We start from the raw sequence: 72,089 nt of genomic DNA, 5'->3' as shown, positions 1-72,089 counted from the left end.
TTATTATTAAATAATGATTAAGATATTAATAATTTAATTAAAAACTATCTCCAAAAGGTTTCCCTCCATTAAACTAACCACTTACACTACATGTTTCATTGTTTTTCGATATGGGACATTTGGTTTGCCAAATTTTGTGACGGAAAGATCCGTCACAATTTCGTCACTAATTGATTGGTGTAGCAGAATATTCCATCACAAAATCAAACTTTTTAAATTAAAGTTTGTCTTGTTAAAAAAAATTGTGACGGAATCACAAGTCTGTTACAATTTTGTGACAGAATTGTAACAGAATCTTACTTTTGTCGTAAATTTGTGATAGAATTGTGGTTCTGTCACAAATTTGTAAGTGAATTGTGACGGATCATCATGGCCGTCACATATTCTGTTCACATTGATGAATTCTGTAATAAAATTTTCACAAATCCGTTACAAAATTGTGATAAACTTGTCCATCACAATTTTGTATTTTTCTTGTAGTGTTAAAGTGTTTGAGGACGAAATTTAAGTAGAAAACAATACTTTTTTAAACGTATGATCTTGAACTTACCATGAGATTTATTTGGCCATAAAATCATGTAATTAAGGTTAAAATAGGAAGTTTAGTTTTAAATTTATATAAAAAGATGCTATTCATTTTGAACAGACTAAAAAGAAATGTATTTCACATAAAATGGATGAGAGTTATATTTGTTTTGACAATTAACAAATGAAATGTAGTTGTGAGGTAACCGGGTGTGCTATGTGCACTACAAGAAAGTAGAGATACGACGACATTATATAAATGTCATATTAAGCTGTTTAAATGTCACAAATTCGTTTACCGACATTTAATTTACATTTGCATCAAATGTTGTAAATTTCAATGTCGGGAATTTTCCGACACTTAAGTAAATGTCGGTAAGAAATAAACGACATTTATTTTCGACATATATAAAATGTCACTTAAATTTTTCGACATTTAGATAAATGTTGGTAAGAAATAAATGACATTTATTTACGACATATATAAAATGTCACTTAAAATTTTTGACATTTAGATTAATGTTAGTAAATTTTTTACGACATTTACTTGTGACCTTTTGTAAAGTGTCACAAGAAAATTTGACATTTTGGTCAGTATCAATATAACAAATTTACTACATTTATGAAATGTCGTATCCAGATTTACGTGAATGTCAAAAAAATTAATGACATTCTTTAAAAAAATAGCAAATGTCACTTTAGAATTTCAACTTTCAATTAATATATTTCGAATTTATATTTATTTTATCTTGGCATATTTATATTCAATTTGTACATTTATAATTGTCAAGCTTTACAAACATGAAATACATGTCAAGTAAACACCCCTTTTTATACCATAACCAAAGAACAAAGTAACAATATACAAGTACTGTGAACAAATTAAATAATGTCAAATCAAATGATTTGTTCTCTCTCAAATAAAATTCAAACCTAACTAAACAATTAAAATGGTGTTTCAAGATCTGACTACATCAAAATCACTCCTAATTCGAATTCTTCTACAATAAGTTTTTCAACAAAGCTTTATGAAACCATATCTCCGCAAGTCAAGCATTTCGTTGTCAATAATTGATCTCATTCTCTTCAAACATGCTGCACAAAAAGTTTACAAATAAAAAATTATAACTATATAATATAATAAAGAAATGTATTTCGTAATCTTCTTAAACTTACCCATTTCTTTTTTCTTTGTGTCAACTCCAGTCTTCTTGATTATGTTAATCTGAGAAGAACTATTAGATTTGCACATGAGAAATATCTAGATATTATAGCATTTCATAGATATATGACACATTATGAAGTATTAACTTCTGTGAGAAACATACCACGGTGGAATTCACTAGTGTAATCGGCTGTTTGATCAAAATATTAGGGTTTTTGGGGGCACTAACAGAGGGAGAACTACAATGGTAGAAACTGATAATAGAGGGATTTTAAAGCGCAGATAAAATAAAAAAGGGAGGGGCTTTGAAGCGGGAAGTTATTTAGGACTATTTTTGAAATTTGAAAAATTTCGCCGCTTATTTGTCTATTCATAAGCGGGAAGAATGGGATGGGTGTGGCGGCTGGAAAGGCTAGGTTTTATGGGATTTTTGGTTGGGCCAATTGGCATCCTTTTCTTGTATTATATCTTTATTTGCTTTTTACGTTTTTTATTTACTTTGTATATACAAGTACTAAATAACTGTAAATAAATCTAGTAACAGTTATGGCTAAATAATTACCTACAGAAAAGACAAAAAAGTTAAATAAATACGTTACATTAAATAGAATAGAACAATTAACTATTGTCGTGAAAATAAATGATATTCTGAAATATGTTTGTCAAAAAAAATAAAATTAAAGTATATATTTAGCAACAAAGATTAAGTCTAATTTATGGATAACTATAATTACATAGCTATTTAAACTATAACTAAAATTCACATGTAATACTTTTTCAATATTGAATTATGATATTGTTAGTCTTTATGCTCCCATTTTAATTATACTAAATTCTAAATTGTTAATGTTAATTAGATTTATGATAAAAATTTAAGTTATTAAAAATGGAAATATACCAAAACATTTTTGCTTATTTAAAGTGAAGTTAAATCATAATTTTAAAATAATTAATATTCTTTAATTATTATCTGCAATTATGCTTATACTAATACTAGTTACTTTTAAAAAATTCAAATATTCAATAATATTTTTTCTTATTGGTTGAAATGTTCAGTAGTTCTGTTATTATAATTGTATAATTACTTTAACTAACTTATGCAAATAATTTTAACCACATTTTTAGTTCCAAACTCATTTATTATATATTATATAATTACTAATATTTATGCATCCAATAATTTTTCCTATAGTTAAAAATAAAGAAGGTCAAGGGGTCAAATATATCTGTGGACTATACAATTTAGAGAAAATTTATCCTTCGTCAAAAGAGTGTCTCATTTTTTCCATGTCGTAACCACAATGTCTTAATCTTGTCCTTTTGGGCTAACAACAATATCATAAGGGTAAATTTAAGCCATTTGTAAGTTCAAGGGGGCCAAATAACTCTGATCTCTACCATAGGTGTTAAAGAAGAATGAGAAGAAGCCCGAAAAGAGCAAAAACGAACATAACATTGGATACGTTAAATAGAATAAAACCATATTAGGGTTCTAATAATACGACTTTGGTATGATGTCCTTCGAATGTGGATTCATGTAGAGCATCGCGTCACCATATGAATATATAGCAAATTTGGATCATTCGCAAAGCTCAAAGGCAAATTATTTTACCTCTCTCCCAACTATAAGCAAATAATATTTGGTTGTTTTAACTAGAAGAGTTCCTACAAATTGATATAGCAATTAATTCAAGTTTAGTTTGGATAAATCAAGTAATGTATGTTGAAAAATTAATTAAAAATCATAATTAAATTAGGATTAAAGAAAAAAAGATTTGACGTGTTTAATTAAGTACACTGGTGTATTCTGGCATGTATTTATCCTCTTTGAAATGTTATTCATAGTTAGTTACTTCTTAATTACCTTTAGTTGGATTTAAATAAATTATTTAGGGTGCGGGGTTTAAATTAATTTGTTTTTGAACTTTTTGAATAATCCGAATTGGTCCTTGAATGTTATGCATGATCAAAATTTTCCATTTATATATGTTGTTGTAGTTAGCCCATAAGGGCAACAACGAGGGTAAAAACGAGACACTTTTTAAACAGAAGGTAAATTTACTTAAAATCATATAGTTCAGTGATAAATTTGGATATAAGAGTGATGAATAGTTTTAAAAAAAATTAGATTTTCAATACTAGATGTAATATCGGTAATTAGTGGCTAATAAAATGACATTTTAAAAAATTGTCATAATATATTCGACGTTTTGTATCAAATGTTATGGTTTTGATGACATTTTCGCTAAGTGTCATTAAAAAATGTCATAATATATTCGACATTTGTATCAAATGTCATTATTTTAACGACATTTATGCTAAATGTCGTTAAAAACAATGACATTTTACAACAAATGTCGTTATTTTAGTAACATTTTGCACCTAATGTCATTGTTTTACGACATTTTGCACAAAATGTCGTTCTTTTTATGACATTTGACATCAAATGTCATTGTTTTTACGACATTTGTTCATAAATGTCATGAAATTGTTTATTTTCCGACATTTATTTCAAATGTCACTAAATAAATGTCGTCGTATCCCTACTTTCTTGTAGTGGTGTTTCATTACCCTGGGAATTTTGGTAGTTTTTTATTGGCTTTGTGATATCCAGAAGAATTCTAGTTCTAATCAAACATGGACTGATGATTTTGTTTCCATCATGAGGAAGAATTTGATTTCTACTAGAATTAATATTGGAAAAATGGTCAGTTCGCTTTTAGTAATATGGAGTCGGTAGGTTCTCATTATTGAAAAAGACCTTTCGTGATTTATTTCCTTGTTGGCTTTGCACTAAAAATACTACTAATGTGACCTAACACAGATACAAGTCATTTTCATTGAGACAGGCTATACATTTCCATTGATTTTAATCTGACAGAAATATGTGAGAAGTCATTGTTGAGTGTTTCTGAGAGTAACGTGCAAACGAACCATTGTTCCTTGCTAAAGTTGTTAAGTTGTTCAAGTTTAGTTTAGTTCCATTATTTTCGGAATTGATTAGTTGTAACCTTATTCTGCTTGTTCTGGAAGCACTTTTTAAGGAATCTTTTTGAAAAATAATTGGCTTCAAGCTAGAGTTAAATTGCAGGGGTTCGCAATAGTTGAGTAGTTGTTGAGGTGAGACGATTAATCTCTTACGATTACTGAATTGCAATTTAAATTTGGCTTGTTTTGTGTTAGTGGAGTTTAGTCGGGTGGTTTTCCATGTAAAAGCTTGTGTGCGCTGTACTTTATACCGCATTGTTTTACTCATAGCGACTAGTTAGAAACGTATAAAGAACCAAATTTATCAGCTACTCTATGTAAGTATAGACAAACTTTAAGAACTCCTGAAAATGGAAACTACCAATTCACCCCCTCTTATGTCTTATAGGTGCATAAAACACCAGATAAAATATCATTGCACATGAAATTCTCATGTCAAAGGTGGTTATATTAGTATGTTGCCTTTAGATTGGACCCAAGGAATATAGAGTATGTTGCACCGTAGTAGTCTTTATCGTACTAGCTATACAAATGTACAAAATGTCGATGCACATGGTGTAATCTTTATACAAAACATTGTTCTAAGAGTACTCTTTTGGTCTTATCAATGGTCATTTTGAAGCATGGGGTCATGGCTCCGTTTTGCTATTTGTTTCTATGCATGAACTTGTTATCATGTACTTCCTCTGTCCCAAAAAGAATGTCTTAGTTTGACTTGACACAAAATTTAAGAAATAAAGGAAGACTTTTGAAATGTGTCGTCCAAAACAAGTCTTAGATATTTGTGTGGCTGTAAATCATCTCATAGAGTTAAATTGTTTCTAAATATAAAAATGTGCCACTCTTTTTGGGACAAACTAATAAGGAAAGTAAGATAATCTTTTTGGGAGGAGGGAGTAGATAATCTTTTTGGGAGGAGGGAGTACTTTTTATTGTAAAAAAAAATGTGAGATCATCTGAACTGATAAAGATTTGAATATAATCTAAAACATGGAATAATAGTAGTACTCCTTAAGGTTTTTTAACTTATATACACTGACAATATGTATAAGTAAAATTCTTTTACGTTACTAATTTCATTTATCACGGTTCATGGGCAATTACGACGTAGTTACTTTTTACATAACCTAAGTATTATATTCTATTAATACAGTCTCATGTATATAAGTTAAAGTCCAATAATTAAAAAGTTCAAAGTTTGTACAATATAATGTCAAAATGGTCTTAAAATGTACAAGGAGCCATCAACATGAGACTTGCCTATGGATTCTTTAGACATTCGTAGTGTGGGTGTTCAACAGCAAAATCCAGTTTTAACTTTTAAATAGTACTTATCCTAAATTAGCAAAATTTCAAGCAATTAGTTAAATTCCAACTACTTAGGTGAGGTGAGGGGACCAAGACATAGTTGTTTTGTTGATGTTGCGAATGTCTGGGTTAGTCGCTGTTCACACAGACACACAATGTTGCTCTTCACGTTTCTAAAACGGCATATGGTTTGTCCAAAGTGCAAGATTCATCGCATTGATATGAATAATTCTTTAACTTCCGTATGAACAAAAAAGAGTTGTGCTGAAGAATACTACCTCATATATTCTGATCGGACGATTTTACATGATAACAAAAGGCGGAATACATCGGTAGCTCCTTAAATTTGTCATTGAATTTCATTTAAACACTCGAACTACAGTTTGTTTCAATCGACCATCTGAATACATGATAAAGTCTTCCTATTTGACACTTATGGCTCAAATTTTAGATTTTTATTTTATTTTTCTTTTTGTGTGTGTGTTCTCAAGTGCACATTACGTCAATAAGTGAACCACATAATATATGTCACCTCCTTTACTTATACGCATTAGGCTCAGTAAACTGTAAAACTTCAGAGTTGTTCCAATTGAGACGGATGTGCATAATTAAAGGAGGTTGCGTATTTTACATGGTTAACGTATCTACGTAATAAACGTTTAAGAACAAACGTAGAAACTTTTCCCAAATTTGAGTCGAAAGTGTTTAATAGGAAAAATTTATCATGTGTTCAAGTGTTCAACTCGAATAGACCGTAATTCGAATGTCTGAATCAAATTAACTAGCAAGTATAAGGGGTTCTCAATGAAAATGCCTTAACAGAACTACAAAACACTTGCAAGATTCTTAGTAGGGGAGGGGACCAATGATTCATTCAATTTAGCTTGCTAAAGTCACATCAGCTTTAAGTTTAATAATTAGTACGTACCCCATAAATATCGTTACAATAATGATGAAGACAAAACTTTCAGCTCCTCAAGCCTCATGTTATTCCAAAAGCCTTGTTAAGTACGAGTCCAGCAATGAAAACGAAACTGAATTCATTACACTTCATGTGACTAGAAGTTAGAACGATATATGTTTGATGTTTCTAGTAAATGTAATGTTAATATCGTATGGTCATCCACTTTTTGTAATGGGAAGGCTTAATACATAGGAGTAATTTGCTTTCCCTTTGACACATCTTACTTCACGGGAAAAACCTTACACACCAAGCTTTTCTTCAATGATGTCTAATAAATTCACACCACTTTGATGCTTGATTACTTTTTCCAAACAAGTATATGTCATGCACCAATAAGGTAATTACACGTGTCATTAGTTTTGTTAGCGGAAATGTAAAAGAAAGAACACAAGATTTAACGTGGTTCGGATCAAAATGATCCTACATCCACCAGAGAACAGTTGTCTTTATATTATTAACAAAGGAAGGGGAGATTTCTCAATTACACCTAAGCTTGTCAAGTGGGCCGGGCCGGCCCGAACCCGGCTTGGTAAACCCAGCCCGGCCCGGCCTAGACCCACAAAGAGGTGTAAGGGGCTGGGCTAGGCCGAACAACGAGGACAGCCCCCTAGCTCGGCCCACCAGTAGCTCGGGTGATGGCCCATAGGGGTACCAGCCCGGCCCACCCCACTTCAAATTAAAAAAAAAAAAAAGATAAGTACTACATTTATTACTAATAATAAATATTTTAAAAACATTGTATCCCAATGAATTAGGAGTCTCTTTTTACGGAGCACTTTAGTTTTCTTTAAAATTGTATTTTAAAGCTAGACAATCTTGTTTTCTCAACAAATATGCCTTTGATACATTTTCAGTATATAGTATATATTAGATTATGGTAGTTTTATATAAAAGTAAAATTCCATTAGCATGTCATAAATACTGTGGATACGTAGATTATATCAAATATAATACTCCTTCTGTTTCAATTTACGTGAACCTATTTCTTTATTAGTCTGTGCTAAAAAGAATGACCCCTTTCTATATTTGGAAACAATTTACCTTTATGAAATGATTTATAGCCACACAAAATATATGTGACTCATTTAACACAAGTTTGAAAGTCTTCTCTTCTTTCTTAAACTTCGTGTCCAGTCAAATAGACATATCAACATCTACATAAATAATTTAAAATAAAACTTAAATTGATAACATTGCAAATTCAAAACATACAAACTTGAACGGCGAAATATTGCAAATCAAAAGTTCAAAACATACAAATTAAACGGCTAACACTGATGGACAAATTTAAAGAAGAGATGAACGTCAAAGTTCAATTTCGTGCCTTTTCACAAGTGCCTACCCGGCGCTCCGGACTTGTAGAGATATATTTCACTACAATGTTGACCTTTAACATGTTCCTCATTTACTCGCTAAAAATGCATCCACACCGCACTTGAAGTTGATCTTCAAACTTGAGGATAAGGTGGAGGTGGGGGATTATCCATGAAAGTTGACCAAAGTGTAGTTATTCATAAATTTAGGGGTTCAAATAAAATTAGCAACGACTAGTTTTTTAAATTTACAACGGCTATCTTTTTGAATTTGACAATGACTAAACTTTTTTTTAGTTTAGAAATTTTATCATTAGATGTAAATGTTAATTTTATTATTATTAGTAAATATAAATGTCTATTTTTGTATTAGAACTTTAAAAAAAAAAAGGCCCGACCCACTTACTAAAACCCGGCCCGGCCCGGTTAGCCCGAGGTGTAGCCCCTATCCGGGTAGGGGCTGGGCCGGACACCCTTTTCCCTCCCCAAGCCCGACCCCTTAACTACGGCCCAGCCCAGCCCACTTGACAGGCTTAATTACACCTAAGAGAATTGCTCTCTCAACTCTCTACTCACTACAATGTATTGTATGATATTTTAGGATGCTAAACAAAGAAGAATTGCCTCTCATTTTATAGGAAGAAAATGACTTGGGCTCCAAGTGTGCTATATGAGCTCTTCAATTCTCCTCTACATCTTAACATTTTTTGGCTCCAAGCAATGCATCCTTTGGCTGCAAGTAATTGAACATTCTTTGGCTCTAAGTAATTGAGCATCATTTGGCTCCAAGTAATAGAAAATCATCCAACACATGAGTTTTTCTATCACATAACAAAAATCAACTCTTTCAATCTCCACCTTGTTTTGCGTTCCGAGCATGCGTATGAACAACTCTAGCCAAAACTTCTAAGCTTACTGGGCAACCCTGTTGTAAGAAACAATAAGAATCAAACCATTGTTGAACATCCACCTAACAACTATTCTCTCGGAGTTGCATCAGTTGATGCGTACTTCCGCTAAGTCCTTGCAGTGTGCAAACTTAGCGAGCAGGACTATCTTGGTCAACATGTCTGTAGCATTATCGTCTGTGATAACCTTCACGACTTTGATAGTTCCCTCTTCAACAACATCTTAAATAAAATGAAATCTGACATCAATATGTTTAGTGCGCTCATGAAATCTTTGATTTTTAATCAAATGAATAGCACTCTGACTATCACATCTAAGGGTTGATTCCTGCTGAACCAAACTCAATTCCGCCACTAAACCTTTCGATTAGATAGCTTCTTTCACCGCCTCCGCTGCTGCCATGTATTCTGTGTCTATCGTAGACAAAGCGACAATCGACTGCAAAGTCGATTTCCAAGTAACGGCACTGCTAGCAAGAGTAAAGATGTATCCAGTTGTGGACCTCCTTCTGTCAAGATCCCCTGCATAGTCAGAATCCACTTAATCGAGAATTTAAATACCTCTACCACTTTTTTGAAAGGTCAGACCAACATCAAAAGCTCCCTTGAGATATCTCAATATCCACTTAACAGTTTCCCAATGCCTCTTTCCTGGGTTGGACATGTATCTGCTTACCACACTGACAGATTGAGCAATATCTGGATGTGTGCATACCATAGCATATATAATGCTACCAACTGCGCTGGCATAAGTAACCTTCGACATATGCTCCACCTCATCTTCAGACTGAGGCATTTGTAACTCTGAAAGCTTAAAATGAGGAGCTAACGGTGTACTTACAGGCTTGCACATATGCATTTTGAATCTCTCGAGAACCGTTTTAATATACCTCTTCTGAGAAAGATGTACAACACCGTCTTTTCTTGAAATCTGCATACCAAGAATATTCTTTGCAGCTCCCAAATCCTTCATGTCAAATTCCTTACTTAACAATTTCTTTAAAGCATTTATCTTTGTAATGTACATACAACAGTTGATAAATAATTGAGTTACCAGACATCTTCTTGTGATACACACAGCTATCAAATGCGGTCCTTGATAATTCATGTGTAGTCATGAATGCATCAAACCTTTTGTACCACTGTCTAGGGGATTTCTTTAAACCATACAAAGACTTCTTCAGTTGACATACATGATCTTTTTTTGCTCAGCTAGGAAACCTTTAGGCTGATCCATATAGATTGTCTCTTCTAGATCACCATGTAAGAAAGCAGTTTTGACATCAAGCTGTTGAAGCTCCAAGTCAAATTGTTCAACCAATGCTAGTAGCCCGCGAATTGAGCTATGCTTCACGACTGGAGAGAAAATCTCATTGTAGTCAATTCCCTCCTTCTGACGGAAACCCTTTGCAACCAATCCCGCCTTGAACCTAGGATCTTCCACTTCTGGAATTCCCTCTTTCTTTTTGTAGACCCATTTGCATCCAACTGTCTTCTTCCCCTTTTGTCTTATCACTAAGACCCATGTATGATTCTTGTGAAGAGTCTCCACCTCTTCAATCATGGCTAACCGCCATTGTGCAGCATCTTTGCAAGAAGTTGCTTCAACATACGAGGAGGGCTCCAGATCCTTAATCTCTTCTTCTACAGCTACGAACGTATATGCAATCAGGTTTGCTTGATCTATAAGTCGTTTCGGTCTTCGTATCTGCCTCTTCTCCCTTCCCTTCGCAATTGTGTATGGTTCATTGATAGCAAGTTCTTTAAGACCTACATCTTTTGACTCACCTTTAACCTGAGTCTCTTGATCCTTTTCCTTAGTAAGCTCCACCGGAAACTCGTTGTTCTAGTTTCCTGAAAACTCCACGGAAACTTTACGGGGATCAAGTATAGAGGATTCATCAAAGATAACATCTCTACTAGCTATAAATTTGAGAAGAGACAAACACCAAAGTTTGTACCCTTTTACTCCATCCACATACCCTACGAATATAGCCTTCTTAGCCCTTGGTTCAAGCTTTCCTTTATTAACATGATAATAAGCTGGACACCCAAATACTCATAAGTATGAATAGTTATAGGGTTCACTTGAACATACCTCATTCGGAGTCTTAAATTCAATCGCTGATGTTGGAGATCGATTGACAATGCAAGCAGCGGTGTGAACTGGTTCAGCCCAAAATACTTTGGACATTTTTGGCTCGAAAGAGCATACAACGAGCCTTTTCAAGAAGAGTTCTGTTCATCCTCTCAGCAACTCCATTCTGCTGTGGGGTATGCCTGACAGTCCGATGTCTTGAGATTCCATGAACCTTGCAGAAATCATTAAACTCTTCACTGCAAAACTCCAAGCCATTGTTCGTGCAAAGATATTTGATTTTTTTTCTCTATTTGATTCTCAACCAAAATCTTCCACTCTTTAAATGCTTAAAAAGCATCACTTTTTTCCTTCAAAAAATGCACCCAAACGTTTCGTGAGAAATTATCAATAAAAGTGAGAAGATACCTCATTCCGCCCTTCGATGGAAGTTTAGAGAGACCCTATAAATCTAAATGGATGTAGTCTAGCACCCCTCCCGTCTTGTGCTTGCCAATGCTGAAGCTGACCTTCTTCTGCTTCCCTAGAACGCAGTGCTCACAAAATTCAAGTGTGCTGATCTTCTCACCTTTCAAAAGGTTACGGTTGCTTAATATCTTCAGTCCACGTGCGCTCATATGACCCAATCTCATGTGCCTTAATCTTGCCTTGTCATCATTAGATAACTGCACTGTAGATGCATTTGCAGAGCCAACAATGGTGCTTCCTGCCAATGTGTAAAGGCCATCCTCCAGCTTGCCTTTCAGCATGACTAAAGAACCTTTAGTCACCTTCATAGCTCCTCCTTCACTCATGTACTTGTAGCCTTGTTCATCCAGAGTACCTAGGGAGATCAAATTCTTTTTCAGATCCGGAACATGACGGACTTGTGTAATAGTCCTCACGGTTCCATCATGGCAGCGAACGCGAACTGAGCCAATGCCAACTATTTCACAAGTTGCATTATTGCCCATTACTACGGTTCCTCCACTTTTCTCATACCTGCTAAACCAGTCTCTTCAAAAAATGATATTCAGAGTACAAGCAAAGTCTAACACCCATTTGTTTCCATAACTTCCATTATTGCTTGATGTTGTAGGTACATAATCATTATCAGAATCATGTACCTATTCAACTGTGGATGCACTCGCCTTTTCCTTGGACTTTGACATTGGGCAATCTCGTTCAAAGTGCCCCTTCTTGCCGCAGCCCCAACAATCTGCATTTTTCTTGTTCACACGAGACTTTGATCTATGCTTTGATTTGCTCTTTCCCTGTTGGCTAGTCCGACCTCCCACAAAGAGCCCACTTGCCTGATCATCTCTGTCTCCTTCAAAATGCCTTCTCACATCACTAGAGTTAAGTGTTTGCCGCACTTGCTCAAGGTTGATAGGCTCTTTGCTATACATCATTAAATTCTTGATACCACGATATCCTGAAGTCAATGAAAATAGCAAAGCACATGCAAGCGTCTCCTCGTCCTTTTTAATTCCTGTAATATATAAGCCTATGACTAGTTTATTGAACGCGTCTAAATGATCTTGTAACGAAGTATTTGACCCCATCTTAAATGTGTGAAGATGTCGTTGTAACAACATCCTTGCTGTCACCGATCGGTAAAGCCCTTGTAACTTGTCCCATAACTGTTTGGTCGTCTCTTCGGTACTTGTACTCACTTCACAAAGTACGTTAGGTGCAAGGGACAGTTGGATTACACTCAATGCATTCCCTTCAATCTTCTCCTTGTCGGAAGCCGATGTACCATCGGGAAACTTTCCGTCAATAGCATGGATTGAACCTTCCCTCTGCAGTAACACCATCATCTGGATCTTCCAGATATTGAAGTTGTTGCGCCCACAAAATCTATCGATTTCAAACTTCATGGAACTCATCTTTGTTGTTCTTCCTCCTAGGATCTTTAAAGATTCCTAATGCTCTGATCCTAATTGTTAGCGGAAACGTAAAAGAAAGAACATAAGATTTAACGTGGTTCGGATCAAAATAATCCTACGTCCATCAAAGAACAGTTGTCTTTATATTATTAACAAAGGAAGGGGAGATTTCTCAATTACACCTAAGAAAATTGCTCTCTCAACTCTCTACTCACTACAATGTATTGTTTGATATTTTGGGATGCTAAACAAAGAAGAATTGCCTCTCATTTTATAGGCATAAAATGACTTGAGCTCCAAGTGTGCTACAGGAGCTCTTCAATTCTCCTCCACATCTTAGCATTCTTTGGTTCCAAGCAATGCATCCTTTGGCTCCAAGTAATAGAAAATCATCCAACACATGAGTTTTTCTATCACATAACAAAAACCAACTCTTTCAAGTTTTTTTATTTTAAAAAATAAAACACTTACATTTACAATTGTAGACCCATCTTATTCGGCTTCTCCATCACTATGGCTGCCACAACCCTACTCTTATTACGGGGGTAAACTTTTGTTCACTGAGGTTTGCCGCAATCCGGTATTTAAGCCCGACAATAACTTAGTTTTTCCAACACTTCAGAATAATTTTAGAGTCTTTCGGAATTGGTTAATTTATGCAGTGAAGTGAGTAAAGAAAAATAACATTGGGCACAATATACAGGAAATCACTTTCCCAAATTTATTACTCAAACACTAAGAATACTTACGAGCCTACACTAAGACAAATACAAAGATCAACCTAGATCAATGCCTACAAGTTTTTCCTACCAAAGGAATATATACTTCTGGCAAACTATAAAGGTTGGTAGCACTTATAAATCGGGCAACCATGCCCTATTACACACGTCAAGTCTTTGTTAACCCTATCCAAATTAAGTTGACATTCTCCAATTGTTAGGACATTTAAATTAATTCAAACACCTAGCCAAATAAACAGCCATGATTTTATAGGACTAAGGTGTAACCACCCAACTTCAATACCATATGCTCGGCATGCTTTGACAACCGCCCATTATGCACATGTGCGTACCTAAGGCCTATTTGGAGCCAAGATTTTCCAACAAGTCCCAATTCTGCAATATTGCTGTCATGCCCCAAGCACACGCTCATGCTACATAGCTTACGCACATGCCAAGTCGCATGCCTGTAACACATGACTTTAATTTGCCAATTTTGTCTTGCCTATGGCATTATCGTGTCACAGCTTGCCTTGGCATCAAGTCACTATATCTTGATGCCCTTTTACATGCTAAATCACTTGCCCATATGCCAGGTAGTCTTGCCACACAAGTTAACTTTTCTCATCTCATTGGCACCAAGTGCCATGTCTTGGCGTCTGCTCTTGTCAAGTTGTTTTTCACGCCCATGTCATATTTCCTTGCCTCCCTCAAGTCATTCTTGACACTCACTTTGACATGTCCGTATTGTGCCTAGATGTCATCATGCACGTCCAAGCCAAGACAATACCAAGTTGCTTATGACAACACCTGCACTATCATAATGCGACACATGTTGCTTTCTGAACCCATAACGGCCTATATGACAAGGAGCAACATGCCAACACCCTTGCCTCGACCATGACTTCCAAAGTGAATTGTCTAAGGGACAAACCATCCCTAATAGTTGAATTCGTTATCCCCTCTGAAACTATATCTGCATAACTCAACACCATAAAAGTTACATACTCGTGCAGTCAGTTGTCCTTTTTGCTGCTACTCTTGATCCTTTTCCCTGGCAAGCAGTGGCGGAGCCACATAGAGCCGAGGGGGCCGAACCCCCTCGGTGGAAAAAAATACTGTTTTTACAAGGTTAAAATTATTTTTTATGTATATATAGTAGATGTTAAACCCCCTTAGGCTTCTTCGTATGTTTACTTTTTATATTTTGAACCCCCTCGACGGAAATCCTGACTCCGCCACTGCTGGCAAGTAGTGCATTGATTAACTGTGCCCGCGCAAATAGTAGGACCGCGCAAATAAAACATTCTTTGGGTTTCTCTTTCCAAATGTAGGACCGTACAAATAAAACATTAATTGAGTTTGCTACTCTGCTCCGTGTTCTTTGAAGTTTCAGTTTCATGCTTTCCCTTCTCATTTGCCTCAACATCATTGTCCTTTTCAAATTTCTTCCATTAATTTGTCGTGTCCTTTTTTCATCATTAGACTTAGAAATAGAGGAGCTTCCTGAGTCTTCACCCAAATTCATTCATTGTCGCCACAACAATAGGAAGTCTTTGACCATTCTTCTTCGCAACTCTAATTATGCCCAAGGTTGTAGCCTATTCCAAAAGTTGTGTAATTTGTCCTCCTTCTACATGTTACTAATTTTCAACATAAAAGAACTAAATTCTTTGACATAGCACAGATCTTGCTTGCCTCAATCTTTTCATCAAGTCCCTACTAATCCAAGAGAATTACTACGCAGTAATTGATCCTTAAATTCCTTCTTAATTAACCCGCTCTCATGACTCGATATTGAGTCTGCCGGCATTTTTTATATTAGTCATGGGTGCGCACCACCAGAGTTTTACTTCACCTGATATGTACATGCTGGTCATTGTGACATTTTCCTCATCTCAACATGAACAACCGGAAAATACTGCTCCATATCCCACAAGTTCTCAATTTCTTTGTCACTATTATCATCACTAGACCTGCATGGGCATTTTCTCCAAAGCGGACAATATCACATCATGTTAAGAGTATCTTTGGGCCGTTTTAGCCCAATAACTGGTATCAGAGCCAATGGTTTGGCGGGACGAGTATGAAGATGGCCGAGTGTGGCGTGGGGCCCGGCTTAGTGTCTTTGCCCGTCTATGGGCCGGTTTACAACCTTTACCCGTAGCTTTGAAAACGCATACACAGCCTTTGGGATTCGGTGACCATAAATACTCTGACGATGTGGGTGGCACACAGACATGTTGAATCTCTGACCCGTGGTATGATAATGAGCCATGTGGAACTTAGTTCAAAGGGGAGATTGTTGGGTGTGCGAACAAAGTACCACATTGGTAGCTGAAAAGAAAAAGGAGCTACTTATAAGGAGTTGAATGCTCTTAATGATGTGAGGCCTTTTGGGGAAAACCGTCCGGGCTTGACCCAAAGCGGACAATATCACATCATGTTAAGAGTATCTTTGGGCCATTTTAGCCCAACATAGCCCTCCGTAGAACAACGACTTTCATAGTCAAGTCCTCATTTTTCGTTCATAGTTTTGTCATCTACTCCCCAGTAACTGCCTTCTATTCTTCAGAATTTGCCTCAAGATGGACAATTCTAGCAAGTAATGAAATATTATCACTTGTTTCAGGGGCCTGCCGGATAAGTGACTTCAACCGAGCCATTGGTTCACATAACTTGGCACTACCGCCAGCCATCACATTCAACTGCAGTCACAATCTTGCTCTTATACCAATACTCACATGGGTAAACTTTCGTTAACTAGGTCTGTCACTGTGCAATAATTAAGTCTGATATTTTACTCAGCACTCCCAACACTTAGAATAATTTTATGGTTCCTTGAACTTAGTTTATTATTTGGGAGCGAATTTAATAAAGATAAATAACACAAGACACAATATCAATAAATTCCTTTTCCAACTTTGTATTACTCAAACACTAAGAATACACACGAGCCTACACTTAGGCAAATGAAAAGATCACGTTAGATCAATGCCTATATGTTTTCTGTCACACCCCAACCTTGGGGGTGTGGCAGGCACCCGGCACCCGAAGGCCCGAGCGAATCAATTGTGATATCTGAAATCTATAATATAAACATTTTTTGCACGGATTGCCCTTCTTTTGGGGTGGTCTTTAAATTTTGCCCCTCATATTTGTGGTCTTTAAATTTTGCCCTTCGCTTGGATACCTGAGGTTCTAGGTTCGAACCCCCGCTCAGGCATAAAATAAAAAAAATAATTTCACAAGGCAGGGCTGGGGGGAGTGTATGCCGGATCCGGCAAAAAGTCCTTAAGGAAAAACTAAAGTTATGCCGGAGGGGGCATAACTTTTCCTCAAGGCATAGTTTAGTTATGCCTTATGGGGCAAAACTTTTCCTTAAGGAACTATGTCTTATGGGCAAACTTTTAATTAAGGCATAACCAAAAGTATGCCCCATAAGGCAGAATCTTTTCTTAAGGTATAGACTTTGCCTTATAAGGCAAACTTTTAGTTATGCCTTAAGGAAACATTCCGCCTTATGTGGCATACTATAAAAGTTTGCCCATTAAAAGTATGCCCCCACCGGCATAAACTTGTGAAGGAATTACCAAAGTTATGCCGGACCCGGCATACTTATGCCAAGTCTACCCATAAGGCATAAGTATGCCGGGTCCGGCATAAGTTTGGTAATTCCTTAACAAGTTTATGCCGGTGGGGACATACTTTTATCGGGCAAACTTTTATGCCGGACCCGATGGGAGCATAGCGAAATTTAAACTCTGTCTTGCGATTTTTTAAAAAACTTTTGACTGTGTGGGGGTTTGAACCTGAAACCCATGGGGTTTAGCCGAAGGGCAAAATTTAAAGATTTCAAATATGAGGGGCAAAATTCAAAGACCACCCCAAAAGAAGGGCAATTCTGCGAATTGCCCTAATATAAATCATAAGCTGACAAGGCCCAATAACATATATATGCATAACTGAGGCCGACAAGGCCAACAAAACACATCAACACTGACGGATAGTCTGTAAGCCTCTAAGAGTACTAAAATGCAACAACTGGTCGGGACAGGGCCCCGCCGTACCCAACACCATCTAAATATATGTATATAAATGCATGCATCCTATTTGATGACTCTGACCAGCAACTCCGGAAAATGGAGTGCGAACATCCCTGCTGAACTCTGGTACCCTAATGAGAAAGGTACATCAATCCGTCTACCTGTACCTGTGGGCATGATCACAACGCACAAAAGGCATCGGTACGAAATATGTACTGAATATGCAGGGCGGTAAGTGTAAGCATAAGAAATATAAATAATAAAAGGGGAGATATAGAGGCTACCTAAACTCTGAAACAAGTCGTTGAGGGCAATCATAACCACAACGTGAATATAACTGTATGCTCGTAAAAATCATTCCTCACGGTGGAGGCTTATAACATATCATATTATATAATATTATATATCCCTCTGTGGGGTGAGCTCATCATCATATCATCACCTCTGTCCAACTGATCAGTGGCAATGCATAGCTACGTGCCTACCCGCCGTCTACGATACGACTCGGTAAAGAAAGAAACATGTCTAGGTGCACATATAAGTGCAATGCAAGACTGACCGCTATGTTCTTTATCTTTCAAATTATGAAGCAACAAGTGCAGGGGACATGAAAGCTACGTATTATGAGTTTCATATGAAGCAAATGTTATGTTTAGGCTAGCATGAACCATGATCGATATGAACATTGACGGAAGAATGAACAAAGGAGTTCTAGTTCTCTTTGGCAACAAACAAGGAAAATGAGAATATGAAATTCTTCTTCGATGTAAGTTATTCACGAGGAAAGGGCAGTTCTAACCATCTGTAGCAATTTGAGGTGAAACAATTCAATAAACGGTTACCCGAATTCTAGTCATGCCGAAAAGCATAGAAAAAGCCCTACATACCTCGTCGATTGGAGTTATACACTTTTTCGGAAGTCTCTAACACTTTACAACTGACTTCCTACAAGATACGAACAATTCAATATCAACTTTGAGCATATAGCCAATAAAAATCTTCATTTAGGCATTTTATCGAGCAATTCGTAGGCACGAGTTTGTAAGCTTTTTGGTAGTGTAGCTTCTTGTAAAACACTACCAAAAACCTACTTTTCTATTTATCCTTACGGACATGACTCAATCCATACCATCATAACTCTAAACAATACAATAAACCCAACACAAATAACTCAACAAGTTAGCCATGTCCATGGAAGCTTCACGTTTTAACCATAACTTATTCATATGGGATTCTCCCTCCATTTTATTAGGTTTAAACACTTATAAAGCTTAAGAAGAGGAGAAAGGGATAAAAACATACCTCAAACTATGCAAATCACTCCAAACTATAAATTGCTTCTTGATGAAGTTTTCTTCCGAAGATCGAGTTAGCGAGAATTTACCGATTCGAAGATCACTATCTTGTTCCTTGTGTTAGAATTGTATAATTTTCCCTTTTATTATACTGTGTTTGATGGGGAAGTGTTTAAGGATTAATCCTAGGGTTTTGGAGGTCTTATGAAGAGGGAAAATAAGATACAAGTCGTGGAAGGGGTGAATATATATGCAAAGCCAACTTCGAACACCGACTATGTTCGCTGTTCCCGCGGCAGTTTGCACCCTTGGACGGAAATACGAATATCTCTCTACTCTAATGTCATATCGACGAACGGTAAAATGTGATGGAAACTAGACTCATAGACCTTCAATTTGTGGGTGTATCACCCCCATAACTCCAAGTAGATTGAGAGAAAAGCTCTGCGACATCTGACCCATGTTTCAGTGAAATTTACAAACTTAACTTGCGACGCCCTTTGTCGACTTTTGTATTACAACTCGTTTGACTTCCAAACTTAATAAGATACCATTATACGATTCAAATACTTCATATCATTACTTTCTTAGCATGTGAAGCACTCCTAATCTCACCCAAAAGTACAAGTTATCATATTCCCAACTTGCCGACTTTTGACGAAACTCATCCTTCTTTGATTCATTCACCCTCCAAACCTTCCGCCACTTACTTGTTACACCCCGCACTTTCAGAGCATGAGCATGACATGTACATCACCGTAGTAATGAAGTATCGGAGATGTCCCATGATGTTTTGGAAGGTACAAGCCATGGAAAGTATGTAACAATGAAGTAAAAGGACGAATTACGATCTCGTAAGCCGTAATCGGGAAAGACTATTTTGAAACACAAGAACCTGGCCATTTTCATGTATAATAAATGATAATTATCATGTATGGAGAGTTTCGGAAGGTTTCGAGGTCAAGCAAATTGAAGAAAATAAGTTTGACGAAAATTGAGAAATGTTGGGCAGATTTTTAGTCAACTTTGGAGGGGTATATATCTGTGTATATTTGGAGTTTTAAGGTGTTTCAAAATCCTAAAATGAAGTTCGGCGAGTCTAGTTTCTAATGCAACAAACCGATCGGAGTAGAGAATTATAGACGTTACAAACTGAGTTGTCGACGCAGAAACAGGTCTGCTACAGTACTGTAGCTACAGTGACGCCGCCTCAGCCCTTATAAAAAGGGGAAAACCCCCATTTTCATCATCCAAAAATGTCCAAAATGTTCCAGAATTTTCAGCACACAAAAGGGTCTCTTACATCACATAAAATTGAAGATTTTGAGCAAAAATTCAAGCTACAAGATACCAATCGAAGTCCGGGCAACGCGTAGTCACGATTATAATTTCGTTTGGTGTTGGAGTTGGCTTGGGAACAAGTAAATGTTGAAGATTTTGCTACCTTCATAAAAATAAGGTATGAATTGTTGAATCTCTTTCTCTATCAATATCAATTAAGGAATAATTTCAAGAATAGAGGTTATGGTGTGTTGTGTTGATGTTGTTGATTGATGGATTGAGGGTTGAAGAGAAATTTGGATGAAAATACATATATTTATCTTGTAGGATGTTGAGGATGTTGTTATTGATGTTGTTAGTATTAATTTCGGCTTCTTTACGGAAATAAAGTATTCAAATTATTGTATCACAAGTTGGTTAGTTGAGAAATTTAGAAGACATCGTGTGGGATGTTTTAGGAAGTATATTGGTATGGATAATGATTTTGATGATGTTGGTATTGTTGTTGTTGATTGGTTGTTGATATAATGATTTCGAGCTAGGCATATAAACAGGGGAGGTGTTGCCCGAATTTCGACAGAATCTAAAAAGATTTTAATTAAAGTCTTGAGACAAGTGCCTGATGACGAGCCTAACAATATTATGAATGGTTCTATATGTAGATTACGAGGCTACGAATGGTCTTAAGTGAATTGCGAGACAGGAAGTAAATTGGAAGTCGAGAAATTATCTTCCAGGTATGTTCAGGCTAGTTCCCTTCTTTCTAAAGGCATGATCCTTTCGTTATAAATCCTTGTATCGTACTCATAATATCATTGGTTCTGCAAATGCTAGAAGTCCATGAATTTCGTGATCCTTATATAATCTTATTGTGCTTCTAAAGGCATGATTCCGATACTATGGCTTCATAAAGGTTTCCATATCTTCCTCGTTTTCAAAAGTTAAATGTTTACGACTCCAAGGCATAATTCCTTTCCTAATAATTCATAGTTGTTTTCCCAAGATGCCGTATTTTCCAAATCAGAGATTTATGACTCTGTGAGCTCTTATGATAACAGCGATGAGCATGTTTTTATGATGATAATGATGATGTCAAAATGAGGATATTTTCTATGATGATGATGATTTTATGGCTAAAAGTCTCAAGTTATGAGATCAATGTTTTTATGAGATGATTTTATTCATAGAGATTTCCATGTACATGAGCTTTACATTATTATGATGACTATGATGAGAACGATTTTATGTTCAAAGGTTCCAAGTTTATGATTTCAATGACGATATGAGAATATTGAGCTATCTTTTGACGTTTCTTAATTTTATTCATTGTTGTTGGTCTCACCTTATAATAATTGTTCCTTCAAGGTGAGACAAAGCGGCGATGATTATTACATAATATAATCGGAGGTTACCGACCTTACGTCACTCCGATGTACTCATAGCTTTTATTTGGCTCTCATGCATGCTTTATATATATATATATATGTATGTATTTTCTCACACCGCGCCGCGCTATAGTCGGTCGGGCAGGCACGTAGATGTGCACACCACTGCAGTGGGCATGTTATGATATTGCCCCGGACGCGGGCTAATGATGATAACACCGAGCCTTGATGGCCGAGCATGATAATATATATGACACCGCGCCTTAATGGCTGGGCATGTTACTATGTATATGTATAAAAATGTTTTTTTAAAGGCTAAGCATGCATGACATCCGCCTTACGAGACATTCAGATGTACAGGTTATCTCTCTTATTCCTTGTTACTTTTCATATCTATGTTATGTTGCTACTCATGCCTTACATACTCAGTACATTATTCGTACTGACGCCCCTTCTTGTGGGCACTGCGTTTCATGCCACGCAGGTGTATACAGATGAGTAGAGGATATTGCTAGAAGATGTTCCAGCTAGATTGGCGAGCTCCATTTCTTTCCGGAGTGTTGCCGAGTATCTATGTTACGGTATATTGATTTATGTTAGAGACTTTGCAGACAGAGTCATGTATACAGTATGTCAGTCTTGTAAGCGGCTATTTAAGCCGATGTATCATTATGCATTACTTTACAGATTCATATGATTACAAATTTTATTTGATTCGAGAAAGATGAAAAGAATGTTTTCGAAAAGCTTCCATTGTGCATTTCATTTCATGACTTAAGAGTCCTGTGAGATTTATAAGTATAACGAGAAGTAGCGGGTTCGTTCGACTCTAAGTAAGGATCGGGTGCCCATCATGCCCTACCAGGATTGGGGTGTGACATTACTAATCTTATTTTTAGACTCTTATAACCATTTATATTAATAAGCTCAATCTCTTTTAACCTCAAGATAATTGTTTTTGAACTTGCATCGACTAACTCATGATGTAACTTTAACTTGTGAAAATCCGGGGTGTAACATTTTCCCTACTAAAGGAAAACTTCTTATTGGCTTTAAGGGTTGCTGGAACTTATTAAATATATAGCCATACCTATTACACACGTCAACTTTGTTAACCCTATCCTGATTCAGTTGCTATCCCCTAATTGATAGAACATTTAAATTAATTCAAAATAACTTAGCCAAATAAGCAGCCACGTTTGGATTGGATAAGGAGTAGTCGTTCATGTTACACCCCGTACTTTTTTACGTTAAGTTTCTTCGTGAGTTGGTTGTTATAGATTTCGAAAACGGAATTATCTTCTAGGTTTTATAAGATTAGATGTGTTCATCTTGAATATACAGTCTGTATTCCTCTGGCCAGAGAGGGCAAATTTTGTTGAATATATACGGTCCATAAATACGGGTCGTATATATAAATCAATTCTTTTATGATTTTGTTGATTTTTTTGCGCGGATTGCCCTTCGTTTGGGGTGGTCTTTAAATTTTGCCCCTCAAATTTGTGGTCTTTAAATTTTGCCCTTCATATTTGTGGTCTTTAAATTTTGCCCTTTGCTTGGAAAGATGGGCGAATACATGAAGTTCTGGGTTCGAACCCCCGCTCAGGCATAAAATAAAAAAATAATTTCGCAAGGCAGGACTGGGGGAATGTATGCCGAATCCAGCAGACAATCTTTAAGAAAAAGTTAAAGTTATGCCGGATCCGGCATAACTAAAAGTCTACCCCTCAAGGCAAAGTCTGCCGGAGAGGGCATACAAAATTTAAACTTTGCCTTATAAGGCAAACTTTTAGTTATGCCTTAAGGAAAACTTATGCCTTATGGGCATACTTTTAGTTATGTTTTATGGGCACACTTTTAGTTAAGGCATTACTAAAGGTTTACCTTGAAAAGTTAAAAAAAAATACATATATATGCTTCAAGGCAAAGTTTGTCCATAAGGCATAAGTATGCCCCCATCGGCATAAGTTTGGTAATTCCTTAACAAGTTTATGCCGATGGAGGCATACTTTTAATGGGCAAACTTTTATGCCGGATCCGGCATAAACTTGTGAAGGAATTATCAAAGTTATGCCGGAACCGGCATACTTATGCAAAGTCTGCCCATAAGGCATAAGTATGCCGGGTCCGGCATAACTTTGCTAATTCCTTCACAAGTGTATGCCGATGGGGGCATAGCGAAATTTAAACTCTGCCTTGCGAATTTTTTTTAAAATTTTGACTGTGTGGGGGTTCGAACCTGAAACCCATGGGATTTAGCGAAGGGCAAAATTTAAAGATTTCAAATATGAGAGGCAAAATTTAAAGACCACCCCAAAAGAAGGGCAATTCTGCGAATTGCCCGATTTTGTTTGGAATAAAAGTGTTTTATCAATCTTAAAATACGTTTAGGATAAAATTACAGTGCTTAGTTGAAGCCTTTTGGCCGAGGAATAAACGTTTAAGCCAAAATTAATTCAACTCGTATGGCCAAAGAAGTCGTGGATTTTTGTCTTTTTGTTTTATCTTCTTCTTTTAACTTTTGGGATTGAAATGATGTTTTGTATTATTACGGTGGAGTAGATGGCGGTTAAGGTAGTTTTGGTGATGGTTACGAAGGAAATTGTGAAAAGGAGGGGACGTGAGTTTTTTTGTGGCGGTGGTTAGCTATGTATATCCCCATATATATTTGTATATATTTGTGTAAATTCATGTACATATGTATGTGAATATAATATAATATAATATACAATGATAAACATGTATCGCACAAATGTCCAGCTCGATGTCATTTCTAAAATTTTAACTTCAAACCATTTTAAATCTCTTCAATCTTCCTCAAATTTTATATATAACATCGTCAAGATATTCTGAATGAATTCCAATCATATCACTCAAAAAATAGCTACTGACCATTTCAACACTGCTCAACTTGATCCAAGCAATTTAAAGCAAACGTTGTCCTAACTCTTTTGATGATTAAACCTGCTGTACCTTACCCATATTTATACCATTCATTTGACAATCCTAGCTCCATCATTTGTTACTAAAAAAAAGTATAATTCAAATGCACTTGTTTGATGTCTTGCCTCATATCTTTCTTACCTCACGAGCATTGCCCTTCATTGCATCTTGTAGTTGAAACATCTTTATTGTGAAACCCACTTCGTCTAGACAGGAACCCAAGAAGCTAAGAATTCACCTGTATACCATTAAGTGTGATAAATTCTTTCAAAAGAAAGTGAGGAAAAGAAGGGGGAGGGGGGGTGAACACTCGTTGTTCCTCCAAAGTTCCGAATATACAGAGTAGATATCAACAATATACATTATTAAGTCCAAGTCACTAAATTAAATTTTATGATATAAAAGTTACTCAACTTTAATTATATATCAAAAAATCACTAAACTATTATCTGTATCTAAACTGTGATTCAACTTTGTTTGAGTATCATAGCAATAAATTTCATTTATTTCTATGATACTTAGGCAAAATTGATTGATTTTTAATTACAAAAAATAGTTTAGTACTTTCTTGACACTTAAGTTGAATGACTTTTTCATTATAACAAATAGTTTAGTGATTTTGGTACAAAAAAGTGAAAGTTGAGTAACCATTTCCAAAATTAACCCTTTGGTTCAACTGTTATCTGAAAATTTATAACATACTTTTTTCAGTTAATTTGTCGTTTGTAGTCAAAACTAGATTTTTTTAGAAAATATCAAGACAGTTTCTGACTTTCCGTTCGGCTTCGGTTCAGCTTGTTTTAACTTGCAACAATTTCGTTCTAGAAAAATACGAAAATTACAATGATACTGGAATATCTCATCAGTTATACAGGATAACAACAAACTTTGGGTGTGTTCGGTATGAAGGAAAATCTTTTCTCTGGAAAATGTATTTTTTAAAAATAAGTGAATTTCTTACTAATTTAAATTAGGCTTTTACATTAATAAGTATCATTTCATGCAATTGGATGAATATGACTTATCAAAACTAAATTCTGAAATTGTAATAGAATAGTACAGAATTTAATATAATAAAATAGAAGCAACTACAAAGGGATGGGCAGAATGTAATTCAATAAAACATCTACCTTAATATGTTGAGAAAAATGCAGCTAACAATACAATGATACAAGGTCCATAAACTAAATCCTGCCGGCTTTCAATATAATGGCAAGTAGAGACCCACAGAAGGCAATAAAAGTTCCAAAAGCAAATAAGTAAGATGCCTAAAGGCCTATGTAAACACAAGAAATAGTATAGTAGAATTCTAAAAACTCAGGCAATCAGAATAATCCTGCCGGACAAATAGCTCATTACAATTACTCTTTTTTCTTATCTTTTAATGGCCCTATGGGAATTTTACTCAAAACCTTGGCATCAAAGACTGCGTATTGTTTCTTGATCTCCTGCGTTGCTTTCTCAGCTAATGGATCCACTTTATCTTCATACTTCTCGTAAAGAACAGGAACTGTATGGAGGAGAACAAATGCTGTTTGCATTGAAAGGAAGATATAATCAGTATTAGTTTAGAACAGATAGCACGTACAAAAGGGCTAATGATCGTCTAGAAAATTTGCACTTACATATGTAGAACAGTGTCAGAAAGTTGCAGCAACTGCCAACAACTGCTAGGACCCATAAACCAGCAACGATCTGATAAAGTGAGTAATTTATGTAAACAAAGATGATTCAACGAATTAACAGAAATAGAACACCATAGTGTCATTACTCAAATCACATTTCACAAGCTCTATAGCACCTATTTTAAAAACTAAAAATGCTTAGTGATTCCAAGGACCTATAATAATCGGAAAAGGACAAACATCAGTAAATAGGATAGTTCGACCAACTTAACTAGGCATAGGTAATCCAAAATGTAAAAGAACAAAGATTTAGCATTCGCGGAAAAATAAGCTACTCCCTCCGTCCCAATTTATGTGGCACCGACTAGGCACAAAATTTAAAACAGAAAGGAAGACTTTTGGAATTTGTGGTCTAAACACTTTAGACATTTGTGTGGCTATAAATAATTTCATTAAGGGTGAAAGGGGAACTTAAAGTTAAGTTGTTTCTAATTATAGAAAAAATGACAGTCTTTTTGGGACAGAGTAAAAATGAAAGTGTGTCACATAAATTGAGACGGAGGGAGTAATAAGCATCCAATTTGAGTTTCTGTACTGTAATTGTTTTCATTAGCTAAAAGAAGAAAGCCTACTCTGTAGTCTCTACTGAGCCAGCATGAGTCAAAGAAGTGAGGAGTTTAAGTACACACATGACGTGAAATCTAATGAGGATGAACAAGACAATCACTACCCTTTACATTTTCAGCAAGGCTAATGGCAAAGGAGGAACAAACAAGTCTCAAGGAAAACTTCATACAGGGAAAGTACAATAACTAAGCAACTTACAGCAAGGAACTTCTTCAGATCTCTCCCAGATGCAATTTCTCGCAACACGCTAAAAGTGCGGTTAATTTCAATACTCAGAGCAGAAGCGATCTCAAGGATCGGCTCCTCTGGAATGTGAACTTCTGGGATATGTGGACGTTTCCTGTCAAACAACGGCAAGAAAATGTTTTCAACAACTGGTTAAGAAAATTGAAGCGTTAATTAATGCAAAAATTTAGAAGCTCACTTGTTAATAAAGGTTGTTGCATTAGACCACAAGAATAAGATAGCAAGGGTGAAGATCAAAAGGTGACAGACTAGACCAAGCAGGTAGTACTCGAGCAATTCAAAAAGAACCCAAATTGCAGTTGCTCCACCAAGTACACTAGCAGATATCTTCTTGTTTCTCCACAAGAATACATCGGCAGCTGCATAAAACCAGACATAATCAAACTGACATTTCTCTTCTCAAACATCTAACTCATAGCAAACCTTCATCTAACCTAGATTACTAGTTAGATGCCTCACTTAGCTCTAAGGGATCGTTTGGTTGCTGGTTAGGAAGTGAACTATTCATGTATTAAAACCAATAGTATGTTTGGTAGCATTTCAGTTGTTATGTATGAAATTCAACACACCAAGTATGTATAGTGTTTGGTTACCAGTTTACAATCATGAATAACTAAAACGTGTATAAGTTATAAGTCAATTTATGTATTGTTTTATGCAGGCTAAAAAATGAAATTACTAATACATGAATTAGTATGTATCACTAAACTCTGCATAACTCTAACCAGCAATCAAACGACCCCTAATAACCCCATAAAGCAACCAAACATCAGCTTGCAACAGCATAAAGCCCATTACTTATCACTTCACCCTTACTAGTAGATGCAAGAAAATCCAAAATTAGTCTCATTCGAGCCCTAAACCACTTGAAAAGCACCTGTGATGACAGTATGAAGAACAAAATACAATCATGATATATGTAAATATAACTAAAAGCATATATATTTGATCTCAACATTTCTTAAGATATTTTTTTGTAACTCACAAGTGACTGTTTTCAGCTTCGAAACACAATAGATAATAGCCCCGTCCCTCTACCTTCTCAACTTACATATCATTCTCCACTTAAATACTAGACTTGATTTACATCTGCATTGGGGTTTGACTTTTTTTTTTCTTGTTTCCTTTCCAGGTTTCAGCCGTCCAAAGTGTACAACAACAACAACAACAAACTTAGTATAATCCCACAAGTGGGGTCTGGGGAGGGTAAGATGTACGCAGACCATACATCTGCCTTTATGGGATAGAGAGGTTCTTTCCGATAGACCCTTCGCTCAAAAGAAATGTAATCGATGCAGAAACGTAGGAAAGAAAAAAGAGACAGCAAAATGAACAAAATAAATGCAGTAACATATATCAATACCCATTAGCAAAAAAGAAACTATGCGACCACCCCAAATCATATGATAACGACTCTATTACCTACTAACTATCTACCCTAATCCCCGACCTCCACACCCTCCTATCCAAGGTCATGTCCTCAGTCAATTGGAGATCTATCATGTCCTGTCTAATCACCTCCCCTCAATTCCTCTTCGGCCTACATCTACCTCTCCTAACTCCTGCTATAGCCAACCTCTCACACCTCCTCACTGGTGCATCCTCACACGTCCTCTTCACATGTCCGAACCATCTCAAGGGAGAAAAGCCTCATCTTGTCCGCCACAGAGGCAACCCCCACTTTATCCCATATAAATTATTTATACATGCTGAAATTGTTAGCATGAATATAAAGCTTGAACCAAAATTATTAGATTCTCTCGAATATGTAACTATAACTTCAATCAAAACCCTAAACCCCTCAACAAGCAATCACTTAACCAAAAGTTTCAATTATTGAACTACTCCATCTATTTTAATTTGTTTGTCTTACTTTCTTTTTTAATACGTTTTAAAAAGAATTTCTCTCTACTTTTTTCATTCCACATAGTATGTTTAAGAACTCAATATTAAAGGGCATTTTGTACATTATACATATCTTTAATTTAATAACAAACTCCGCGTCAAGTCAAAACCAGACAAGCAAATTGAAAATAACAAACTAAGAGTAGAAAACAGTACGTTTGCCTCCACCAAAAACATGGTGAACCGGCTTTTCTCTTCCGAAAAGCCGCCAAATCTTCGCCTTAGGAAGCGGCGCAGCCGCCAGCTTCGTCTCGGAATCCGAATCGGAATCTGAACGGTCAAAGTGAATCTTGTCGGCTATTTTGTCCATTAAAGATTCTTCTTTGTGCTCTGAATGCTCAGCTTGCTCTGCCATTTTTCACTATGGAGCCCCTATTCGATTAGTGAACTCAAAGGGAAAGAGTGAAGACTAAAAGTCTAAAAGTAAGGGGATTTTGTTTTTTTTTTTAGTTTATATATAATATATATCGGGACATGACATCCGAGCCGCTAGGTGCGGGTTTATCCCGAGCCTGGTTTAAGTTCCACTTGTGAGTCGAGATGTTTATCGGTCGGTTCGGTTCGATTCGATTTTGTGAATTACCGGTTTGGTTTATCGGTTTTCGATTTTTAAATATACCAAACCAATAAGATATTCCTTATCGATTTTCGGTTTATCAGTTTTTGATCCTTAACGATTCGATTTTCAGTTTTTTTTGCTTTCTCTTTTTTTCAGATGTTCATATATAAAAAAATCTTCATGCATAAATTCTACACAAATTACAAGACAAAAACTATAAAAATCATTGTAGCAATCTTTCAAAAACAAAACAAGGCCAACCCCATTTGTTCATTTGAGAAGTGAGGGAGAAGCAGCGACAGAGAGACATCGCAAGCCCTATTTTCCTATGAGAATTGAGACTTTAATTTGAGAGAATAAGCGTGTCTGCGGTAAGCCCTAGTTTTGTATGAGAATTGAGACTTTGAGATAATAAGTGTGGCTTCAGTAAGTAATTTAGAAATAGATTTATATGTAAAAATTAAATTTTAAAACCACTAATATACAGTTAGAGATAAAAAAGTAATTTAATATAAGTTTATTGGGTTATCGGTTTAACTATTAGCTAAATCCTTAAAATCGGAAACAGAACTGATAACCCAATAAAAAGTTTTACAAATCCGTTTACAAACCGTTAACCCAATAACCCGATATCGACAAACCAATAGCTTTTTTATTAGTTCGATTTATCAGTTAAACCGGTTTTTGCATACCCCTACTTGTGAGGTAAGCCTTACACTTTCTTTTTAATCAATTTTTTTTTTTTAAATAGAGTATACCAATAACAACATACCCAGTGTCTCACATGCTGGTTCTAGAGAAGGCAGTGCGTACGCAGATCTTACATCTACTTTGGGAGGTAGAGAGACTGCTTTCAATAGACCCTCAGCTCAATGATAAAACAAATCAAAACAATAAGGCAAAGAAATAAAAGAAGTAATGAAGTCACGGCAAAATACTAAAGATAGCATAACAAAGTATTCTTAGAAAGAACGTAACTATAAGAAAATTATATTATAATCGAAGTACCAGGAACAACATATCAATTTTAAAAAAAAATAATAATAATTTAATTTAATTTTCTTATTCATCTTTAATGAGATGATTGATAACCACATAAATATTTATGATTTATTTTTTACCACGAGTCTTAAGAATCTTTCTTTTATTATTAAATTTCAAGCTCAGTCAAATATTATCATAAAAATTGTGGGAAAGGGCCTAAAATGCCCTTGGACAATTAGCTTTGATACACAAATGCCCTCCATCCACCTTTCCTCTCCCAAATACCCTGGCGTTAACCTATTAGGTCTACTTTGCCCTTATATTTTTATCGGCCCCCTTTAAACATATAATTAAAAAATTCATTTATTAAGTGGCACGTTTTTATTGGTTAGTTTTATAATTAACCTAAACTAATTACATCCCAACCCATACCCGGATCCACCTAACCCGCCCCGACCTAAATGCCCAATCTATGGAGAAAAACCCAACATAGCCGCCTTGATTAAAAAATCCAACTTTGAGGTTAATTTAATTATCTTGCCAACATCAGCTCTTCTTCTTTCTCTTCTTCATTTTGGGAGCTTCGAAATCGGAAAGTCGAACTTAGAATTTTTGGGTTGTTTGAGTTTGAATATGATCCTAGGTTTTTTATTAAGCTTATTGTGTTGAAATTTTGTTGAATACTGAAAAAAAAATTGTTTAAACTCATGAAACCTCCATTATAACATTCATTTATGAAAACTGACCTCAATTTGAAAATTTAATTTCAAGATTTGTTGGCGCTTTGAACTTGGTATGTTGGAATTTGGTTCTAGCTCAAGCGTGATTAAGTATATTTGAAAAAAAAAAAAAAAAAACCCCCATTGAAGAAGTGAACTAAATCCACCATTGAAGGAGCTTTTCGAAGCTTGCTTTATAAATTTTTAAATCTGTAAATTTGGGTGTTAAAACCAATTAGGTGATACTATATTTAAAATTAGTAGCATGAATAACCATCGAATTAGGATTTAGAACCTGAAGAAAGAAGCAGAAAACTCCATGGAAGTCATTAATGAAGCTTGAAGCTTCAAGTCACAAGAAGACATAATGTTATTTTGAAAGAAGAGAGATTGAATCTTTTGACATGGTGGTGGTAGAGATTTTTTCACACGGGCTAGGTCAAAATATGTGTCATGGGTGAATTTTTTGTTTTTGTTTTTTAAATTTAGGAAGGGTTTAAATTTGGGCCAATGGCCACGTAATAAATAAATATTTAATTATTTTATTTTAATGGGACCATTCAAAATAAGGGCAAAGTAGACCTAATAGATTAGCGTCGGGAATATTTGGGAGGGGAAAGATGAATTGAGGGCATCTTTTTACAAAGTCAGATAGTTAAGGGGGATTTTATGACCTTTTCCGTAAAAACTGGGACGGAAGGAGTATCTTTTTCTGGAAGACAAATTTACTTTTTGTGTTGCTTGAGTAGATTTAAATTTTGAAAATATTTACCACCGGGAAGGGAAGTATTAAGGATGTATGAGATTTTTTTTCTTCCTTAAATATAAATTTAAGTTCTAGACTTAAAAGTAGTGGTGGGCATGGTACGGTATTTGAAACTTCGGTACGGTAATTTTAGTTTTTGATTTCTAAAATTACTTTATCATTACCATACCAAATTAATACAGTATGGTTCGGTATTTCAAAGTTCGGTTTCGGTATTTTACGGTACGTAAATAGGTACCATAGTTTGTCCGACTTTGACTTACATATACTCATATCGCAGAGAATTATGACTTTCGCTACTTAAGAAACGTCTCAATTGTTATGTACTAAACACCTTAGACATATAAAACTATTCAAAAGAAAGTACAAGCAATCCCCTTCGTAAATCAATTACACAAAAAAGACATTTAAATCAAGATATAATAGTCAAAGTTCCAACATTTAAACAACGGAAAAGGCTCAAATATGCCATCGAACTATTAGAAATGGCTCATTTATGCCACTCGTTGAAAGTTTGGCTCAAATATGCCACTGCCGTTACCTTTTTGGCTCATCCATGCCATTATTCACTAACGGTGGTTTTAAAATACCAGATATGCCACGTGGCAAAAATTTATTGGTCCACGTCACTTAAATGAAAACCAGCCAAAATAAATCCTAATTAAACCAACGGAAAAGGCTCAAATATGCCATCGAACTATCAGAAATGGCTCATTTATACCACTCGTTGAAAGTTTGGCTCAAATATGCCACTGCCGTTACCTTTTTGAGTTGTTGGATTTATGAGTCGCTGGATTTAAATAGTTGCTGGTTATTGTGGTTTGCTGGTAATAGTTGTTTGGTTGACAGAAGAAAAAAGCTGGACAAATTCCAAAGAAGGGGAAGGGCAAGGAAAAAACTGGCCAGACCTCAAGAAGCAACTGTTATGAACTTGAATTTGGTACACAACAATCTCAACAATCAGGCTTCGAAATTCAAATTGGTACTAAACTATCAATAGCATATGGACCTGATATTGGCGATGACGAAGACCCGACATTGAGGCCAAAAGTCATATCGGAAGCTGATACATTGCTGGCCATGAGGAAGACAAGAATGAGGCCACCAACTGGTGGTAAAAGGATTCAATTCACTGGAGATCCAAGCGGAGTGTCAAAAAGGTAACGGCAGTGGCATATTTGAGCCAAACTTTCAACGAGTGGCATAAATGAGCCATTTCTGATAGTTCGATGGCATATTTGAGCCTTTTCCGTTGGTTTAATTAGGATTTATTTTGGCTGGTTTTCATTTAAGTGACGTGGACCAATAAATTTTTGCCACGTGGCATATCTGGTATTTTAAAATCACCGTTAGTGAATAATGGCATGGATGAGCCAAAAAGGTAACGGCAGTGGCATATTTGAGCCAAACTTTCAACGAGTGGCATAAATGAGCCATTTCTGATAGTTCGATGGCATATTTGAGCCTTTTCCGTTTAAAAAATTAGTTTTCTAATAATACTAGTTTATATATTTGTTAGTATTATAATACTAAGATATATAAATTGTATATGTAATTATATACTTCGGTATGGTATCCGATATTTCGGTATTTTTCTTTATGAATACCGAATACCGTACCGTATACCAAACTTTTAAAAAAATCATAACAAATATCGTACCAAATACCATAATACGAAATCGCGGTATAAAAAATTTCGATATCGATATGATTATCGGTATCTACCATACCATACCACCCTACTTAAAAGTACTCATAACCCGGCAAAATCGAAGTTAAAAATTAATTTACTTCTGCATTGTAGGAGTAGATTTGAATTTTGAAAACATTCACCACAATGCAGTGAATTCATGACATTATTTTGGTGAAAATTTAAATTACCAAGTTGAGCCAAAAGTTTTTGTTTTCCATTTTGGTAATTCAGTAAGTGGGTTAGAATTTTGATCTTTGTAATTCAGTATTCAGTATTTGATTTTTGACAAACAAATAGAAATACATAATATTTTTTAATATTTTTAAGGATTTTGCTAACCTACGACATGATGTTTATAGAATAGCAATTAACCATTTTTAGTTCACTTAAATTACCTCCAGTTCGTTGATTACTCCTATTTACTAACACATTAATAAATGGGTATTTTGATCTTTTCACGGAAATATCCCTTCTCTTTGTCTCTCAATGCGCCAACTAAAATCCTCAGAACAGGTGTTGTGCAATTTGCCATGAAATAAGAGCATTGTCAAAAATAATAAAATCCAAAATACAAATACTCTACCACATATTGTCATTATTTCATATTTTAACTTCCCTTTTCCACCCTCCCCTCTTTCTCTCTTTAAAACCATGAAATCACTATTGTCGTGCTTGATGTTTCAGTCCGCATTACATTTCTCTAGATTTGGCTCTTTAGGGGTAAATAAACTGAAAACATTGCTTTTGGTTGGGCAAGTTTATTTTATTCTTTTCAGTAGAACTCACCATCTGTTTTTCGTTGGATTTTACAAATTAAGTATTCACATTTTTTCAAAAATTAACAACGAATTAAAAAAGAACACAATTATTTATTAATTACTGTTAGTGTTGGAACCTTTAACAGATTATTGTTCTCTGACCAGAGGAATAGAAGTAGCTGGGTTCAGTTTTCAAGGTTAAAGATAAAAAAGCCCCAATTGTTCAAGAAATTTAATGTGTTGATAAAAAAAAAAAACACTCCCTCCGTCCAGTATTACTTATTCACTTTCTCCTTTACACTCCAAAAATCATAAATAAAAGTGTATTTTTACTATAATATCCTTATCTCTCTAATAAATTGCACTCAAATTATTATTGGTTACTTTAAAAAACAACTAAGGTTAAGGACAAAATAAGAAAATTTTAATTAATTCTATCTTGGTTTTCTAAATGAACAAGTATTTTGGGACGAATATTTTAATCATGTGGACAACTAATATGAAACGGAGGGAGTACTTAATAAGGGTATTTTGGAGAATTAAAAAATGGGTATATTGCTATCCTACTTCCCATGTTGTAGGTTAGCAAAACCCATTTTTAAAATCTATATATTTGAAATTATATTACTTGAGAATTATGTGTATATATATAAATTATATACATTTTTTTGAGCTTGTAGAATTTTCAAATTTTATACTATTTATTTGAATTTGTAACTTTAGTAATTTAGAGGCTCAAATCGAGAAGGCCCAATCAAACCGAACAAAAATACCTGAACCAGTTAATTTAATTTATTTGTATTTTAGAAAATTGAAAGTGAAATAATGGAATAAAGCTTTAATACCCCTATATTATTGGCAGGTAGTTATTACCTTTTTAATTGATTTTACGAACAAATTCAAATGAGATCGAAAAATCGATCCGAATTTACTGATTTACCGACTTATTGAACCGAAAATTAGCTCGGTTTGGTTTGATTTGGTTTTAGATTTTGAAAAACTGATTAAAATTTGGTTTGGTTTGGTGTTACAAAAAAAAAAAAAAAAAAAAAAAAAAATCAAACAGAAACAAATCGATAAATACATACATATTTAAAATATTGTGTTGTATATATATATTGCATATTAATTTTGAAAGAAGCCCATTTTCTTGGGTGGTGTTCTTATTATGTTTCCCCCACTTTCTTAGGGGAATGAAGCTAGGAGCCTTTTTTTTTTTTTTTTTTTTTTTTTTACAAAGAGATGATGAGACAAATTAGTATAATATTTGCTTGCATTTTCGGTTATGTCTCTACTGTTGCGAAAGGAAATAAAAACAAAATGGTTTCATAAGTGTAGGAGTAGGTTTAAATATTTGATCCAATTTGGAGTTCCTAGTCCCTCAAGCCTTAGGTCATATCTAGTTCATGACTATCCAGTAATACAAGGTTAACAACAAAACCTTTGTGCGTAACTTGAAGTCTTTAAACAAAAGAAGAAGTTCTTAAAGAAAATGATAGAGAATGAATGTTTTAGCTTTGATGTGAATTGATACTGTTTTCATCATAGTAGTTGTATCTCATCTTCATTTTTTGCACTTCACTTGTATCAATTTCTTTGCATTATAAAATACTTCCTTAAAAATTGCAAAATCCGAATCAACTCGATAAAACCGACAAAATCGAAACCGATTGAATTTATACTATAATGATTTGGTTTAGTTTGAATATAAAAATAAAAAACCCCAATTTAATTGGTTTGATTTGATTTTAACCAAAAATCGAATCAAACCGGACCATGAACACCCCTACCGAACATGTTCACAAGTCGAGACCGAAATCACTATTGCTGAGCCACGTCTGGTCTGTCTTCGTATTTCAAACTTTGATTCACGCTGCTGTCCAATCCGATTTTTACCAACAGTAGCATACCTAACGGTTCTTGGTTTCTTTCTCTACAAAGCTTCAAGAGAAAGAAGTTTTCAGCAAATAAGTAGTTGAGAATGCATAACTAAAGTGAAAAGGCTGAATTCTTACAGAAATTTCTCAATTGGTAGATTCGTTTTCAAAGCTCCTTTTAGCGTCCATCTCCAGCAACCCACTCAACCTTAATTCAAAGGGAATTGATAAAGTAGTTGACTATTTTTTTATTCTGATCTTGACACTTAACTCTCAATCTGATGATTAGAATTAGAAGATTTCTACGGCACGAAGGTCCTATAAAGGTAGACCTTATGTTTCAATTCTAAAAATTATTATAGTTGAATTGCGAATTATTACTTTATCGGCACTTGAAACAATTTGTCTTTTTCGTATTATTATATAGTTCATGTCAAGATGAATGTCATCTTTCCTAATTTGAAAATAAATTTACTTTATGAATGATTTATAGCCACACAAATTTTCAAAATTTATTTTGAACCACAAGTTTCAAAAGTCTTTCCTCATTCTTAAATGTCGTGCCCAGTCAAATGAGTTCATATAAATTGAAACGGAGGGAGTATTTAGAATCAGTAATTTCTTATGAGGTACTACTTAATTGAAACAATTTTATCTTTTTCGTATTACTATATTTTTAGAATCAATAATTTCTTATGAGGTACTACTTAATTCAATCACTTGCCGTTACTTTTCAATTTGTTTTTAGATTTTTCCTGCTGAGTTACGCAAATTGATTTAATCATCTAATTTTCGGTTTTCTCATAATCTTAATTAACTACATCTGATTACATGAATAAATAATTTGAATCGCACTTAAAAGTTAGAGCATTTCTTGACTTTTTTCTTGGCTGGCTATCAATCTTCTGGCCATTAATTTTGCTCTTTTCCAGTTGATACAAGGAGCGGATTTTTATTCGATAATAGAATCAAATCAATTAATTTATTTATAAACTAAAGTGAGAATGTAGAGGTTCACATGTTTCTGTATTGTTGGATTGATTTCCAATTCTCAATTCAATATAATCAAGAAAATAATAATCACAACCCCCTGCAACCTTCAGCGTTTAAATATTCAACAGAAATTCCAATTTCAAATATAACCAAAAAAAGACAAAATAAAATAAAATAAGTAAAAATCAAGCGCCCTACAGTAGGAAAATCTTTTCACACTTCCAAAATTCCCTAATTCTACCCATTCATCTATTACTCATCATCACCGGAGACAAAGTCAGGATTTTAACTTATGTTTTTTTAATTTTAGAACGATGAAAATTTAACAAGTATATGGGGGTAATATTTAATAACTTTTTTTAAAATACACTGTTTGAGTAAAAGTTACTGAAATTTCGCCTATATTTGGACTTCTAGCTCCGCTCCTTCAGTGCCTCCTTCGACCATCGGAGTACTGTGAAAGTGGGACCACCTCCGACAACGGTGTAGATAACGGCGTCGGCAATGGAGAGTTCCGGCAGACCGGACATGAAGCATTAAGCTTCAACCACGCATCTACACACATCACATGAAAATAATGCTTACAGTCTGGTAACATCCTTAACATCTCCGAATCCTTATAATCACACAAACAAATAGAACACACCACGTCATTTCCGTTCCCGTTTCTCTTAGAGTAAACCAACTTAGGGTACGAGTTTATAACAGCTTGATCAAGTCCCACGTTGGTATTCTGGGATGAAACTTCGTCGTTGTTTTCTTCGTCCTCAGCGACGAAGATTACACGTGGGACATATATTCCAGTGCTATCGGTGTTAGGGTTTCGGGCTCGGGCTTGGGCTTGAGCTTGGGCTTGACGACGGCGGGCTGCTGCGGAACGGCAGCAGAGGTAAGAGGAAAGGAGGAAAGTGGATAGGAGAAAAAGGAAGCCGAGGGCAATCGCGATGGCGTAGCCAAGGCCGATTTTGTTGAGATTATCGATAAGGGTATTGGTGGTGGTGGTTAGTGGTGGTGGTGGTGGTGGTCGGCGGCCGTAGAGGGAGGAGGAAATGGTGGACATTGAGAAAAGACTAAGAGAAAGGTGTTAAGGTCCATTAGGTTAAGGCAAATGAAGGGAAATTGGTTTAGAGAAGGGAAGAAAAGTGGGTGAGTGGAATAGATGCTGCATTAAATAGTGTAGTTTGAATAAGGAAAAGAGTCATTTATTATGGCCAGCTTGGAAGAATAAATGATAGAGTGATGACTTTTCTCCATTTGATATTTGGACAGGACATTCCTTAAAATTTCAGCTTGGGTTTTGGTCTTTAGTTCAAAATGGTCAACTCAAAGCCAACAAAGTCCGTTCCTCTGTTTACATTTTGAGAAGGAGTTCAACTTAATTACTTGGAAGGAAAACAAAAAAAGAAAAAAAAAAATTAAGTAGGTGTTTGGACATTTATTATGGCCAGCTTGGAAGGAATAGGGGACAGTGATGACTTTGCTTCCTTATTTGATATATTTGGACAGGACATTCCTTAAATTTCAGCTTGGGTTTTGGTTTTGGTCTTAGTCTAAAATGGTCAACTCAAAGCCAAGAAAGCTGGTTCTTTCTGTTTACATTTTGAGAAATAGTTCAGTTTTTTTGGAAGGGAAAAAAAAGAGTTTTTGTAAAAGTTTAGATATGATTTGGTTGAGATTTTAGTATTTGAAAGTTTAAATTTATATTTAGACATGCAAACACACTTAAAATCTTGTGAGTGAAAATTTGAACCTTTTTTTTTGGAAAACTCATAAAATCTATTTTTCAAACTTCAAATTTCATATTTCAAATTTGAAAGTAAAATAATGAATGTCATTTTGACAAATAAACACTTATTCAAAATAATCCCAATTATTATTTCAAAGACTATAGTGTCTCATTTATTTTTTAAAAATGGTTAACGGGGGAGTTTGAAGGAGCTGGAGCTTCTGATGTGCCATTAGCCAAAAAAAATACTTAACAAATAAAGAAAGAGAGAAAGAAAGAAAGAAAGAAGCTTCTAATGTGAACATAATATACTACCCTTTTTAATTAGGCTGTTGAAGTTGTGTGACGCTTGCTTGAAAACCCTACATTTCGATGAGTGATAATTTTTTACTCCACATTTTAATTATTTTTATTTTTATAAATATAAACTCAACTAAAAGAGAACCAACCCGACCCAATTCTTAAATAGTAATATATATTGAAGTGTTACATTTTCAATGGAGTAAGAAAATCCTCTCCACTGCTTCTGTGCATTTTCAAGGTTACTTGATGTTTGGCGGAAAATGCATACATTTAGCCGTTAATTATCTCGCATTGTAGTTCTTTCGTAATCATTTAAGTAATACTTTGATTGGTCTATGCGCTTAATATTTGTGGTTTTTATGTTTAGGAGTAAATCGGAGAAGAAACGAGCTATTCAGGATCGGGGGAGCTTTGAAGCATGTGTAAAATCTCTAAGTTCAACCGCAATCAAGTTTGGTGTTTAAGGACACAAGAAGAAGTGAAGGAAAATGACCAAGCACTGGCGAAAAGGCCAGGCGGGACGCAGGCCGCATCGCGCCGGCAAAGGACGGGGAAAGCTAGCCACAAAAACGAGAAGTCTGTTAAGTTGACCAAACACGATGCGAGCTGTGCTGCGCCAAGATTTTTTTTAATTGAAGGTTTTGTTCGGAATTTTTAAGGGTAATTTGGCCTTGGCTAGTTTGTACACGGTATAAGTACATTATAAACTCGTTTTTTTTTTTAAGGGAGTTCATACTTTTGGAGTAGAAAGCAAGGGTTAGAGTCATTCTTCATAGGGTTAATCTCGTTTCTCTTTTATATCATCATTACTTATCATATTATTCTTGAATTTGTTTTGTTACGTTCCAATCATGAGTAGCTAAACCTTTTAGTTTTGGGGTTGTGGTATAATCATGAATATTGACATTTGAAGTTTATTTCTCTTTTAGTTTGAGTTATAAAATACGATTGTTTCTTTAATCTTGTATTTAATTGCTTGATCGTATGCGCAACGACTAAGTTCTATCAATTATCTAGCATTCATATTTGGGAAAGATATTGTTAGATTAGAGAAGGGTTAAAGAGGGCATGATCTAATTCCCTAAAAGTAGGACAAGGATTTGCGACTAGGATAGGAATCTACCTAGCCGTCGTGTCCAGTTTCTCACTGTAAACTTATTGCATTCATAATAGGTCAATTCCATATGAATATAGGCGGTGATCTATTTTGAATAGGCGAGTAGTAATTCGGGAGAATACTATGAGTATTAGAAATCTGGTGAATTAGCAATCGGTGATAATTCTGATTAAGGAGAAATAGTTCTAGAACTCAATAGGATTGAACCAATCGCAACCCTGGAACATTCATCTTATTGATAAACGAAATTAATATTCTTTGTTTGGTTAAAGTGTTCATTATTTGTTTTCTTTTTATTTTAATGAGTTTAGAAACACGACTTTTGGGTTTAACCCTTGTATAGATAATTAAGATTATTTAATTTAGTAAATGGTTAATCATAAGTCTCTGTGGGTTCAACACTCGATAATCTTATCACTTCATTACATGTACGATCCCGTATACTTGTATGTTCATTTGGGAGCAATAAATTTTTGGTGGCATTGCCGGGACTTAGAAATTAACTGTTTAACTAGAATAGAGTTTTTCTTGTTATCTATTCAAGTGTTTTTTTTTAAGTTTAATATTTTGTTGTTCTTCTTGACATAACATTTTGGAATAAAAATTTGTCAAATGTTGGTTATTCTTATTTTGGTGATCCTTATCTGATTTGTATAGGACCCCACCTTTGTGATGGGATATGGGTTGACCATCATAAAATTGGAGGCTTTGTTTCGAACTTCAAGATCCACAATATGCTTATGTGGATACTTAAAGAATGGAGAGCAAAGCCCAAGACAATTAGAAGCTCAAAATAAGAAAGAAGACCCATGCTTTTGGTCTTCAATTAAGAGGCCCCAAGTTAATGGGTATTTTAGTATTTTTGCTTAGATATGAACCCTAGTATAAATAAGCTATTATGTCTTTATTTTGGAAGATAGATTATGTTGGATTATGAGTGTAGATTACTCTTTTGAGAGTTGGGGATTGTCCCATACCTCCTCTTGAACCTCTCGTGAATTACTACGAGTAGGTAACTCATGTATGAATTCATATCTCTTCTCCCTTTAGATTATATTTCGTATTTGAATGTTAATCTAATTAGTTCCTAGACTCTCTTCATTATTTCTTTGGGTTAATTTATTGCATTTCAATTCTAGATTTATCCTTTCTTTCTTCTTATCCTATATTCGAGATTATTGGTTGCATTTTTATATGTCTAGGTAATTAATTACTTAGGTGTGTATTTATCCCAACAATTATCTTAATCTCTCTATCCTTTTTATTGCTCTCCATAATTGTTATCAGTGTTCATGTGGGATTGAAGAACCCATCTTCAATTTCTTTGGATTCTGGAGCCCGTTTCACATCAAATTGGTATCAGAGCAAGGCTAAAGAATTGTTCCAACAATTCTTAATCCTTGACATTGTTATTTTCTGAAAATTCAAAAAAAAAAAAAAAAAAAACTGAAAAAAAAATTCGAAAATACACAAAAAAAAGGGTTTTGTTGATTGGAAATCCGTGACTGACAAATTGAATTTGATTTGGTGCTTTGTTGTTGATAAAGCAAGAAAGGAAAGAAGAAAACCAAAAAATTCCATGACCCCCATTAATGGAGCTTGAAGAAGAAACTTGAAAAATGGTTTTGTTAAAATCCTTGATTGTTGGGAAAATTGATTATTGGGGTTTGTTGATAATGATGTTGTGGAGCTATGGTTAAAATTTCAAGTCATTTGGTAAAGATTTGATGTGGTTTTGATCAAAATCTTTGAGCAAAAAACTTGAAGAAGTTTGGAAGAAGAAGAAGACTTCAAAAATATCCATAATTTTCAGAAACAGCCAAATCAACCCTTTTCATTTAAGATATAGCGTTTTCAACTTCACTTTCTCATCTTTTCGTGTTATCTCTAGCTTTTGAGTATTAGTTCATACTTAGTGTTAAATTAGTTTTGAGTGCCTTTATTTTATTTTGTGCCACTTTATTTCATGCTTTTCTCTTTTGTTTCTGTGGTAGTTCTTTGTTTCCTAGTCCGTTAGTTTTATTTGTCCTTCTTTGTTATTACATGAATTCCACTTCGAACCAATACTTGGATACTTATATGAAAGAATTTGAGATTGATTGGTTCTTGAAGAGATTGTGGACATCCCTTGAGAGGTAAGAGGCAAAGAGTGGTGAGCTCATTTGAGAGTGGCCATAAAAGCCTTCGGCATTGAGTATAAACAAGAGTGTTGAGTGATATAAATTTTGAGTGATACACTAAGTGAGTGATTTGTGAGATTCATTTTGTTTATCTAACCCATCTTCATTATTTTTCAAGTATGTCTTTTGTAGGTACAAGGAATTAAAAGGTAGGCATGGATGGTAATGGCAATTCAAGTGGTGGTTCCATGAAAGAAAATGAAAGGTGGAGTTCATCCAATGAGTCAGCTTATATTCGATATGATTTTGATACATGGTATGAGTGGTGGTATGAATAAAATTTGATTAAAGAGAAGGAACTCCGTAAAATGAAGCTTACTTGTTTCAATGGGAATGATGGTCCGGATGTATACTTGGGTCCAAGAGCTTGAAGAGACACTTCACATCTTCAAAGTTCCTAACTTACAAAGAGTAATTTATGCCACTGACATGTTCATAAATCATGCTTATCGATGGTGGAACGAAGTGATGAGTAAAAGGTATAGAGATAACCTAGGTGCCGTCACAAAGTGGAAAGAATTTAAGAGGCTCATGGAAGAGAAATTTGCTCCTAAATATTTTCGAGAAAAATATTGTGGTGAATATGATAGAGGACCCACTCGGAGCAGAAAGGAAAAGTATGAGGGAAGTTTAAATAAATATGCAACAAGGAATAATGCCAAAAGAGAAGACTTAAGGAATAATCAAGATGTGACTCCTTTGTCATATATTCACTCGAAAGGAAGATCAAGAGATGCTTCTTATGGTGTCAACCATAGACATGAAGTTGAGAGCCTTTTTTACAAGTCAAATGAAGTCCTCATGTCTAAAGAAGAAAAGTCCTTTGCTACTTATAACAATGAGCATTTGAGTGGAGTGCAAGGTAACGTGGCTACACTTAATTATACTTCTAGTGCTAGTAGTGATAGAAGTGTGTCTTGTCATAAATCTTTGGGAGCTAGAAATTGTTTAGAGAAGGTGAATGAAAATCATGTTAGTTCTAGTAGTCCTTACTTAAAGGATCTTACTCCTACTTCTACTTGTGCAATTGTGTCATCTTTTGAGAAAAATGTTGAATTGCCTACTTGTGATAAAAATGATAATTCTTGTGTAGAAAATGTTGTGGGATGTAAAAATTGTGCCTTTGGTGAAGTTGTTGAAAGTAGTACTTCTTTAGTGACAAATGCAAATGATAAGGTTGTGCCTGGGAATGAAGATTTGCTCGTAAGGAAATCTTTATCTACTTGTTTGAATGAAGAGGAAGAAAGTACACAAAGGCATAATATTTTCTACACTAGATGCCTTGTTTTGGAAAGGATGTGCACTTTGGTAGTGAATGGTGCTAGCTGTGATAACTTGATTAGTGCTACCTTGGTGAAGGAATTAAAGTTAGACTTTTAATCATCCTAGGCCTGTAGGTTGCAATGGTTGAATGAATATGGTGAACTTAAAGTGAGTAGAATGGTGAAAATTCTTTTCATGATTGGAGACTATAAAGATGAAGTAACATGTGGTGTGGTGCAATTACATGCTTGTCATATTATTCTTGGGAGACTTTGGATGTATGATAGAGATGTTGTGCTTAGTGGGAGGAAGAATCACTACACATGGGAGATGGAAGGAAAAGTGATCAAGGTTGAACCGTTAGAGCCAAATGAAGTGTTAAAAGTGCAAGTGAATTTAAGGGCGTCCTTGAAAAATACTACAAGAAAAAGTGAGGATGAGAGAGAAGTAAGGGAGAGAAAAGTGACAACTGTAGAGCGAAAAAATGAGAGAAAAATTTGAGTGAAGAGAGTGAGTTGTCACAAGAGAAGAGAGGAGAGGTTGAAAAGAAAGTGAGAGAAAAGAAAGAGGGAAAACAAAAGATTGAGAGTGAGGATCTTCCTTATTCTAATGTTCCTAACTTTTCTACTTTCTCTAGTTATTTTGCGTCTTGTGAAGGAACTCTTGGAGTGGAGCATTTGAAGGAGCAATCAAAAGGGAAAAATTCATCTTTGGAGAATTTGGAAGAACAAGATACCTTTTCAAGAGAATCTATGGGCTGAATTGAGCAAGATCAACGTAAAGAAAATTTATTTGAAGAGTTTCAAGGTAAAATGACTAAACTTTCTACTCTAAGTACTCTGAATGACTGTGATGAAAGTTTGAGTTTAGAAGTTAGTCATAGCATTTTGAGCATAATGCTTCTTTAGCTTGTGATGATGATTCTAAAGTTTGTTGTGAGCATCTACTACTTGAATTGAGTTGTGGAGATCATGTTGATTATTCTTGTGAACTTGATAATAAGTTGTAAATTAGTGATGTTAACATTGACGAATTTGGAGAGCTATGTCTTTCTAATGTATTTAACCATAAAACTTGCATTTTTATTGAAGATCATTGTGTGAATCAACTTGATTGTGAATCTTTGACTATTAAGGATGAATTTAGTGTTGGCTCATATGATGGTCCTCCTTTATGGGATGAAGAAAGTCATGATTCATTTATAACTACTTTGACTTCATTTGATGAGATACTTGACGTTAATAGTGGTTTGAGTTTTGAATATAATATTTTGTATTATAATAACATGACTTCTTCTTCTCATGGCTTCAAAGTGTACGATAATCCTTTATGTGGAGTTGAAATTGAGGATGTTGAAGAGTGTGCTGGTGAAAAGAAAGAATTTGGAGAGATTCTTAAAGTTAATGAATACTTGTGCAAAAAGAAAGGTAAAGTGATTGATGCTACCACTAGTGTTAATTTCTTTACGTACTCAATTCCAAAATTTTAAAGAACATTCTTGATTGATTATGCTAATGCTTCTAGGAAAAGGGATAAGAATGTTTTATTTGACATTTGGAGTGAATGTTGTGAGCCCAACAATTTTAACTTCATTGATTTATTTTTTAAGATTTACAAGAAAAATGGTAACCTTGAACTTTTATTTGGGGGTATCCTATCCAATGAGGTTTTTAAGTTTCGTAAAGTCAAGAATGATTTGTATTCATGGCTTACGCTTGGACTCGATAAAGCTATAAGAGTTGATTCATTTGATCACTCATATAATGAGACACACTTTGTCTGTAATTGGATAGGTCCTAGTGGTTTTCATGTTTGTGTTGGCTCTTATGCTAATTCTTGTCCTTTGATCTATTTAATCATTGATTTATATGGCAAACTTGTCTTTATTGGATTCTTAGAGGTTTGAGTTTACCATAAATGTGTACACATGTTGATTGTGGGGTTACTTTTGAGGCTTGCTTATATCCATGGTGATCTTAAGTTAATGCATGATCTTTAGTTTATGTTTCGATGTTTAAATTCAGGGACACATTTCTTTAAAGGAGGGAATGATGGGATACGGGGTGACCATCAAAAAATTGGAGGCTTCATTCCGAACTTCAAGATCCACAAAATGCTTATGTGAATATTTAAAGAATGGAGAGCAAAGCCCAAGATAATTAGAAGCCCAAAATAAGAAAGAAGACCCATGTCTTTGGTCTTCAATTAAGAGGCCCTAAGTTAATGGGTATTTTAGTATTTTTGCTTAGATATGAAACCTAGTATAAATAAGCTCTTACGTCTTTATTTTGGAAGATAGATTACGTTGGATTATGAGTGTAGATTACTCTTTTAACAGTTGGGGATTGTCCCATACCTCCTCTTGAACCTCTCTTGAAGTATTACGAGTAGGTAATTCATGTATGAGTTCATATCTCTTCTCCCTTTAGATTATATTTCGTATTTGAATGTTAATATAATTAGTTCCTATATTCTCTTCATTATTTCTTTAGGTTAATTGATTGCATTTCAATTCTAGATTTATCCTTTCTTTCTTCTTATCCTAGATTCGAGATTATTGGTTGTATTTTTATATGTCCAGGTAATTAATTACTTAGGTGTGTATTTATCCCAACAATTAGCTTAATCTTTTTATCCTTTTTATTGCTCTCCATAATTGTTCTTGTGTTCATGTGGGGTTGAAGAACCCATTTTCAATTTCTTTGAATTCCCGAGCCCGTTTCACATCACTTTGGCAACACTGTCATAATATTTTCCGGGAATGGTTTGTGCACACCTCTCCAATCCATTAAGTGGAATATTTGTAGTATATATGGTCGTCAAGACGGTCATTGGAATGGTTGTCCTAACTCTTATTCCCCATCCCCGAGCCTCTATTATGATTTTCTTGTTGTTTGTGATGCCATCAGGAGTATTATTACTGCTGGCTAAACCATAAGGCAGCCAAAGCAACTGCTTGGAGCCCCAATTTTTTAGGGCCCCCATTTTTTCCTAAATATATTCTATGTGTGTTTGTGTGTGTGTATATAATATGTACTGTTTCGATTAAATTTTTAGAGAAATTTTTGGGAAGAAAGTAAAATAACTTTTTACCTTTTAATATGGGGACCGATGCACTAATGAGGGAATGGAATAATTTACGAAATAATTTCTAGGTTATTATAGTATTCTTCATTTTGGTGCCTCATTTATATCTTAACAACTAACATGGATCCACATTATTATTCCTATATTTACATTTTTCAATCTCCCTACCACTATTATTGTTCTCAATATTATGAAGTCTCTCAATTCTCAAATGACGACAAAACTTACTGTATTTGCTTACAAAAGATCAAGACTTGCCTTTAACAAGCAATCATTACATTGAAGCAACGCAACATTATTTCGATATCATTATATCAACTTATCAATTTTTTAAGCCATGTTTTATTATTCTAACGTTTTATTATATTTTTTATTGAAAATTTGTATTGTTGATATTCTTACTTCATGTGTATATATTTTGGTTTTAGTTATTATTATAATTTATTCAATTTAAATATGTTAACTAGAACATATGAATCCAGTTATGCCAAAAGAGAAAAAAGAGAAAATTTGAAGAACTAATTAATTTAAATTACCTATATCATCAATTGAAAAGGAATTGCCAGAACAAATCGATTATAAAATAATAATTAATGATTTCACATCTGAAAAAGCTAGAGGAGCAGCCTTTACATAAAAATATATATGAGGATCTTTTTTTAAAAAATAAAAAATAAAAATAATTAGGACATCTCTCTGAAGTTTGGCTTTAGGCCCCCAATATTGTTAAGCCGGCCCTGATCAGTATTATTATTTAACTCCAAAACTCAAAGGTGAATTCAGAATTTAAGTTGTATATGGCTTAATAAGTGCCATTCTCAACTATTTCTTTTTTCCTTTCTGATTCTTATGATTAGGGACAATGTGTTGTGATGCTCTTTATATTTAAGGATTAATGAGCTTTATAGGAGATACTTGGCTTCTGTCATTGTAACAGTTCGCATTTTCGCGGGTAGGGTTAGCGCTCGGAAAAGCTACTTTGAAATCGTTGGTGCTCTTTAGGACTTTGTTTTAAAAGAGTCGCCACCTAATTTTTAAGAAATTAGAAAAACCAGTTTTGAAGGGTTTATTCATACTCCATGAAAAAAATCTTCTTAATCCAAAGTTCTAGGTAAGGGTTCTGGTGATCCCCTAGAAAAGGTGTTAGGCACCCTAGTATTAAGGATCCGCATTATACGGTGACCTTCAAATTCCAATGTGTGAGTATTTGCATGAACTGTTTACTTAGTGTTCATTTCCAATAAAAAGCCTGTTAGGTTGCATATCATTTTTTGAAAAGAATTGAATATATTCCCTTTACATATAGGTTATTTAGGTTTGGATTTATGATACCCGAGTATAATTAGTTCCTTTTATATATTAGGATAGTAGGATTTTTATAGAAAAGGATAGAAAGTTTATTTATTTTTTTATAGTCTGGGTGAATAGGTTTTATTCATGCCTCACTCACACGTGGACCGGGTTAATCCGTTTAATACATTTCTAGAACATCCTTACCTAAACTTTTTTATAATTATGAGAGTGAAAATTGGACCGTTTTTTATTTTACAAGAAAGAGGTTCTTTATTTTTGCACGTTTTATCCTTAACAAGTGAATTGAATTTATGGTCAAATAACTTATATATATCCCTTTTAAAAATGTGCTTGCTATTTCTTTATTGAACAAAGTCTCAAATTTATTTTAAGGCAAAATTCAGCTTTGAAATCCATTTTGTTTTCTGGCCCCAAAAACGCTTTATTTCAGTTATTTAAAAACGTGGGATTTGGCCCAGAGTTTTTTAATCCATATATTTTAAAAAAATCAAGCGGGCTTTGACCAACTGAAAGTTTATTAGGTTTTAAAAAACAAAACTGCGTGGGCTCTGGCTCAAATATACCTTATTTTAGCCATTAAAACACGGGCCCTAGTCATGTTTTCTTAGCTACAGATTTATCAAAAAAAGTCAAATGGAATTCTTAGCCCAAAAATGGCTTATGTCATTTTGTTTTTCTTTCAAAAGACCAAACATAAACAGGCACTGGCCTAAAAATATTTCTATGAACATTTGATTTTCTTAAGAAAAAGTCTGTCACGACCCATTTTTACGAGGCCGTGCGAGTACCTATCATTCCCGCCGCGATAGGCGAACCCTTATCCCAACGTAACTTATTCAAGTAAAGGCGGAAGAAATACATATAGAATAAGTCTCAAAACATCCACGTAAGATAAAGTGCGGAATACTAAATACAACCCCATAGATCTGGTCTGGTCATACAAGAGCACTAACTACATACTACAAGTTTGAAAGATGATAAAGTCTCATAATGCAACTGTCTCGAAATAAGAGTAAGACAATAAGTAAAGGAGAGAACATCCGGGCAACTGCCGTCATCGTGCTCACCCTGGAATGACTCTACAGCAGCCTCGCCAGTCAGCCCCGAGGGGAAAGAGTGGAACCTGTCTAATACTCTGCATCCATAAAAGAATGCAGCAAACGTAGGTCAGTACAAAACAACAGTACTGGTAGGTATCATCGGCCGACTAAACATAGCTGATATAATTCAGACAATAAAGCAGGATAGGCAGATAAAGCAATAAGTATAAGTCACAACAGTCAGAAACAAGTATCCATCATCACCTAGATAGATCAACTAATCCCAAATATGCCAAGTCTCAATATACCCAATTCGAAACTAACATCACAAGTAACAATACCAAATCATCTCAATATAAGCCGTAAATACAATGCAATGCAATAATGTATGAATGCAATGCAACGCCATGCAAATGCTCTGTACGCATGTACTCTGGACGGAAATATCAACGTCTCGGTAGCACAACCCAAGGTGACTCGCGAAGTCTAAGTGTCACTCGTCCCAGATCTTTGCCCAACAGACAGACGAGACCAGGATCTTTGCCCATGGGGGTTCTCACCGGCACCACCCTGGGAGACCCGTGGAGTCCATGCACTCAATCAATCCACGATTCTGGGACTAACATCGGATATCGGACTCTCACATCACCTTTATTTAAAAACCGAGCCAAGCTCATCACAATGGTTCACCAAGTACCAATAGGTCTCAACAATATATTATGAAGAATGAGAATGAGTGAAATGCATATGTCAACATCAAGAATCAGGTCAATATCACAAGTACCAACATAGGTACCCCAACAATATATCAATGTCACAAGTACCAATATGGGTACACCAACAATATATCAAGGTCACAAGTACCAACATGGGTATGCCAACAATATATCAATGTCACAAGTACCAATATGGGTACGCCAACAATATATCAATGTCACAAGTACCAACATGGTATGCCAAACAATATCATCAACAACTAAACAGGTCAAACGAAAATCTATGCTTGTGTCATCGACAAACTAAAGTAACACCATATCACAATCAGGATGTAACAACAGTTCCCTATATCTATTAACAACACGTGGCATCAAGCAAACATAACAAATCAATCAAGTCACATGCAGCGGGGTGGCTAGCCCCAATCACACAACAGGGCCCAACCTAAGACAATATCCAACCCAACTTCATACCCGAAGGTTTACATGCTTTCTCCGTTAATATAATCTAAATATATGCTTCGCTATATGAAGTCTCACCAAGGGTAAGCCATAACCTACCTGGATGGCCGAACAACAAACAACAACAATCATTTTTTTGCCTTGCTCTTCCTCTGAGCCTCAGAACCAAATAAGTCTAGGCATATTTGAAATCTAGATTAGAAATCATGAAGAACAATGCTAACATTTGTATCATTCAATTAGCTCAAATCCAACCCTAGAATTTGGGGAAACGAGGCCCATAAGGTCAAAACGGGGAATTCGGGAGTAAAATATCAAATTAAGCACTAAGTGATCATAACCCAAAAACTAATAGCTAATTTAACTCATGAATTCACCTAATTTCAAATTTCAAGTAAAACCCCCAATTCTGGTATAAACCCTAACTTTTTGATTCAAGAATTCAACACTAATAACGGAAGATATATGATTAACAACCTTAGATTCATCAAAATCTAGCATAAACTCCATCAATTTCATCATTAATAAGCCTAGATGGAACATTCATTAACTCCACTTTTATCTTCCATTACTAAGGAATTACTAAGGAAAGAGAAATCTACGATGATTGGGAACAAGGAATTGGTAAAGAGATTAGCAAGACTTACCACCAAGAGTTTTCTCCAAGATTCTTCTAAAACAGCCCCCAAGAGCTCAATTTTCATAATGAGAACAAATGATAGACTAAGGGCTTATTTAATACATATTTAATGAAATAACAGGCCCGATACCGCCACGGAGGCATGGGGGCGCAACAGCGTTACCGCCCCGGCACCATCACAGGCCGATCGGATTGTCTGGGCCAAATAGACTTGGCAGCCCCAGCGGCCACTCCACCGCAACAGCGGTGCCGCTGGGACGGTACTGGTGCCGCTACAGCAGACACCAGATACCAGAACCCAAATATTTTTCGTACGTCTCAACTGAGATCCCGAACCATTCCCGAGGCCATCTGCTCATAAACCCCATACACAAACCCATATAAAAACACGCTATGAACGCACTCATGGCCTCAGAATTTCCAATGGAGGTCTCATTGACCGAGTCAACCCCCGATACCTCATTCCAACTTCCCAACTCAAGTTCCAAAATGCATCCGAGTGCATTGGGAACCGAACCAGATATACACACCAGTTCCAAACGACCATCCGGACCTCTCGATATCGACGGATTTCTGAATCAAATGTAAACAACTCGGGAAGCGTGTCAACTGTCCCCTCGAGTTGAAAGTGAGCTAACCAATGCTCGGGAAGGGTCAAAAGGGTCGAAAATGCAATAGTTTGGTCGTTACAAAGACTTAGGTGGGCTCTGGCCCAAACTATCATATCTTCTTTTGCCAACTCAAAACCAGAAAGCAAAAACATGATTCAATAGTTTGAAAAACAGGTTTTTCGTCTAATTTATTCACCCTCTTAATTTTGAACAATATGATATAATATCTTGTCTTTCCAAAAACCTCTTTAGTTTGTTATTTATTAGGACAAACGCAGTTGCTTTCCTTTTAAATTTTCAAAATCAGTATGAGTTTTTTTTCCAGATTTTTTCAAAAGAATTTTTAAAGAGCTAGAGTCAATCTAAACGGCATATGCACCGTTTTTCCTAAGATGCCTAATTCGCAACATAAATAATTCCAATAATGTTTGTGAGTTTTTTTACAAATATGGATACAATACAAGAAATACTTTAAGCAAATAAAGAAGGAATAAATATAATAAGGAATGTAAACTGGGGTGTACCAAACCCCAACCATTTTCACCCATGGTTGAGCCTTCGTGACATTTTTACCCATGATTGGGCCTTCAATATATTAGCTTCCCTTTCTTCTCTTTTAGACTCAATGAACTTGAAAGAATTTTCCTATTGGGCTTTTAACCCAATAGGGTGGCTGGACCTTGGCCCAAGTGGCCATGCAGTAGAGAGGGGAAAGAAACAAAGACCCCAGTTAGTTTATATTTTTACTGTTGTTATCATCCATATAACTATACACACATACATACATAGTGTCCTATTCCTTTACAATTCCTATTCTATACGCAAGTATACACAAGTACAAGCAATATCTCCTATTTATTCACAAGCGCACATAATGTGCATATGTATCTCCATGTCTTCAAACTCAAACCCTAAACTTAGGTGGTGGGAAGGCCAAGTCATCATCCCCTTATTCCTGATGCCGCACAAGTTCCAAGAGGTTTCATGAACCTACGGCGTGACTAGTCACCAGGGAAAGGTCCAAACTAAGCCCCCCCTCCCACCTAAACTGCCTTTGTCAACCAACAATAACCATGGAAGACACAGATCCACATACATACAACCATGGCTTGGAATAAATAGGATGGGTCCAATATACATAGTTATAGAGCAATTATAAGTCAATAAGAACAGATGACAATAAGAAGAGAATAGATGGATAGACTCAGCAGACAGATTACACTTATGAACCAAGACCAAGGCACCAAGTATGATTTAAACATGGAAAAAAAAGTAATCTGCATGGGTGTAATGTGGCCAAGACTGAACTAAACCAAGTAATCACAACACAAACAATCATATAGGAGTAGCACAGTTCTTAGCAGTATTGAATCAAGTAGACGTGGCAAAGGGTAAAGGCCCATGAACATAGGGTAAACCAGCTTCAAGACATGGTACAACACAACAGAGAAGGGCAACAGATTTGGCCTTCGCAGAGTACAGGTAGAATGTTTGGACAAAATCTTCAAATGAGCCTAGATGTCCCATACACAGCCCAAGTAAAGGTTCTTGACATTCTTTAGGAATCATATTTTAAAGTCTAGGTAATTCTAACAGAGAATACAGGAAATAAACAGAAGAAACCAAACTGTAATTCTAGCAGACATGATATGGACAAATCCAAATAGGTGAAATTAGAGTTCTTTTTGTTGAAACAACCATCTATTAGTGTAGCACACAAAGGAAGCATACTTGATCTCCTTATTTATTATTTATGATACCAACAGGAATAAGAAACATAAATAGGTCCAACTGGGCAAAGGGAGTGCCATAAGAACCATGACTTTATTAACCATAACAAACACAAGTGTGGTGCTGTATTAATCTTAGCAGAATCCAGTTAGAGATTAAGACACAAGCAAAAATAGAACCCATTCCAGGATCAATTGTAGGAAAAATGCCAAAAGACTTTCAAGTCCTAATGGTCCTATGTAGAATATAAAACCTTAGGCACAACAACTACAATAGAATAGAAGGGCCAAAAGTCCCAGGGATGCACAGAAGATTCAACATTTAAAGTTCAGAGTTTGAAATCTTTTTAGACCTTTTCTCCTGATCCTATTCTATTGTAGAAAGAACTAAGTTGATTTTAAAAGAGGATGCACATAATTTAGACATATTCTTAAACAGTGACCTACTCCTAGTTTTCATTTCTTCAAACTGGACAAGTAAATCATATCCTTAGCTGGTCTTTAATACTGCACAAAAGGGAAAACACATCTATCCAACATGACCAAGTTCAGTTTTATCTTATTCTTAGACTTTAGACTAATAAACTCAAAAAAAAAAAAAACATATCTCAAAGTGTGAAACATGATATATTATCCAAAGTATCACAAAGAAGGGGTCAAATATACCCCTAAGACTGTATTGCCACCTTAAATGGATGCAAACCATGATTTCCTTACTTTTAAGGTCTTACTATGACTTAGGAAAAAGAAGAAAACAGACCATCTTTCAAACACAAATTGGAATCAAATCAATGCATACAGAATTTCCATAAAGATCTTAATCATGAACCCAGCCTAACCAAATATTAAAGAGTTTGTTACACCTTATTATATCATCCACATAAAACTTTTCTTGCCTTATTTTCAAAACAAACACTATTCCTTTTAGAAAGCCTTTTCCTCTTTCCAGTTTTTAGCAAAGACTGCAATCTTTCAGATCACCACACATTATCTAGCCTAATCAACCCACCTCCTTTAAGACATATTAGAGCAGACCAATATGATTCATTTAGGTCCAAAGTCAAACATCAAGGCTAGGTTTATTAATCTAAGTGAACAATTAATAATGCACAAGAAATTCATTTTTTAGGATCCATTTAACTCAGCAAAATGGCAAGGAAAACACCAAGTGTGCAAAGGTAGCAGGTTACACCCCATAGACTTATGAAGAATTCCATGACAAACTCTTATTTTGGGAAGAAAGATACTATGGGTCAAGTGATACTTGACCCTTTCTCAATCTTCTCCTAAGATGTCTTTAAAAGACTTTCCCATTAGTCAAGTGGTTCCAACCCATACATCCATACCTATGGTCCTCTTCTGTTACTCTTGAGCATGTCCCAAAAGAAGACTGGACAATTCATGTCATACCCCATTTTAACCGGGATTAAAGTTAGAAGTATGACATATTGGAGATTCCTGTTTTTGTTTGTTTTAAGTTAAGGAGTCGCCACCTAATTATTTACGGTGAATTAGGACACCTAAGGTTTATTAAAGTTATGTTTTAAAGTTAACTTTGTTTAAGGTCTGCGAAACTTAAGATTTTAGGTAAGGGTTCAATTAGTCTAAAGGGAAGGTATTAGGCACCCTTTAAGACCCATTAACAATGGTTAACCGACCGGACTTATAATTAATTAGGCTAAGTGTAAATGTAATGTTTAAATGTTTAAGAAAATACCTTATAAGTATTCCTAAAGTTATTTAAAGTAAAACTTATAGAAAATAATAGTTACATAAAGAGTTTAGTTTAAAAATAGACATGTAATGTTTATATTTGGAGGAAATGACTAAAATTCGAAAGAGTTATTTAATAAAAGTTTTAAAGGTTGTTCTAGACAGATATGTAGTTCTAAGCGTTGGAAGGAAACTAAAGTGGAAGAGTCATTCGTTGAGTTAGTTTGCCCTTTTATTCCCTAGAGTAAGCTAAAGTTAGTATAAGATTTGTGATGTTTTAAATTTCTAAAATGGTAAGCATGAATTATTATTCCCTTAGCCAAAAGATATAATCATGCTATTTTGAAAAATCAATTAAATAAATGTTATAGGTACTATAAATAGTTTTAAAAAATAGAAGTGAATATAATTTGTGGAATTAACTACCCCTAACTAAACTAAAACCCTTAATGTTACTAAAATTATCTAAATTAACAAACAAAATATTAGTCATACAACATACATCAAATGCGCACAAAAATAAAATAGAGTAGATGTAATGTAAATGGGTTTGCCCCACTTGGATTGCAGTGATCTGTTTGCAACTGGTTTCAGCCCAATAATAGTGTTGCTGCTGTTGTCACGCCTGTGGGCTTCGGCCCAGATTTTTATTCCCTGTTTGGCTGCGGAGGGTGACTCGAGAGGAGTTATGTTGGGCTTTTGGCCCAACGTCAAAATGCGGGGAAGATGACGAGTTGCTTGGACTCGTATACGAGATATCATGCGTAAAGAAAAGAAAAAGGATTAGGAAATGAGCAGTGAATAATATTAAACATACTAAAGATGATGAATTAAAAAAAAAACAATTTCACAGATTGTATATTCTGTGTATATTTCAAATATACCTCACGTATACACAATTCGTCCACCACACACTTACTACGTATAAACAAAGCAACAACCAAACATAACTGCATCAGAGTATACCTGGCATTCCTGAAAGGTATACACTGATACGCGACTCCTATATACACTTGGTATATACTAAGGCTCATATACTATGTATACTTCGAGGTATATCATACTACAAGCAGAAAATCGGAGAGGGAATATGCAAAGACGAAACAACATGAGCATTCTAGAGCATAGTATGAGATAGACAGCAGGCATAAAATTGATTAAGGAAACAGGTCTCTTGGAAGTTACCCTTTATATGTTAACTGGGCATACTCACATACAGAGTTAATTTGCAGATAAAAGGAAATGGGAAAGGGATATACATGTGCACAAAAGAACAAATAAATAGAGAAAACGGAAAAGCATTTTGGAACACATGGTACAGGGCAAAAATAGAAATTCGAGACTCCATAAAATACATACTAAGTGTGGCAATCAATTAACAACCTAATGATTTAAATTAAAACACGGACTGCTCACAGTCAATATGTTAGTAATTCCCAAACAAATTCTTAAACAACAAAGCTGAATCTGTGTATAGATATCTCTTGTATATTAGGACTTAGAAATGAGCCAGTAGGCATTCGTGAATTAGAAAATAATCACCCGAAAATATAAGACAACTAGGACTAAAGCATTACTTCATTTTATGGAACAAAGCAGCAGTTAATTCCTCCAAAATGGATATCAAAGTGCAACAGCAATGCATATCAAATTTGCTCAAAATGTAGCCATAGCTTGGCCAAAATGCAGTAGTGGTTTCAGCCTAATAAGCTTTAATCAAAGTTTGCAGTGATTAGCAGTCTCAATGTCCAGGGTTGGGACATTAATTATATCATTTGTCTGTCTCAGAAATACAACAGAAACATAACAACAGGAATGTGCATCTCCGGTTGTCTTCGGGGACTTGACAATAAGTCCTGCAAAGTTCAGAGTAAAATGGTTAAAGCTGGTAAAGTATATGATAAAATAATTGGTAAAGTATGGAGCAAAGCAGTAGAATGGCCGTTTGGCTTATGATGTTGATGGCATCGTGACAGGCTGAATTAATGACGCGGGATCCTGATTTAATTCGCCTTCAACTTCATCAACCTACAAAAGCAGGTATATAAAGTCATAAAGTTATTGTGATAAAATAAAAATGAAATTACAGATAAAGTTGAAAGTAAAGCCGTTTGGCTTTTAAGGCGAGGCCATAATGAGTCAAATGATGCTTTTGGCCCTGATTGATAGACTTGACTGTCGATCTTGCGGTCCTTTAATTCCTGCACTCAAAGAAAAATTCTTAGTTTGGGAGGGGGAAGTTGATTCGTGTTGACTCGAATCTTGACGTTGTTGGCGCTCCATTTGCCTTGTTTGTTTGGATCTTGTGATCTCCGTACAAATCTCGGTAGATGACCAGTAGTGAAAATGATTGAAAGAAAATATTTCATTTGAAAGGTAGGTATGTAAGTATATGTATAAGGAAATGTAACTATATGTATATAAGTTGTGAAATATGTATATGTAAATGTATGTATGTAAGGAAAGATATATATGTAAATATATGTATGTAAGTTGTAAAATATTTCTGCCAACTTCAGATTGTGATACTTCTGAAACAATTGAAAAGTCATTTGTCTAAAATACTTCCTGTCTGGTGACCTTAATCTTATCGATGTCCAACTCTTTTCTTGTCTAATCTTTCAAAATATGCCCCAGTTTTGATTCCGAAGGGTATACTAAACCTATGATATGGTGTGACCGAACCTTGTATAGGTTGCCTACGTATCCGCCAAGGAATCAGGTCAGAACGTAGTTCGTGAAACATAAAATGGTCTGAAGTTTTCTAATAAAGGGACCGAACCCGATGTGGATTGCCTATGTATCCCACCAAGGGAATCAGGTCAGCGTAGTTCTGTTATATAAACGGTAAAAGGTTTGTTGGATTTTTATCTGAGTGCGACGGATCTGTATGTTGATAGTCTACGAATCCTGCCAAGGGAATCAGGCCCTATGTAGTTTTCCTTGTATAAGGATTTTTTGGATTTTCTGTTATAGCGCAACCGAACCCTATGTGGGCTGCCTACGTATCCACCAGGAATCAGGTCAAGCGTAGTTCGCACGGATAAGATATTTTTTTTTTGTTATAAAGTAGCCGAACCCTATGTGGGCTGCCTACGTATCCCCTATGGGAATCAGGTCAGCGTAGTTCAGACGGATAAGATATTTTTTTTTGGATTTTTTTTCTTGTAAAGCAACCGAACCCTACGTGGGCTGCCTACGTATCCCCCATGGGAATCAGGTCAGCGTAGTTCGCAATAAAGGAAAGGTTGCAAACTAGGTTGTCTAACCTAATGTCGTACTTTGATTTCTTCTTGAATTGCTAGCTTTTAGGCTTATGTTATCACCTATTGGCTATTTCAATTTCTCGAGTGGAATCTTGTCTTGTCCTCTAGTTTTGTTGTTACTCTTTCGGGATGTATGTTTGTTTGTTCGTTTATTTCATGTCACAATCGTAGAGTTGACAGATGATGATTATAGTAGAAAATAACAATAATAGATGATTAAGGAAAAATCAGGAATGCATTCATAGTTTTCACGATTAAGCTTCCAAAAGATGAAGCAAAACAAACAAAAGTTTTGAGCATGATTCAAGCTTTTAAAAATAAAAGTTCACTACATGTTCAGTCTACCAAAACTATCGGCGAATCAGAGACGGAGTACAAGTCCAATGCTTCAGAGTTTCTCCTGGTTCTGCACCCTGGATGGTTGGTGTCTTAGTGTTGTGAGTAGTAATCTTCACTGTCACTTGTTTTCGGATCTTTCCCACAGGCGCAACGAACGTTGATGACATGCTTCTCTCCATCTTTTCCAATTGGCGCAACGGCCTCCTTCCGATTCTTAACTTTTTGATAATTATCATGTTCACGTTGGCATTTTCGTGAGTAGGCAAAGGGATGGAGATTCATATCGGGTCGAGTTCCAGTGAGCTGGATCGCTCCTTCCTTAATCAAGGTTTCAATTTTGTTTTTGAGGCCATAGCAATCCTCAGTGGCATGCCCAGGAACTCCAGAATGATATGCACAATGCTTGGAACTATCAAACCATTTTGGAATAGGATTGAGAATTTTCCCTTCAATAGGTTGTACCACGCCTGCCGCTTTCAGTCTTTCAAATAGTTGAGCCAAAGGTTCAGCGAACCGAGTGTAATTACGGGTGTTTTTTGGAACAGGGTTTGGACGGACTTTATGTATGGTATGTGGTCGATTTTGGTAAGTGGGAGCTTGGACAAGTGAGTTTTGATAGTGAGGTGCTCGAGGTTGGCAGTAGTTTGCTTGGGTGTTGTATACAGGGTAAGGGAATAGTGGAACTTGGTAGGGTTCGGCGTAGTGGTAAGGATAGAAAGGCCGTTGTGGATGGTCAGAGTATGTAATGGCTTGGTTTAGAGAAGTAATTGTAGGTGGTGGGTTAGTGTTGATGGGTAAAGGAATGTAAGGAGTATGACCTAGTGATTGATTTGGTGGGTTGACGGGTGGTGGTTCAGGAATAGCATAGGTAGTGTAGGTGGGTGGTTGATTTTGTGGAGGGGTGTAGATGGGCGATGGATTTGGTGGATTTGCGGGGGTGATTGGAGGTAAGTTGTTGTTGATAGGTGCATTGTTTTGTGGAGGAAAATGTTCAGGAACTGAATGTTCAAGTGATGGAAAATGAGGCGGGTTTGATGCGACGTTCCTAGGTTCAGGAGGCGAACTTTGGAGTGTAACAGATGAGTTGGTCATGTTTTTAACCCGATTTAGTTCTCCACGTAGATTCTCAATTTCTTGAGTCAGGCGGGCGATATGTTCATCCCGTTGAATAGCAGTTCCGTGTTCGGAAGTCTCGGGCGGATCGCTAGAGATCACTATGTTTTCTACACCAGTTGGAATAGATGCGGCCGGATTAGACATAGTAATTTCATTTCCTTGAACAACCCAACTACGTTCAGGTAACGATGACGTCTTTGACCTTGTGATGTAAGGATGGTCGGCCATCGAGTGTCAACACGAATCAACTTTCTTTTGGAAATAAGATAAAAGAAACATAAAGTATAAACGATGTTAGTCTCATGAACATATCTAGGTAAAGTCATTATCACGTAAAGTCAAGTAAGTCATGTAGCAAATAATTCATCAAATTGAGTCAAACAAGTTGTCAAACAAGCATATCAAGCAACAACGTGTCCTAACATGCATGTGACCTCTTTGTGCCAGAGGTAGGCCTAACGTTTGTTTGAAGGGTAAAGTGTGCCATAATACGTCATCCCGTTGCTTTGATTAATTAAACGAATTCTATTTCCCAAAATAAAGTACAAGATAATGTAATATTTATTACATGTCAAATGAATACAACATAAAGTGTTTCCTAATCTAAATAAAGTAAATAAAATTTCTATGTCTAACTTCTAGCTCCATTTGTGATACCCTTGATCTTCGTCATTTGTTATATTCCGATGCATACCTGTCATAGAAATGTTAGTCATTCCCTTCTTCCTAAAGTTTAATTAATTAGAGCAAATAGTCAATATTTAAGCACAGTTATCCTTCAAACATGCACATAAGTATGATTGGTGTCACTCGGGGTCGTGAACCCGCTTGGACGTTTGGGTAAAGTCGTCTAATGAGTTTAATACACCAAGGGTATTAAACCTCCTAGGTCAAAAATGTATGTTCTTAGTAAAGGGTGTTGGTTTAGCTCTATCTTAGGCTGACTAAGAGTTGGCTTCCTATGACACAAGGTTCCCCCAAGCGGACAACTTGGGAGTGGAAAGTCCGTGGCCGTCGACTGCACCGCTGATCGACTAAATCCACAAGATCGATCCAACTAAAAGGTAATTTAATAGTGAACGGGCGCGAACCGCGAAGCCGTTTTAAGTGTGTGAATATGTGTGAATTTTCCAAAAGTGAAGGAAATATGAACGGAATGACAGTTTATCAAAGCAGTAACATTTAAACAGTTTATATCAAACAAACAATTAATAGCAGATAAACAGTTATAACACGTGAAAATAGTTTAAGCAAATAAAGTTAGCACACAAATCCTAATTAAATATAAATCCGTTATGGTTAGAACCTAAGTGTTCCCCAGTGGAGTCGCCAAGCTGTCATACCCCATTTTAACCGGGATTAAAGTTAGAAGTATGACATATTGGAGATTCCTGTTTTTGTTTGTTTTAAGTTAAGGAGTCGCCACCTAATTATTTACGGTGAATTAGGACACCTAAGGTTTATTAAAGTTATGTTTTAAAGTTAACTTTGTTTAAGGTCTGCGAAACTTAAGATTTTAGGTAAGGGTTCAATTAGTCTAAAGGGAAGGTATTAGGCACCCTTTAAGACCCATTAACAATGGTTAACCGACCGGACTTATAATTAATTAGGCTAAGTGTAAATGTAATGTTTAAATGTTTAAGAAAATACCTTATAAGTATTCCTAAAGTTATTTAAAGTAAAACTTATAGAAAATAATAGTTACATAAAGAGTTTAGTTTAAAAATAGACATGTAATGTTTATATTTGGAGGAAATGACTAAAATTCGAAAGAGTTATTTAATAAAAGTTTTAAAGGTTGTTCTAGACAGATATGTAGTTCTAAGCGTTGGAAGGAAACTAAAGTGGAAGAGTCATTCGTTGAGTTAGTTTGCCCTTTTATTCCCTAGAGTAAGCTAAAGTTAGTATAAGATTTGTGATGTTTTAAATTTCTAAAATGGTAAGCATGAATTATTATTCCCTTAGCCAAAAGATATAATCATGCTATTTTGAAAAATCAATTAAATAAATGTTATAGGTACTATAAATAGTTTTAAAAAATAGAAGTGAATATAATTTGTGGAATTAACTACCCCTAACTAAACTAAAACCCTTAATGTTACTAAAATTATCTAAATTAACAAACAAAATATTAGTCATACAACATACATCAAATGCGCATAAAAATAAAATAGAGTAGATGTAATGTAAATGGGTTTGCCCCACTTGGATTGCAGTGATCTGTTTGCAACTGGTTTCAGCCCAATAATAGTGTTGCTGCTGTTGTCACGCCTGTGGGCTTCGGCCCAGATTTTTATTCCCTGTTTGGCTGCGGAGGGTGACTCGAGAGGAGTTATGTTGGGCTTTTGGCCCAACGTCAAAATGCGGGGAAGATGACGAGTTGCTTGGACTCGTATACGAGATATCATGCGTAAAGAAAAGAAAAAGGATTAGGAAATGAGCAGTGAATAATATTAAACATACTAAAGATGATGAATTAAAAAAAACAATTTCACAGATTGTATATTCTGTGTATATTTCAAATATACCTCACGTATACACAATTCGTCCACCACACACTTACTACGTATAAACAAAGCAACAACCAAACATAACTGCATCAGAGTATACCTGGCATTCCTGAAAGGTATACACTGATACGCGACTCCTATATACACTTGGTATATACTAAGGCTCATATACTATGTATACTTCGAGGTATATCATACTACAAGCAGAAAATCGGAGAGGGAATATGCAAAGACGAAACAACATGAGCATTCTAGAGCATAGTATGAGATAGACAGCAGGCATAAAATTGATTAAGGAAACAGGTCTCTTGGAAGTTACCCTTTATATGTTAACTGGGCATACTCACATACAGAGTTAATTTGCAGATAAAAGGAAATGGGAAAGGGATATACATGTGCACAAAAGAACAAATAAATAGAGAAAACGGAAAAGCATTTTGGAACACATGGTACAGGGCAAAAATAGAAATTCGAGACTCCATAAAATACATACTAAGTGTGGCAATCAATTAACAACCTAATGATTTAAATTAAAACACGGACTGCTCACAGTCAATATGTTAGTAATTCCCAAACAAATTCTTAAACAACAAAGCTGAATCTGTGTATAGATATCTCTTGTATATTAGGACTTAGAAATGAGCCAGTAGGCATTCGTGAATTAGAAAATAATCACCCGAAAATATAAGACAACTAGGACTAAAGCATTACTTCATTTTATGGAACAAAGCAGCAGTTAATTCCTCCAAAATGGATATCAAAGTGCAACAGCAATGCATATCAAATTTGCTCAAAATGTAGCCATAGCTTGGCCAAAATGCAGTAGTGGTTTCAGCCTAATAAGCTTTAATCAAAGTTTGCAGTGATTAGCAGTCTCAATGTCCAGGGTTGGGACATTAATTATATCATTTGTCTGTCTCAGAAATACAACAGAAACATAACAACAGGAATGTGCATCTCAAGATAACACAAATCAACCCAAATGCAGCAACGAATGGGGTATCTGTTTGCTATTTATCTTGGACTTAAACTATTCAAGGATCCTTCAATGATGAGTTGGTACAATCTTTTGAACTAATCAATAACCACTCATATAATCAACAGAGAATAAGAGTGTAAGGGATGTTAATGAGGCAGTTTCTCAACCAGAGACAGGGAGAAGGATTTGAGTATTGTCGAACATTTGATCCTCTGCCCTGAACTCAAAGCATTGAAGAAATAGGACTAGTTATAACTTAACTAAATCTTGAAACACACAAATGAACTCAAACATAACCAAGAACTCATTAGGAAGAGCCTGTAAATAAATAGCAGTCTTACACTTCAATTCTACATTGAGAAGAACTTAAAGAGAGACTATATTATAAGAATTCCGATAACACACGAACCAACAATGTAACACAGCAGATTGAGATTAACTAGTCTAATTGCGGGGTTCAAACACACAAAACTAAAATAAAACCAAAGTGATGGGAGAAAACTATACTATGGTTATATTAACAGCCTGCTTATCAGCTGGAAACAAAATAATACCAAACCGGTCATAGATTGAACCTAATAATCCCTAATCATACTAAAGCTAAATCTATAACCAGCAGCTAAGTTTCAACATAGATCCCTAATGATCTTATTTGACCCGAATGAGGAGCAATCGAGATATATATGCTTATTTGACACCCATATCATGTGAATTAGCATTTTCCACATACTTGACCAATCGATAAATACATCATAAACAAACATGAAAATCTACTGATGGTAACAAACAGGGAAAACATCCTATTTCTACAAACTTAACTGAAATGTAAACACAACAGCAACATCAACAAACAGAAAACAAATAAAATAACTAAAGGAGGGAAAGTTACCTTTGTTGGTTGCAGTGAAGTGGGTGTCGACGGTCTCGAATCTACGCTCGACTCCAAAGTAACAGTCGAATTGATGAGAGTGACTCACTTGATGTATCAAAGAGTGTTCTCTGATGTGGTGACTAATATGTATGTAAACAAAAGTTTAGGCGATTGACCGAAAAAAAACCTTTATGATTAAAATTGATGTTTTGTAGGGAATTCTGCAGTTCTAGCTTCTTTGGTGATTCGGATTTTCTTATTCCTAAAAATAAACCACTCCAACACCAAAATCCCCCCCTCATCTCCTCCTAAATTAAGATTATTTATAGTACTGTGATTAGGGTTTAAAGAGAAGAGAAAATGGAGCGTAGGAGAGACATGAGAGCGGGGGACAAGCGTGGGGGGCAAGGGAAAGTGGAGGTGAAACGTGAGTGGACAGAAAGTGACAGAGAGGAGTATGGGAAAGGGGAGGTTTGTCGGGTGAGGAGAGAGCGTGAGGATAGTGATGGTGGAGATGGCAGAACGAAGTGGGGGACAGGGGAACGCGAGAGCACGTGAGGCGTGAAGACGACACTGACGGAGAGACGAAGGGAAGGAGAGAACGTGGGGTGTCGGCGGTGAAATGATGAAGACGAGAAAGAGAGACAGAGAAGATGAGATGGAGGCGGAAGAAGAGAAAAAGAAGGACAGAAAATTAGGTTTTAGGAAAATAAAAGAACGAATGGGCCGGGTCGGGTCAATTTTAAACGGGTATTGGGCTGGATCTGTTGAAAACGTGGGTAATGGGCTGGTCCGTTTGGGCTGGCCCATTAATTTAAACATGGGCTGAAAATGTGGGTTTAAAATGTGGGTTGGGTATAAAAAATGTGGGTTATTTATTTGGGTAGGGAAATAATATTATATTTATATTTTGGGCCATTAATTGGGCTGAGAATTGTTGATCCTTCCTCCTCTATTTAACTATTTTTTGGGCTTCTAATTTAATAATTGGTACAATATATATTATGTATAGAAAAAAATAAGGATTTAACAAAGTATTGTCTTGTAATTAAATTTAACGAGTCTAAACCCAAAAAATGAGACGATGACGATCATTTAAAATTAGTGATAAAGTAATGCTCATAATGTTGAAAATAAAAGTAATGATATTAGTTGTAGTGGTAATAAAATAAAATAAAGTATTTAGCTCGTCAGTAAATTTAGAAACCCGAGTAAATTAAATAAAAGAGGGACAAAATTGGGTGTCAACAAATGCCCCTCTTCGAACGGAGATGATGTAAGAATCTTCGGGCGAAGAAGTTGACGTAGTAGCCAATTTTGTTTGGACCGACGAATATGAATTTGTAAGAAAGTACGGTTTAGGAAAATTGATGGAAAATATGATGAGGTCCGAAGGAATTATGGAAAATTATGGCTGAATCTTAGTTTTAAGTTGCCTATGTATCTAGGGTTGCACTAAGGCCATGTCTAGTTCGAAAGTTTTTTGTGGATTCATAATCTAGCGGGGGGTTGTAGACAGGTGACGAGAACGTTCAAGAATAGAACATATGCTTATAGCCTCCTAATTATAAATGTGGCGCGCAACACACTTTTAAGTAGGACTCTACTAGGCACGATGTGAATTATTCAAAGATGCCCCAGTGTTGAGTTATGGAGACACTGGGGATGTAGAAAGGAATATGAGATTGTGAAAAGAGTAGATTCAGTAGAGTTTTAGCGGAGGATGTGAAAGGAGAATTTATCCTACGTATCACATGTTGGTGGACATATTCGGAATTGAGTTCGAGAGTAAATCCGTGACCTTTGCTTGTGGGTTTGGTAATCCTCTTCAGCAAATTTGCCCCAGTTCACTGCGTAAGATAAAGTTCCACGTTGTGTTGCGTCTCTGCAGGATGTATTTTCTGCCAAAACTGAAATTCATATCAAAATTAGTAGTAAAGTTGAAGTTATAAAGAGTGTAAAATGATAAGAAATATGAGTGTGGAAATAAAAATGAAGCCGTGTGGCCAATGTTGTCTCTGGTTGTCTTCAGGGACTTGAATGAATGCGTGATGCGTATGCTGAGGATGTGATAAGGTCTCTAGTTGCGGTTGAAGATGATAGTGATAGAGCCTCCGGCTGTCTTCCGGGACTCGATGATCTGCGAAATTTAAGGTAAACTCGTTAAAGTAGGTAAAATAGATGATGAAATAAAGAAATGAAGTAAGGAGTAAAGTAAGTGTATAGCCGTTTGGCTTATGCAGGTGAGGCCGTGTAGCCATGCGATATCTCCGGTTGTCTTCGGGGACTTGATGCTATGTCTCCGGTTGTCTTCGGGGACTTGATGTTATGTCTCCGGTTGTCTTCGGGGACTTGATGCTATGTCTCTGGTTGTCTTCGGGGACTTGATGTTGTGTCTCCGGTTGTCTTCGGGGACTTGATGATATTCCTGTAAAGTTCAAGGTAAATCGTTAGAGTTGATGATGTGTAGCCGTCTGGCTTATGCATATGGGGCAGTATAGCCGAGTGATGCCCGGTTGTCTTCGGGACTTGATGATCTGTCTCCGGTTGTCTTCAGAGATGTGATGATGCGTCTCCGGTTGTTTTCGGGGACTTGATGATACATCTTCGGTTGTCTTCAGAGATTTGATAATGTGTCTCCGGTTGTCTTCGGGGACTTGACAATAAGTCCTGCAAAGTTCAGAGTAAAATGGTTAAAGCTGGTAAAGTATATGATAAAATAATTGGTAAAGTATGGAGCAAAGCAGTAGAATGGCCGTTTGGCTTATGATGTTGATGGCATCGTGACAGGCTGAATTAATGACGCGGGATCCTGATTTAATTCGCCTTCAACTTCATCAACCTACAAAAGCAGGTATATAAAGTCATAAAGTTATTGTGATAAAATAAAAATGAAATTACAGATAAAGTTGAAAGTAAAGCCGTTTGGCTTTTAAGGCGAGGCCATAATGAGTCAAATGATGCTTTTGGCCCTGATTGATAGACTTGACTGTCGATCTTGCGGTCCTTTAATTCCTGCACTCAAAGAAAAATTCTTAGTTTGGGAGGGGGAAGTTGATTCGTGTTGACTCGAATCTTGACGTTGTTGGCGCTCCATTTGCCTTGTTTGTTTGGATCTTGTGATCTCCGTACAAATCTCGGTAGATGACCAGTAGTGAAAATGATTGAAAGAAAATATTTCATTTGAAAGGTAGGTATGTAAGTATATGTATAAGGAAATGTAACTATATGTATATAAGTTGTGAAATATGTATATGTAAATGTATGTATGTAAGGAAAGATATATATGTAAATATATGTATGTAAGTTGTAAAATATTTCTGCCAACTTCAGATTGTGATACTTCTGAAACAATTGAAAAGTCATTTGTCTAAAATACTTCCTGTCTGGTGACCTTAATCTTATCGATGTCCAACTCTTCTCTTGTCTAATCTTTCAAAATATGCCCCAGTTTTGATTCCGAAGGGTATACTAAACCTATGATATGGTGTGACCGAACCTTGTATAGGTTGCCTACGTATCCGCCAAGGAATCAGGTCAGAACGTAGTTCGTGAAACATAAAATGGTCTGAAGTTTTCTAATAAAGGGACCGAACCCGATGTGGATTGCCTATGTATCCCACCAAGGGAATCAGGTCAGCGTAGTTCTGTTATATAAACGGTAAAAGGTTTGTTGGATTTTTATCTGAGTGCGACGGATCTGTATGTTGATAGTCTACGAATCCTGCCAAGGGAATCAGGCCCTATGTAGTTTTCCTTGTATAAGGATTTTTTGGATTTTCTGTTATAGCGCAACCGAACCCTATGTGGGCTGCCTACGTATCCACCAGGAATCAGGTCAAGCGTAGTTCGCACGGATAAGATATTTTTTTTTTGTTATAAAGTAGCCGAACCCTATGTGGGCTGCCTACGTATCCCCTATGGGAATCAGGTCAGCGTAGTTCAGACGGATAAGATATTTTTTTTTGGATTTTTTTTCTTGTAAAGCAACCGAACCCTACGTGGGCTGCCTACGTATCCCCCATGGGAATCAGGTCAGCGTAGTTCGCAATAAAGGAAAGGTTGCAAACTAGGTTGTCTAACCTAATGTCGTACTTTGATTTCTTCTTGAATTGCTAGCTTTTAGGCTTATGTTATCACCTATTGGCTATTTCAATTTCTCGAGTGGAATCTTGTCTTGTCCCCTAGTTTTGTTGTTACTCTTTCGGGATGTATGTTTGTTTGTTCGTTTATTTCATGTCACAATCGTAGAGTTGACAGATGATGATTATAGTAGAAAATAACAATAATAGATGATTAAGGAAAAATCAGGAATGCATTCATAGTTTTCACGATTAAGCTTCCAAAAGATGAAGCAAAACAAACAAAAGTTTTGAGCATGATTCAAGCTTTTAAAAATAAAAGTTCACTACATGTTCAGTCTACCAAAACTATCGGCGAATCAGAGACGGAGTACAAGTCCAATGCTTCAGAGTTTCTCCTGGTTCTGCACCCTGGATGGTTGGTGTCTTAGTGTTGTGAGTAGTAATCTTCACTGTCACTTGTTTTCGGATCTTTCCCACAGGCGCAACGAACGTTGATGACATGCTTCTCTCCATCTTTTCCAATTGGCGCAACGGCCTCCTTCCGATTCTTAACTTTTTGATAATTATCATGTTCACGTTGGCATTTTCGTGAGTAGGCAAAGGGATGGAGATTCATATCGGGTCGAGTTCCAGTGAGCTGGATCGCTCCTTCCTTAATCAAGGTTTCAATTTTGTTTTTGAGGCCATAACAATCCTCAGTGGCATGCCCAGGAACTCCAGAATGATATGCACAATGCTTGGAACTATCAAACCATTTTGGAATAGGATTGAGAATTTTCCCTTCAATAGGTTGTACCACGCCTGCCGCTTTCAGTCTTTCAAATAGTTGAGCCAAAGGTTCAGCGAACCGAGTGTAATTACGGGTGTTTTTTGGAACAGGGTTTGGACGGACTTTATGTATGGTATGTGGTCGATTTTGGTAAGTGGGAGCTTGGACAAGTGAGTTTTGATAGTGAGGTGCTCGAGATTGGCAGTAGTTTGCTTGGGTGTTGTATACAGGGTAAGGGAATAGTGGAACTTGGTAGGGTTCGGCGTAGTGGTAAGGATAGAAAGGCCGTTGTGGATGGTCAGAGTATGTAATGGCTTGGTTTAGAGAAGTAATTGTAGGTGGTGGGTTAGTGTTGATGGGTAAAGGAATGTAAGGAGTATGACCTAGTGATTGATTTGGTGGGTTGACGGGTGGTGGTTCAGGAATAGCATAGGTAGTGTAGGTGGGTGGTTGATTTTGTGGAGGGGTGTAGATGGGCGATGGATTTGGTGGATTTGCGGGGGTGATTGGAGGTAAGTTGTTGTTGATAGGTGCATTGTTTTGTGGAGGAAAATGTTCAGGAACTGAATGTTCAAGTGATGGAAAATGAGGCGGGTTTGATGCGACGTTCCTAGGTTCAGGAGGCGAACTTTGGAGTGTAACAGATGAGTTGGTCATGTTTTTAACCCGATTTAGTTCTCCACGTAGATTCTCAATTTCTTGAGTCAGGCGGGCGATATGTTCATCCCGTTGAATAGCAGTTCCGTGTTCGGAAGTCTCGGGCGGATCGCTAGAGATCACTATGTTTTCTACACCAGTTGGAATAGATGCGGCCGGATTAGACATAGTAATTTCATTTCCTTGAACAACCCAACTACGTTCAGGTAACGATGACGTCTTTGACCTTGTGATGTAAGGATGGTCGGCCATCGAGTGTCAACACGAATCAACTTTCTTTTGGAAATAAGATAAAAGAAACATAAAGTATAAACGATGTTAGTCTCATGAACATATCTAGGTAAAGTCATTATCACGTAAAGTCAAGTAAGTCATGTAGCAAATAATTCATCAAATTGAGTCAAACAAGTTGTCAAACAAGCATATCAAGCAACAACGTGTCCTAACATGCATGTGACCTCTTTGTGCCAGAGGTAGGCCTAACGTTTGTTTGAAGGGTAAAGTGTGCCATAATACGTCATCCCGTTGCTTTACGTCATCCAGAGATAGCAGAACAGACTCTCATCCTGGACAACTATTCCCTCCAATTTGTATACCTTTTAATTTCAAAAGTGATCACTAACCAAGTTACAAATTAATGATCATCTTGCTAGCGTGTTAGACTGATTAGATTGATCCGTAACTAATCTTCAAATGATGACTTAATCTTACAGTTCCTATAGTTGACCCTTCCCTTTTCATTTTTTTACCAAAACTCTTAATACTTAACAACAGACCATTTTCAGATGAAGGACTTATGACATGGACTACACAAAAGAAGTTATAGACATTATATGCTTAAGCAACAAGTTCAAACAAGAAAATAAAGCCTTGATCAAATCAGAGAAAAAACAGATTTCATACTCAATATCCTTAATCATATTAGTCCTAGGATTTGCTACAAAACATAGACAATTCAACACATTCTAGACTACACTAAGTGAGAACATGATCACAGATGTTTACTTTGATTGTTTACCAATTCATAAACCAAAATTGAACCGGATTCCATTTTAATCTGAGTATTAATTGATAAAAGCAGCAAACTGTTAACTAATCCTATCTTTACTCTATTCTACGTGAGTAAGGTAATTAAGAAGAGAGGAACGAAAAAATGAAATAATCTACTATTATATCTTCAGAGAACCAACAAACAGATTTAACTTAAACATAAGTATTTTTGTACTTTTTTTTTTTTGAAAGAAAGGAACACACCGGAAATTGTATCCAAACCAATTGTTAAGTTAAGACATTTATAGTTAAGAAGACCTTGATAAAAGGCTTTGCTTTACAAGGGAGGGTAATTCACTAGCTGATTAGCAAAGGTATGCGATTTCTGATTATAAACACAAGCACACATTACAAGTAATCTATTCATGTTCATCTAAACCAACATGTAAACTGCCTCATCTCCTTTTAACAACACCTAGGAGTTCAGTAGAGGAAAATAAGTTGAACTTCACTTCATTGGTTCTACTTAGGATTATAGATAACAAACTAACATGACTTCAAGAAGGAAGGAAAAGAAAAAATGAATTCTTCAAGGTACTTCAACCACATCCCTTCATAGTAAACATGGAACATTAGAGCTACATAAACAAACAAACCAATAGGAAGTCCAACCAGCCTACTTTCTATTGAGTTTCAACATAACATTCACATTGGTTCTACTGTGTTTACCTCAAGTAAACTATAAGTTAAACACACAACTAAATAGGGAAACCTTTAACAATAAGAACCACCATTAGCAAGCATCAAATCACAAGCAATCTAACTGATGTAAATACACTTAGACTAGGAAAAATTCTAAATAACGAAATAAAATGAATTAAGAGTTACCTTTTGTGTGCGCAGCCAAGAAAAGAATAAATTTGGGAGCTTTATGCTTCCAACCTCAACAACTCAGCCATGTGAAAAATAAATAAAGCAGGAAAATATTTTAGAACTGAGAAAACCCCAACTATTTCAGTCAAGGTATTAAAATTTTTACGAAGA

At 35.7% G+C, this 72,089-nt stretch overlaps 3 protein-coding genes across 4 annotated transcripts; 1 reads left to right on the top strand and 2 right to left on the bottom strand.

Moving 5' to 3' along the window:
* Positions 1 to 25,919: 25,919 nt before the first annotated feature.
* On the bottom strand, positions 25,920 to 29,643 carry LOC132632566 (reticulon-like protein B1). Its single transcript, XM_060348557.1, has 5 exons — positions 29,369 to 29,643; positions 27,486 to 27,666; positions 27,260 to 27,401; positions 26,435 to 26,504; positions 25,920 to 26,340 (listed from the first exon to the last, which is right to left on the bottom strand). Exons 1-5 carry the CDS (start codon positions 29,565 to 29,567, stop codon positions 26,171 to 26,173), a joined length of 762 nt encoding a protein of 253 aa, XP_060204540.1. The 5' UTR covers positions 29,568 to 29,643; the 3' UTR covers positions 25,920 to 26,170.
* Positions 29,644 to 37,586: 7,943 nt separating this feature from the next.
* Positions 37,587 to 38,736, bottom strand: LOC132631568 (RING-H2 finger protein ATL67-like). The gene has a single exon (XM_060347194.1). The coding sequence runs from the start codon at positions 38,619 to 38,621 to the stop codon at positions 37,989 to 37,991; it is 633 nt and encodes a 210-aa protein (XP_060203177.1). The 5' UTR covers positions 38,622 to 38,736; the 3' UTR covers positions 37,587 to 37,988.
* Positions 38,737 to 41,357: 2,621 nt separating this feature from the next.
* LOC132632553 (uncharacterized) lies at positions 41,358 to 46,612 on the top strand. 2 transcript variants are annotated; one of them, XM_060348538.1, is made up of 3 exons: positions 41,358 to 41,728; positions 43,006 to 44,957; positions 46,175 to 46,612. In XM_060348538.1, exon 2 carries the CDS (start codon positions 43,215 to 43,217, stop codon positions 44,265 to 44,267), a length of 1,053 nt encoding a protein of 350 aa, XP_060204521.1. In that variant the 5' UTR covers positions 41,358 to 41,728; positions 43,006 to 43,214; the 3' UTR covers positions 44,268 to 44,957; positions 46,175 to 46,612. The 2 variants fall into 2 exon arrangements, with proteins under 2 accessions (XP_060204521.1, XP_060204529.1); XM_060348546.1 differs by adding an exon at positions 45,464 to 45,577 and having other exon boundaries at positions 41,358 to 44,957.
* The last annotated feature ends 25,477 nt before the right edge of the window (positions 46,613 to 72,089 follow it).

This window comes from Lycium barbarum, chromosome 1 (genome assembly GCF_019175385.1).
Source record: "Lycium barbarum isolate Lr01 chromosome 1, ASM1917538v2, whole genome shotgun sequence".
Classification (NCBI taxonomy): Eukaryota; Viridiplantae; Streptophyta; class Magnoliopsida; order Solanales; family Solanaceae; genus Lycium; species Lycium barbarum.
Note: the sequence above shows the minus strand (reverse complement) of the source record. Positions and strands in the feature narration are given on the sequence as shown.

Excerpts from the sequence above, each read along its gene's own strand:
- LOC132632566 (XM_060348557.1), bottom strand. The coding sequence starts at position 29,567 with ATGGCAGAGCAAGCTGAGCATTCAGAGCACAAAGAAGAATCTTTAATG. Across the intron at positions 27,402-27,485 it reads GCAACAACCTTTATTAACAA|GAAACGTCCACATATCCCAG; the intron begins GTGAGCTTCTAA and ends GTTGTTTGACAG. Across the intron at positions 26,505-27,259 it reads ATCTGAAGAAGTTCCTTGCT|ATCGTTGCTGGTTTATGGGT; the intron begins GTAAGTTGCTTA and ends TCACTTTATCAG.
- LOC132631568 (XM_060347194.1), bottom strand. The coding sequence starts at position 38,621 with ATGTCCACCATTTCCTCCTCCCTCTACGGCCGCCGACCACCACCACCA.
- LOC132632553 (XM_060348538.1), top strand. The coding sequence starts at position 43,215 with ATGGGAATGATGGTCCGGATGTATACTTGGGTCCAAGAGCTTGAAGAG.